Here is a 72,089-nt window from a genome sequence, read left to right as displayed (position 1 = left end):
ATGAAATGGTTTACTATTTGTTTTGTTTTGGCTTTCGATTTTTTTCCATCTGAAAGTCACTGTATAGTCTTGTATGGACTAAACGGGCGTCTGGAGTATTTAATGTTAAACTTGGTACCTTTTTGTTAGCATTCGTGTGTTTTGTTGTGCTACATGTTCTCCCATTTAATTGTAATGTAGTCTTGTCATGTAGTGTTGTCATGTAGTCTTGCCATTGTTATGTCATAGTTAACATTGTCATAAAACTAGGAGGTTTGGCATGGCCAAAAAAAACAAGTTTAACCCACCATTTTTTCTTAAACTGTCCTGTACTAAGCCAGGAAAATGGCCATTGTTGTATTATAGTTCGTTTCTGTGTGTTTGTTGTGTTGTAGTTCTCCTCTCATATTTCATGTGTTTCCCTCAGTTTTAGTTTGTAACCCGTATTTGCTTTTTTTCCCAATCGATTTATAAATTTCGAACCACGGTAAACTACTGTTACTTTATCAATTATATTTGTTTTCCCTTTATACCTGATTTTGATATACTCATACATTGTAGTCAATATATTGGAATTGTTTTAGACTGCCATATAATTCAGGGGTTTTGCAAGCTATGAAACCATGTTTATTCTAACATTTTCTACATAAGGAAATGCATGTTCTGAATCAGGAATATAACAGCTGTTTTCTATTCGTTTGACGTGTTTGCACTTTGATTTTGCCGTTTTATAAAAGGACTTTGCGTTTTGAATTTTCTATGGATGTATTTTTGTCATTTTACTTTTACTTATATCACAGGCGAGCTGTACAGACCCTGGTGCTTACCTTGCTAACTTCGAAACTATTGAAGAAGCCATGATCATGAAATTGTTCCTTCAGAAGCGGAATTCAGGTAATTATCTCTCAAAATATTTGCAGAAATTATTGTTTGCTTACAATTTAAGAATTATCGATGGGAAACTATACTGTCGTTTTGATTATGAAGACAATGTTATTAATTTTGTTTAACATTCATAAGAACAAAACCTGTGCTAATTTTACTGTACCAGATATAATATAAAATAAGGAAATGACTTAAAATTCTATGTTAGACACCTTTTTATCCATTTTCAAATTGCGATGAACATTTTTGACAATTTAATGTCTCCCCAGTAATGCTCGAGGACAAAATATTAACAATAGGTACAAACACTGAGAAGCTTACCAAACTAAAAAATACTTAATAACTTATAACAAGGATGCTTAAAAAAATCAGAACTATGTTAATAAAAATATAATCGTGGATGTTTAAAATCTTACGACAAAATAATTCAGTATCTGTATTGTTAATACAAAACTCTAGCAGACGGTTATAGTCTGATAAACTTCACAAACGTATGTTCTGGCTCATCCACATTCAAACATATCTGCGTGTATAAGCCTACAATATTGGTTTGTAATGTTTAGTGTGACAATATTTTCAAAAAATTTCCTTTCTCAGTACTGTAGTGTGAAATGAAACATTATTGCTAAAAATTAAAGGTATACGTGTCCGTTGTCAATAAAATCAACAATGAGGTTTTACATGTTTTAGTAGTTTTATTTTATAAAATGTCTTTAAATGTTTTTGTTGCTACTTTTGATCTCTTCCAAACGCTCCGATTGATTAACAAAGCACCAATGATTACATTGTATCAAAATGCATGCGTCATTGAATATTTATTATGAAGATGATTTCCTCATAGGTATACATTACTACGTTGGTGGACGTAATATCAATAGATACCTACCAAATGGCGATTGGAGATGGATTAAACATGGAGAAGCCACAAAGATGACTTATTTTGCCTTTGCCTTTAATCGGGGACCCGATGGTAGAACTGATCGTGAAAACGACTGCATGTTCTTCTACGCTAGAGATAGATACAAGTTCTATGATCACGGATGTGACCAAGGAGATTACCTTGGAGGTTATATTTGTGAAATTTGACATGTGTTATTTTATTTTTTTTTAAATATAAATGAATAGCAAAAAAATGAAATTATTTCATTTATTTTTTTTTTCTCCAGAAAATGAGAACTTGTTCAACGTACATGATATAAAAAAGTATCAAAAGGCCTTGGTTGCGATACTATGTTGATTGTTTTATTGAGTGTCTATTTTTTCAGTTATTCGAATTGCTAAAGGGGAAATTCCTTACTAGTTACAAACATACATACATTATCGTTCATTATCACTGGACTAGTATATATTTGTTTAGGGGCCAGCTGAAGGACGCCTCCGGGTGCGGGAATTTCTCGCTACATTGAAGACCTGTTGGTGACCCTCTGCTGTTGTTTTTTATTTGGGCGGGTTGTTGTCTCTTTGACACATTCCCCATTTCCATTCTCAATTTTATTAATTGTAGGAACATCTAAGATGTGTGTAAAAGTCGGTACTAAGTTATAATCTTGGTACCTTTGATAACTATTTACACCACTGGGTCGATGTCACTGCTTGTGGACGTTTCGTCCCCGAGGGTATCACTAGCCCAGTAGTCAACACTTCTGTGTTGACATGAATATCAATAATTTGGTCATTTTTATAAATTTCCTGTTTACAAAACTTTGAATTTTCGAAAAACTAAGGATTTTCTTATCCCAGGTATAGATTACCTTAGCCATATTTGGCACAACTTTTTGGAATTTTGGATCCTTAATGCTCTTCAACTGTGTACTTGTTTGGCTTTATAAATATTTTGATTTGAGCGTCACTGATGAGTCTTATGTAGACGAAACGCGTGTCTGGCGTATTAAATTATAATCCTGGTACCTTTGATAACTATCATACATTTATGTATTGTGGAAGTCTGATTTAGTATGCAAGTGGTTTATACATGATGGCATTTTACTTCCATATTGAACAACGATAGGTGTTAAGTGTTTTAAGCTTACAATTTAAGATATTGTTCTTCAAATCTATCTCCATCATTTATAAAAGTAAGAATTGAACTTGTTTTCTCATTTGAACTCGTATTTTCTTGGATTAATATGAGTTTCATTGTTTGAAATAATACTTCAATGTTATATTTGTTTTTTTTTGCATATTGTAAGTAAACAAGCCACATGATAGTAACGATACGATATATCTCTTAGTTAATGTATGTAATATAATTTCTTTTTATACTTGAGCAAATACAAAATAATATATATTATCGTTTTAAAAAATGTGCTATTGTTTACAGATGCACTACAGTGAAAACAAAGATCAACCAATACAGCATAATGAGGCTGAAAATCCTTTTTGTCGGTAACTCCATATGCTCACTTCTACCGTTTGTCTAATAAAAAGTAAAATCACAAAAATACTGAACTCAAAGGAAAATCAATTCGGAAAGTCCATAATCACATGGCAAAATCAAATAACAAAACGCATAAAAAATGAATGGACAAGAACTGTCATATTCCTGACTTGGTACAGGCATTGTAATAAATCAAGGTTCTACAAAAGTAAATCACGAATTCACCAATATTCCAACTGACTCCATTTTCGGAAAACATCATCAGTAATAATCATAAACCGTTAGCTATTTCTTTATTTCGTTAACTGCAGAACCAAATATAATGAAACTATGCTATGGCTTCTGAAGCTACACAAAATAACTCACGAATATAGATTTGTTTCGTCTTCAATCCATTGCTTCATTACCAAATTGTCTATTCTACTTACTAATACGTTAAGTAAAATCATAAACATAATACTACATTTTTAAATTAAGGCCTTTGGAAAAGTGTAATTAATTATTTTTGGAGTGTAACAAATTCTTTAGAAGAACTTGATAAATTGCATGCTCATATTGATGATTTTGAATCTGCTCAAAGTTTTTAATTTTCTGCCCCATATACCACTTTGCATCATATTCTAAACATAAAAAAATCATGCATCTAAGTATATGGACATTAAAAAAGTCAGAATTTTGTTTATTTTCTTTTGTTACATCTTCTGACATCAGACACGGACTTTTCTTGAAACTGAATTTAAATATGTGTATTGTTATGCGTTTACTTTTCTACATTGGCTAGAGGTATAAACATCATAAACATGTTTAACTCTGCTGCATTTTTGCGCCTGTCAGTCATGACTCTCTGGCCTTTGTTAGTCTTGTATTTTATTTTTAATTTTAGTTTTATGTGTACAATTTGGAGTTTAGTATGTCGTTCATCATCACTGCACTAATATATATATTTGTTTAGGGCCATATAAAGGACGCCTCCGGGTACGGGAACTTCTCACTGCATTGAAGACCTGTTGGTACGTCTTCTGCTATTGTCTGTTCTATGGCCGGGTTGTTGTCTCTTTAACACATTCCCCATTTCCATTCTCAATTTTACATATGTTCAAACTATCTTTTTAAAGTAACAACACACAAACGAATTATGTCAATTGGACATGCTTTGTTACTATAACTGCCCTAAGATATTTATTAGATAACACTTTTGTTCGCTTTGGAGATTCCGTATATCGTCAAGCTTTCGGAATTCAAATGGGGACTAACTGTTCATCACTTATTGCGGACCTCTTTTTGTTATTGTTAGTTACATTTTATGACTAAAATTAGCAAAGACCCATCGAAAGAACGTCATATACATAAGTTAACAATACATTTAGATATTTGGAAGACATATTGGCTCTCAATAATTACGTCTACAGTATGATTACTGAAAAAAAATATCCTGTTGAACTAATTTTAGGTAAGGTGAATACTATCAATGTCCTTTCCTTTCCCAGATCTTGATATCTTTATCACTAACGGGAAACTTAATACCGAAATTTATGATAAAAGAGATGATTTTTCATTTCTTGCGGTTAATTATTCATTTTTAGATGGTAACGTTCCCTTGTCACGATCTTATGGTGTGTTTTTTTTTATTTTATTTTAACTTGTACGATTTGATCGTGTATGTAACACCGTATCAGATTTTAGCAAGAGAAATTTATGTAGTACTGAAAAATTATTACACCAGGGTTTTCGATAACACAAACTAGTCAAAATATTAACTTGCAGAAATCTTATACGTTCGGGCATTTCACATCCATTTAACATGTCGGCATTCACCTCAAAAAGCTAACAAAACCTTTAAACAGTCGAATTCAGAAAGGTTATAGTTACGATACGGTTGTCAGGTCATTCAAGATTTCATAGTTTGGCTTATAGGGTCTTTTCATCAGAAATAAACATATTTATTCTGATACCAGTTATTGGCAAGCTACGGGTTATGTTCTTCTCATATATTGTATGATGGTATAATATTAAATCACTAACAAGAGGGATTTTGCTTGATATTCATATGATGAGGTCATACTATTTCAATCAGTTTAATTGAGGTCTGGAGCTGGCATGTTAGTAACTGCTAGTAGTCCTTTATGAATTGATATATTACTATCATTTTATTTAGATTCTTTCGTTTCCTATTCTAACATCAGACTTGGACTTGTATTGAACTGAGTTTTACTGTGCGTATTTTGGTGTGTTTTTTTTTTTACATAACCTAGAGGTATAAAAGGTGATTTTGATCTCAAAAAACATGTCCAACCTCGCCGCATTTAGTGCCTATTCCAAGTCAGGACCCTCTTGCCTTTGTTTTTTTTTTTTGTATGATATTTAAATATAGTTTCTTTTATATATATTTCAGAGTTTAATACACAGGCAATATTTTCTAACGTGATTTTAACATGAGAAGCACGTGATATTCACATTGTCCACACAACATGAGTAGAACGTGAAACGAGCAGAAACGTTATGAGCACAACGTAAACAAAACGTTGGTCACACATGATATTCACGTTGTGTATATTGCCACATGATATTAACGTAATACAACCTGATAGTCACGTTAAATATATACCTCGTGATATTCACGTTAAATATATACCTCGTGATATTCACGTTAAATATACAACACGTTATATAAACGTGATAATACAAAGGACATTTATGTGAAGCATCCATTTAGAAAAATAAAATATTGTCTTTGTTGTTCTTGGTCATCTCTATTTGAAGATGCTTCTTTGGTTCTTTATCTTAAAAGTAGGGTAAAAGTGAGTTAAAAATCAATATATTGTCTTGTAGGTTATAACTGATTATCACCTACTTCATATGCATGTGTAATGTACCTGTTATCATCCTGAATATGTATGTAATATTTGCAACTGGATGTTAAGCATACATCAAAACGTAACTATTTATTACAATAGATTTTAATCCAAATCTTATTTCAATTTGAAAGGAAGTCGATTTCGAAAATCTACCACAAATTATGCATAATCAATTCTGCTGGAGATTCGGGGATGCAGACCACAGCTTGTTCTGGTTTGTGAACTAATTTATACAGAGATGATGGATGCAAAATGTAACAGCGCTATAAAATATCTAAGTAAATGAAAATCAAAAACTGAAAACAATATATACTTTAATCAACAAAGTACAACTTTTGTCATAATATGCCAAATGTAAATAGAAATGGAGCTTTCAATGACTTCAAATTACCTGTATTACCCGGATGGTTGGAAAGCTTGGCTTTTCTTGGTTGGACTGAATATCAGTCCTCTGAGGATTCAAAATAAGAATCTAAAACGAGTTCTATAAAATATATAAGTTTCTCACAGAAGGTAACCAAACATTTTGCAACGATGCAAATTTTAAACTTAAGAATATAAAAAAAAATATCTTTTACTAATGAATTCAAATACCAAAAGCTATGCAATTTAATAAATATATACTTAATAAACTTCTTGCAAATTATTAAATGAAGAAATATGAAATTTATAGTTTAATCACGGGAAATAACAATGACATTATAATCCTAACGGCCACATTACAATGCTCATTCTTAAAGAGTTATGTCCCTTGTAGGTTTATCATGATGTAAAAATAATCAGCTTATGACTAAAAAACTTAAAATTCAATTATATTCATATTTTAAAATATTTTAAACAGTTCACATTTGAAAGTCACTGAAATAACAACAAATAATAATTGAATTAAGTGCATTTTTTCAAAAGTCTAAGAATAATATTGACATGAAAATACATTGGTATATTAGTAGTCTGATCATCTTAGTTGCACTTATACAGGATTGGTAACGCTCATATTCAATATCTGAAAAACGATCCTAAGATTTAATTGACTGGATAAAGCCACTCGAGGTTTAATTTTTGGTTCAGTCTAGGTGGCAGATTTGTCGAGAGCTCTGGACACAGTACAAGCAATATTGTCTCGATATCCTGGAAAAAAAAATGTTTACTTTAACGAATTTGTACATTTAACAATGTTGTTCTGATATTTAGAGTAAGTATGACTATAATGTAATATGTGTTTTCAGCCATGTATCACCATTCACTTGTGATTCATTGAATGGATCTGTCGTAGATTTGTCACTTGCAAAACGTATTTACTCCAAATCCTAATAGTATGAGTACTAATTGTATATGCAGAGGGGCATATGAAAAGTATTTTGTTTTATTGTATTGGAGCCATACTTTGAACGACAATGGTTTATTTTTTACACATTGTGACTTGGCGCTCAAATCACTTCTTCTTATTTCTGTGTAACTTGTACATGAATTTGCGAGTATCTACTTTTGCGGAAATATACTTGAAAATAAAAACACCGCGTAAAAGGTATCATATAGAGTTCTTGATATTAGAAAATAGGATTAAATTACTTGTTTGAGCTCACAATGACAAAAATTCACAAACAGAAGAATCATTGGTCACTCGTATCTACCCTGATGACATTAGACAGTAATCTTACAAAATGCAAGAATAGTTGGTAATTTGGCGCAGTACATAAAATTGAGAAAGCTGTCAGTTGCTATTAAAATCCAAGCTGATTTTAAAGCGTCACAGACATGTTTAAAAGGTATTATCTGAATTAATTTGTCTGAATGAACTTCTTTTGTATTCTGAATGACTGCACCTTACAGGCATAAACCAAACTACCAATTGAAAGAACTTGTCAAAGTTTTGAAAACTCAATATATAAACGCGCTTAGTTAGAACAAAACCAGAGTAGACCAGGAAAGACTATATTTGAAGGTCACGTCTGATCATGTCCTCGAGGCAATATTCGATACAGGCCGAGTATTTGTAGAGAAATATACAGACTATACCAATATAACCTAGTATACAATCAGACTTATTAAAAAAAATTCCAAACCATGGTCAGTTTTAGTTGATAAGAAAATAAGGATATGTGGTATAATTGCAAATAAGACAACTTTCCACCAAAGTTCAAATAAAGTGGATGACAGCAATTGTAAGTTAATGTACGGACTTCAACAAGAGGAAACCCATATCGTATGGTAGATACTGCTGAAATTATGTTCTGTCTTGTCAATTAATGTCAGAACAAAATACGGCGTTTGCAGATTCTGGGAACTTAGAAATTAATATAACAATTCTAAATGTGTATGTTTTGATGTATGCACATATGTAAAGCATACTACTTACAGTGTTAGATAAAAATACAGTTATAATTATCGTGTTTCTGTTTCGTCGATTTCACCCACGCATTCTGTATTCGTAATCTGCATTTTCTGTTCATTGAAAGCTACAATATATTTAAAACATAAGATTGATAAAATAAAAGATGTTTACTTTTAATCTTTTTTCTTCGTTTCATTGTTAACCTATATGCAATTTATATTCGAAAAACGAATGTTTACTGCATCTATTAAGATTGGTTATTTAATATGCATTGCAAGATCATATCTTACATGGTCATGAATTATGTAATTATTACTTCTAAGTGCTGTAGTTACATGAAGAACTAAATTCCAGAATGAAATAATAGATTTGATAAAGATTTTAAACATAAAAAAAATGGAAAACAAAATATTATCTTTTTTAATAAATAGACAGTAATCTTGCTCACAATTTTCTGTGACTGGTCTAAAAATTGTATTTTCCATACATACCTAAACCAAAACCATATCTTTAAACACAGATATACTTTCAAAACTAGAAGCAATGCGAACATTAATGTAATACATTTACATATACTGTAAATTCAGAAATTATTGCGTTCAATTATTATTGCGATTTTGTCTCTTTAGACAAAAATTTCGACTTTAAATTATTGCAATAATAACTCTAACGAATTATCTGCAGTAAGACAAACACAGCAATAACTTATGTATTTACAGTATCGAAAATGGGTATTTCCTAAATGTATATTAATCTTTACACAAATATCAATTACTTAACAGCTTCTTGTATAATTTTATTTATTTTTATAAACAAACGTTGCGACATGTATGAACTGAAATACTGAAGAGGGATTAACACAGTATCAAACATGGTATCAATGTATCGACTATCCAGGTGGGATATCTGTATCTATCAATTAGATATTATAAAGAATTGCTAATTCCAATATTTAACAGAGTTATCATGCGAAGACAAACTTGAATTTACAATAATATTGTTCAGGATTAGTTGTAATTGAAGCCACGAATTAAATTATATATTTCAAAGCATTATCTTGATTTTGATTATAATTATATGCTAGGAAGCGGTAACTTCAAGAAGCTCAAACATAAATAAAAAAATAGATACACATTAATAGAAGTGTGTTAACACAACACTATTAACACGTTAGGCAAATCAAATAATGAAGTATGTAAAGACAACTGCTTGTTTGCATTATAAAAATCCTTAAAATTAAAAACTTATATCTTAATCTACAATGTATCTAATCATGTTTTTATATAAAAATCGTTCTATTGCAGATGATATTACATATGAAATCAACTGTAAAATATATGTTTAAAGTTACAAGTATTTCGGAGCAAATGGTACGTACCAATTATATAATTAAATAGCAATCCATTGCGTTCAAAACAAATTCAAGAGTTAAAAGAAAAGAAAATGCTAATGAACATACTAACTTGTTTCACTGTAAATAAATACACCATAAATTTGTTCTTTGTCTGTGTATGTGATATTCGCTGTAACTGTTGATGATACTGTGACCTTAAGTATTTGATTTCCATTTGAACAGTATATTATGTTATGATATGCATGTATGCCTCTATTTGTATTGGCAGTATTCGTCATGAAAACTTGTGATAAGGCAGTTCCTTTAACATCTGAAGACATCAAATCACCAGTTATATATTCCATCCAATAAATGTGTCCTTCATTAAAATCTGATATGAAAATTATTTTATCAAAATTAATTTCAAGCATTCGCCAAAAAAAAAAATGAACTTGTATCATTGTCTATGTTTATTAATTAAAGATTACTAATTGTTATCTACATTTTTTAGTTGAAAGAATATATGTTGATCGTCCACAAGACAACGACTTTATTACATCTATTGGTGTGTGTGTGTTACATGCTCTCATAAAGACTTCTACCTTGAATTAAGCGATCATCTCAGTACATGAATCTATTATCACAAATATTGTTTTTTTTTTATTTTGGCGTTTAAACAACGACACGCCAAACACCACTTTTTGACTATTTCGTTGCGACCAGTTTTTTTATTGGTGGAAGAAGCCGGAGTGCCCGTAAAAACAACCGATCTTCGATAGGCAACTTGACAATCCTAGTCAATTAGGAATTAGGTCGAGTGCACCCGCACCAGCGGGGTTCGAACTCCCAACAGCAATGTTGATCGGCTAGTGATCACAGTAGTAACTCCTTAGACAACTTGGGCAAATTCGGCCACTAATAATAAAAAGGACGATTTTAATTTTGAAATTATAAATGTCTCATACCTTATCAGCAATATATCATTTTAACCTAAATATGAGATATACATTTCCCAACTAATTCGGCATTCACACGAGGTTGCAGTTGCTCTTCAGACTTTGTGAGCAATAACTAGTATCTGAGCATAAGGATAATAACTCATGGTTATGTTAAAATACACCTCGTCCTTTATCGAAATTAACTTGAAGATACCAAGACTTGTTTATTAATATTCAGTATCAACATAAAAGATAATACGTTATGGTCTTCAAGTATAGATTCTAGACACTGACGTTGTTTGCCATCATAATTATGTGTTATATAGCTTTGTATACCAGTCTTTTTATATTTTTAACATACATCAACATGTAATTGCACCTATTGCATGTCACATATTTGTAACCTTTGTGTTTATTGTCTATTTGTAAAAGAAATATGAGAAAATAACTTTCAAATTGTAAGCATGTTTACTCATTAATAACAATCACGTTTCGAACTTTATATTAAACAAAACTAGTTCTTTCCGGTGGTGGTATTTTTTGTAAAGCGTCTGCAAACGGCTTGGCACCGGTATCATCAAGATAACTGTTTATCGCGTCTGCCAAGTGTATATGATTTAACCATGTAAGCTGTTGATTTTAACCTTGATTAACAGAGAAACATTACCATTTGACTAATTTAAACACTTAACGTATCAAAGTGGTAGTAGTATTAGTATTAGTAGAAAAATTAGGTGTTAAAAGTAATAATAGTGGAAGTCGCAGTAGTATTTAAATTATGATCATACCTATACTCAAACCAGATACTGTTTGTGTATGCACATCTGTAAAAGTCTGTTTTTCAGTCCCATTTATTCTTGCTCGCCGTATAACGTTGTGTGAGGTGTCAATTATACTGTAATATATCCATCTGTAATGTAAATGGTGAAATTACTTGGACATTTTCATGAAAGAAGAACATCTATATAAAGCAATTCTTACTTTTAAAAAATGCAAAACAAAAGATTTTTTATCCGAAATTTCTATCGTTTAAGGCGGTATAAGACGTGTCACGGTACTTTTGTTATATTTTTTATTCCTATCAGGTTTTGTCTAATGATTAGTCCGTTTCTGTGGGTGTTACATTTTGAATTTGTGTCGTCGTTCTCCTCTTGTAATTAATGCGTTTCCCTCAGTTTTAGTTTGTTACCCAAATTTTGTTTTTTGTCCATAGATTTGATAGCTCATATTAGGTAGTTTGCCAAAATTTAATCAGAATACTTATTTGTTTTCTTTTGATTGGGAGACCTAAAAAATACCAATGCAAAGGTAAGTTGAAAGTTCGAGTTAGCCAAAACTATAAAAAAAATATCTCGAAAAGGGGCGAAAGATACCCGAGGGACAATCGTTAAACTAACAGATCGAAAATAAACCGACAACGCCATGTCAAAAAAATAAAAAGACAAACAGACAAATAATAGTACACAAGATAGAAAACTAAAGTCTAAGCAAAACGAACCCAACCAAAACCTGGGGGTGATCTCAGGTGCACCGGAGGGTTAGCAGATTCTGTTCCACATGTGGTACTCAACGTGTGGCTCCTGTTATAACAAATCCGGTTAATAATAATACGAATGGAAATGGGACTGAATATTAAAATACTACTTTTTGATAAATATTCCTAAAGTAATGAACTTAGAGAAGTTCTTGCTCGGACACACACTCCATAATCTAGTATAATACAAGAGCATAAACCTGAAGCACGGGTAGGCACTCTTCTGTTTCCACACGGCACTAGAAACAAACTGTGTCAGAAATCAAATTTAGAATGGAAAGGGGGAATATGTCAACGCGACAACAACCCAACCATAGAGCAGACAACATCTGAAGGCCACCATTGGACTTCACTGTAGCAAGAAACTTCCGCACCCGGAGGCGTCTTTCAGCTGGCCACTAAACACATATGTATACTAGTTCAGTGATAATGGACGTCATACTTAACTCCAAATTACACACAAGAAACTTAAATAAAAATGACTACACGACTAACAAAAGCCAGATGCTTCTGACTTGGGACAACCGCAATTTCTTCAGGGTTGAACATGTTTTTTTCAGATACCAACCCTCCCCTATACCTCTAGCCAATGTATAAAAAACAAACGCACAACAATACGCATAGTAAAACTCGGTTTAAGAGAAGTCTGAGTCCGTTGTCAGAATAAGATAAGATAAGATATGAAACTAAACAAAATAAACAAAACTGATTGAAAGCTGATAAAGTGTATACGTATTTCTATAAAGTTGGAATAGTTTAACTCGGTAGTTCATATTCGCGGATTGCAGTTACGACATAAAGAAAATACCATCTGTGAAACGGTTATGCCATAACACTCGACCATCTCCGTCTTTAGAATTAACATAGGGATAATTTCAACTTCACGATTTGGAACACTTGGTTTAATAGCTTCCTTGTGAGCATCAACCCTCTATTAAGGAAATCATGATATGATTACAAGCCCGGGGATATCGTATCTATTTGGAGATAAATACGTTAAATTTTTTGAATATTGTTATATTAATCGAAAAGGAGCTCAATGACTTATGAGTAATTTAAGCTTATTTTCTTTTTTAACTATTGCTCATCCAACATAAAGTATCAATTTTAATTTCGTGATTTTTTTAATTTCACCTAAGTTCATTCTTTAGTGAATTCATCTACATTTTATTATATACAGAGAAGATAACATACGTGTAGAATCTGTTTGGCTTTTGATTTTGTCTTCCTGCTTTCCATTGTCTAATGATTTAACACTGGCGAATCGTTTTGAGCAGAACCTTTCTTTTAATATTAATCATTAAATCGTATTTCTCTAAAGTCGTAATAGAGATTTCCAATAAAATGACACACGCACGTAACTCGACGTACGAACGTAATGGGACGGGTTATTGCCAACCATCAAATTTGATTGAATACGTCTTTCTAGTTTAAACAAAGTGTTCCAAGACTTTTAAAATCCCACACTTGAATGATCGTTCATATGTTGTTGTTTTTTTATTATGACGAAACATGATAGAAATAATGCATTTTTATTGATCACGTGGTTTTGTGGATTCTTGCTTTTACTTTACTGACATAAAATCACGTAACAAACGTTTCGTATACCTAGTATAAGTATCAAATTATCTTTGATTATTCAATATACTTTGCAGATGAACGCCCACTTATACGCTTTTCTGTCTTTATAGTGAACCGATCTTTTTATTACATTAGTTTCGGGGAAAATATTTAAAGGGATATGTTTCTGACAATTTCGAAAATATCGAAAGCCGATTTTTTCAGAATCTATCCTTAGAAAGGTTGAAAATTCATATAATTATCGCTTCCATTTACATTACAAACAAAAGTTGTTTTTTTTCATTTATTACACAATGCATTGATAAAGAAATCCCGCTATATGTAAAAGTTTTTTTTTGAGAATTAAGGTGCGTTCGATGGATTGTAATGTATTCTTTAACGGATATGCTATTGGAGTCCAAATACAAAAGACAATATCAGGGAATATATTTATTATCTCTTGACGTGAACTAACTAGGAGAATTTTATCCATTTATTGTTAAAAAACTAAAATGGGTGACTGAATTCATTTTAAAGGGGAAATAATCATTATATTAACGGAAATGTGTAAGGTAAGTCACATTGAACAACATAGCATAATAAGATTTTGTTATCGGATGCAAATCCAAGATACATCATAAAATAGGAAGCTAGATACGGATATTTGTTTAAGTAACATACAAAGTGTAAATTGAAAACAACTGATCCGAACAAGGGGTCATAGCTGCGTTTTTTAAACGAACTTACTTTTGGTGAGCAAGGTTTTGAACAGACACGCAGCATTCCTACATTTTATGGAGTACTCTTCAACCCTATTTAATATAAGCAAGACTTAATAAAGTTCACCATGTTATTACATGTATCATCTATACATGCTGACAAAAGTTAAATTAATAAAGTTAGAAGACATAGTAGATCTTAAATTTAGTATCCCCTAATGTGTAAAAAAAAACATTTTAGAGGAGATCATACATATAATTTTGTCGATCAGGAACCTATCTTAATTCTAATACCGAATCGAATACTGAGAACTAGGCCTTTAAAAAGAAGTGTAATTGGAATCGTTTGATTAAATGCGCGCTAGAAATATATGTTAATTTTCCAACAATTCTGAATTTTCACAGGCACTATGTTTTTGCCATTGCCTTAACAAAGGTGAGGCTTAAACCTCCAGGATTCAAATCTTTTGCCTCATCAGAAATAAAATTCAATTTACGCTACTGTTGACTGATTGACAGTTGGTTGCTTAACGTCCAGTGGCAAATATTGTATACACCATTAACTTTTAGAGAGCGTGACATAATATCTAAAAGAGGCATCGGATTCAACTTCCGTATTTTGACCGGACGGGACTGCGTACATGTTCAACCCGCACATCTAACGGACTTCCAACATTGGCAATGGTTAAACTGCTAAACGGAACAAGACCAATGGGGACCATATTTCTATTCCATTGATATCTTTGAGAGGTTAGTGTCGAGAAGTTGCGACCAAGAGAGACAGTTATTAAACGCCAACTATTTTAGAAAAGCATAACTTAAGAACATTGAAGTTATATTACACCTACCTTTGTACGGGCTCTTCCTAGAACCCATGCATCATAATAATTAAAGACAGGATATATTATTATAATTATATGATTCAGTAAAGTGTAATCATAATTGTTCTATAGATGCGTCCTCGTCAATTCATTTGTTAAAGTTCTACGGAAAGGTGACACAGATGCACCAGTGATCTGACTTTTCACGGCAAATTTGATAACAAAAATGTAAAAAAAAAAAAAAATTGTGCTAGTTTTTAAATAATATTAATTCCAACAAAGTGTGTGTATTTAACGAGTCAAAACTTCATACAGTTTATGGCCCCCTTCGTCAACCTTCAATGCATTAGGCCGAGATACGGTCAGATAGATCGGTTATGTCAAGTAATGTCATTTTATTGGAAATCTCTACTGAGGCCGTGTTCACACCAAACACCGTGTACCGTAAACATGTTTTCATTTGGTTTAATGTAATGTACGCGTATTGTCTAGTTTCACATTAAATTTGTTCACATCTATACACCTTGTTTAGCTACATGTACATAAGATTTGTTCACACTTGTCAACTATATGTCATTTAAATGTTCATTACGTAGAACCAAATTTCGAACAACTTGTCTAGCAGTTAGGGAACGACCACTTGACTTAAAATAAAAGGGGGGGGATGGAATTTTCCACAATTTGATAAAAAAAATATCAAATCTGTATGCGCGTACAGATCATTAGAATGAACAAATATTCTGAATCAAAAGTTTCCCCATACATTAAAGTGTTAATTATTGAATTGGTACCATCGAAATAAACCAAATATATTCTTTCGCGCGAGAAAACAATTCTGACTCAGAAGCCCCCCCTTTTTTCTTTGAAGTTAAGTGGTCATTTTTAAGAAAGTCATTTTGGATGATTTGCAGTAGTTTAAAGATGTCTCGATTACGTATTAAAACATAGGCTGCATCGGCGTGCTTACAGACATAGAAAAAGAATTGCGATGTTAAGGATCTCTACATTTCTATCTTGTCTGTTTGTTTCAAATGGGATTTTTTCTTCAAGGAGTATTTGTCAAAGGGAGGGGGTAATGTTTTTTTATTTCTAATTTTATTTTAACGGGTTTGAGATACTGCACAAACAAACCATTAACCTCACCCTTTTTCAGTAATGCATTTACGAGTGAATCGTTGGTTGAGTAAAGACCAGTGGCAAATATTGCTGTCAGTGTGTACGTTCAGTCGATTCGGGAAGATCATTTCAAATGAATTATGTGTTCGGCAATGATGATGAATGAGTCTTGATAAGGGGTTATTAAGGCTACGTAAAGTGTTTTTATCACAAATAAATATATCAAGTTTAGACAAATATTTCTGTAAAGAACTTTATTAATAAGTGTTATAAGTATCAATTTTATATATAAACGGCCTGAGTCACAGAGCATATATGTTTTGTGTCAAAGTGCGAAACGACACAAAGATGCAAGCAGTATTCTTAGTAAAATACAGGGCGGTTTGTACGTTTTTTTCATCATTGTCTATTAAAAAAATGTATCATTATGCACAAAAGAAAACCAACGTTGAAAGCAATTTTAAGAAACACTATTTCCATTTTAACTATTATTAAATGAAATGCCACACATAGATGTAAAATGCATGTGTTTTATAATGAAGACACAATTAATATAAAAAAGAAGATGTGATATTATTGCCAATGAGACAACTTCCCTTGTTTCTTTGTTGTTATTGTTTTTCAAGAAATAAACGTTCTTTTGTATGGCCAACAGATGTGTTGACAATGAAGCAGCATTTGTTTTTTTAAGTGTTCACCACATTTTTTATGTTATTACGAGCAGACAGAAAAAAATATTACAGTCATTCCTTACAATTTGATTCTAAATTCTTTTTAAACTGGAGTAATTCATGAAAAATCGTTGATGACGTCACGGTCACATGACAATATTATGTCTATGAGCTGATAAACAAACCAACGTCAGCCAATCAGAAGACGCGTTACATCCATAATTAAATTATTAAATTATAATTTTCTATATGTCGACATACCTGTTAATAACATCTAATGTTAAAGCAAACATCGTATAATCCTGTAATATTAACACTTGATTTGATCCATCCATGTTACACTGATAAATCTTGCCCGTATATCGTTCTATCCAATACACATGATTGTATAATGGGTCAATTGCTATACCTATAGGGTTATTTGCCATTGTCACATTTTCTGTCTGGTACGTATTGTTTGATGGATAACGAAATCTTTAAAAAAACAAATTGCAAAACAAATTGTTATCAGTATCGTTACTCGTTTATATCGTTTTGAACATCGGTATACTACTGTTGCCTTTATTTATATATAATGAGAAAGTCTTAAAGGGTACAACATGACCAAAAAAAGAGTAAAATCATGATAAAATATTAAATATTTCGAATAACTTGTATAAGATAGGGGCGACATCTAACAGAGTGACATTCATTCAAACTTATAAGTCGAAATAAACTGACTACGCCAAGGTTAAAAACACAACATAAAAAGACAGCGACTAAGTTTCACGAACCCCTCTAAAACTGAGGTGTGTTCATCAGCAGATCCTGCTCCACACGAGACATCCATCGGGTTGCTCATGCAAGTTTAATTGCGTAGGTCACATTCTTGAAAAGGGGACATGATTGCAGTTATGACATTTTATACATATACGGTATCATCTGTTAATCAGATGTTCCGTAATGGTCAACCAAATCGAGATGACATCCGTTCAATTAACAAAATGAAGATTTCAACTTAACCATTTGGAACTATTGGTTCAGTAGCTTCCTTATGAGCATCACACCTCTCTCTAGAAAATCATCATAGGAAAGGGGCCGCTGTATTGTTGCTACATAGAAATGGGAAATTCAAAACTTGAAAGTTGAAATCATCTCTTTTATTTTAAGGTTTGCTTTTAACAGACCCTCATTGTAAATTTCTACATGTAAGTCAAGATATGAGGCCGACATAATTGTATCTATTGTATCTTTTTGTTCTAACTACATTTCCTTTCTCTTTTCAAGAATGACTTACCGAATTACACTATTTAATGGATTTGTAATAACATAACCAACACGACGGGTGCCACATGAGGCGCAGGATCTGCTTACCCTTCCAGTGCACCGTAGATCACCCCCAGATTTTTGTAGTGTTCGTGTCTTTAGTGTTCTATGTTGTGTCTGGTGTACTATTATTTGTTTGTTTGTCTTTTTATTTTTAAGCCTTGACGTTGTCAGTTTGTTTTCGAACTGCGAGTTTGAATGTCCCTCTTGTATATCATGCTTGATTGGATAGATATCCTACATAAGTAAGATGTAAAATTAGATTGATGTGTGGTAATCAAACTAAAATATTAACCGTGGTCGTTATACAAATTATAAGATTTTAATATGCTGATATTTTTTTTCTCAGTATTGCTGTTTTTGAGGAGGAATGAATTCCTTTAACGTGTGCGTGCGAGTCCGGTACTAAAAGCTTAGTTACAGTAAAGTGTTGGTATGGACTTTTTTTTCAATAATGACTTCTAAGAAAAATGTTCTTTATTGTTTGTATCCAAAACCTTTCTCGGGCAAGTCTGTCGGCCCTTAACCAACCGTCGTTTCGGCCTATGTCAGTGATGATAAGGTTTTTGAGATCAGACAATAGGTGCCCAGGTTATCTAAATTGACGATTTACGGGGAGGTAGATTTTACGGGTGTAGTCACTTCGATACTCATTCGTGTGTCTGTTGAATGACTAGAAACGCTTGGCACGATTTTGATTTTTTTTATCCCGATTTTTTCTGTCGCTTAATCGATTAATGACTATTATTACAACTGTATCATCATTTAAAGGATGAAACTCGTATATATGTACAATACTGTAACTTTGAGTTTCCGGATAGCAATTTAACTGTTTTTAAAAGTAAAATGAATTTCATTTTTTGAGAACTGTAAATAACTCACTATATTAATTATGTTATGTCGTAACCATAACCATCGTTCCTATTAAATACTGAGGTTTTACAGCTTTAGAATGTGAATGATACAGAACAAATTTCTTGAACAACACGAATATGCATGTTAAATTAAAGGTGAAGATTTAAGAAAAGTTATTCAAACATGCATATAAACTTCAATACTTTAAATGCATAATACGGATAACGTATATTGATGTATCATTCATACCATATTTTGAAATAAGTCTCAAATAGTTCGACATACCTTAATATGTCGTTTTTACTGTATCTTGGAAAATAAATATATCCATTTTTATAATCATAATCCATAGAATCAATTTCACTCTCTAGATTGGTCAAAAGATGTGTAACTGCCCTAGTCTGCAAATTTACTTCTGTAATCTTACCAAGCGTTGAAACAATAAGTTTGAATTGAACACCTTCAATGTGAATTAAAAATATATTATATATAATTGCCACAACGCTTTACTCTCAAAATCATAACTTATCAAATATAAGTTGCATCATTACAGAAAAGACATGGTTCTGATTTCTTCAAAACTGTTAACTGGTTTGTTTTTCGTTTTCCTATGTATCATGTTATCCGTCTTCGCTTACTACATTATATATACACGATATAAGAGTACACCTTTAATAACGTTTATTGTGCGAAATGTACAAGTACGAAGCAATATCCCGTCATAATGGGGACGTTTAAGATGATATACGTAGAAAAAGCGCCACACTTTTTTGTCGTATATAACCCTTGCAACAAACCCCTCAGTGGTCCGTGCGTGGCCTATTGCAAAGCATATTATTTTGTTAATCCAATTCACCAACAATTTCTGGTTGGAGTCTACATAATTGAAACATCTTCATGTACATATTGTATTTATTGTTAATTTGTTGTCATCCTTAACATTCGTGAATAAATTTGAGAAATGTAAGATACGTTGATTTATTTCATGTTTTACTGGGTTTATTCGTTGTACTTTTAAAGAAGATTAAGTTTGTCTTATTATGCCATTCTTTTCTTATTCAACCGAATATATTTTTAGAATTGTTTCTGGTATTTTATACTAATTGATTGTAATATTTTATTTGAAAGTGTTTCTAGTACTTACCTTGACCAATAAGGCAGAATAAAATAAACAATTCAGACAAAACCACTAACTTGCACTTCATGTTAAACTGATCTAAAAATAATCTCTTCAACATTTAATAACAGTTTTATATAAAATACATTACATTATGCAAACTTGATCAACGTCTTTCAAACCTCTTCGTCTATTTGTTATAAGTGAACTTGATTTACATTATTTTTATTTGACTCATTGCACATCTCGTCAGATTTATAACTGTACACCTTTTTTGAGAATTCTTTTTTCTGGATTTAAATGTTAAAATGAACTGCAGTTGTAGAAAGTATGAGGTAGGACTATCAATTACTTATATTGCGAACAAAAAAAAACAACATAGTAATTTTAACTTTCCAATATACAATAACTGGCATGCGCACATTATTATTCATCCAAAGTTACACTAAACTAACTGCTGCAGCAATACCATATACGTATATTCTGATCCTGTAAGCAGTTAATGAATTTTGTTTGTAGTGCTATAGAAATATTACCAACAAAATGACTCTTCACATTATACCCAACAATTATATGTGTCAATAGTTTCCAGGAAATGCATGATGGAAAGTTTTCGAAACGATAGTTCAAGCTGAATTTAACAAGGAACAGTCAGAAAACAGATATACCACCAATTCGTTGAACATAATAAACATGGGCATTATATGACAAAAGAGAAACTGTGAAATCATGAATACTAAAATTACTCAAACATCTTAAAAATGAGAAAAGTAAACTAACACAAATACTAAACTTCAGAGATAATTGAAAACGGTCAGTCACTTATAAAAAATCACGATATACTTTGGTTGAAATGCAATAAAAGTTACCAATTAAAGGGAGTTGACTCTTTAATTTGGAAAGATTCTAACAAAAACATGAATTGAAACCTTTCGAGTTATGAGACACATAGGCATGACAGACGTACCATTTTCTTTTATCCAGGATATGAGTGAACCCCAAAAAAGTATGGTTTTGTTCGATAATTTTCGGTCATGTAATGCATGCAATTTTCATTTACTGTCAAACAAAAATCAATCTCACCACATTTTTGTCATTTTTTTATGACTGTAGTGTTGTTTATGTATGTGAATTCATTAAACCTTGCTTTACACATGGTGTCAGTGAACGTTGGTATGTGAAGGACACATAATATAAAACGTCGTTATGTACTTGAAGTCAAAGAATGGTGTTATGAACATGACGTCTTTGAACGCTGGTGTGCACATGTTGTCATAGAAAAAAAAACATAATCACCCGAGGCGAAACTGTGTAAAGTTACCTACCTAGTCAAACTTCAAGAAACTTGCATTCCAGAAATGTTTTGTAAACAAGATTCTTCCACCATATGCTTCAGTATCTCGTTACTGCAAAATGTAAGTGTGTGCTTTGTCCACATCAACGTTATGGTAGAACACATTTCGATGTACTTCAGTGGTTCTGAAAATAAGCTATTTAAATTGGGTGATATTGAATAGGTGATATTGTTATAAACATATTCACAGTATAGTTATATTGAACATGTATAATTTTGTTCCAAAACGTATGATTGTTATTTGTTTTTACATGTTCAAAAAAGGGAAATTTAAAATAAATTGTCCGGACCTTTATATATTTTTATATATCATTCGTAAATGTATTTTAAATCTAATCTGATCGTGTACATTTATAATATATTTGCTACTAGACATTATACAATCAGTCCACCCATTCCTTTTAACAAATACAGATATTAATGCGTATAGATTAAATACACTCATATATAACTTTTTTATTGCCAGGTTGAACATATAAAATAGGAGCCGCTTTTAAACTTTCCCTGTAGCATATGCAGCTGTACAATCAATCATATTTGGTTTCAAGCAACACACACTCGAAGTTAAGACAAGGTTTCTTAAACTGATCATGCAATATAATTCTTGTATTACAATCATGTTGTTTTTGTACCAACTTTTATAATCTAGCAGAGAAAAATAATCATCGAAGTGCATTGTAATTTAGAAAATGATTCTTGGTTGTGGAAGAAACACACAAACAGAAAGGCGTGTCGAATAGGCAGATTGATAATAACTATGTCTATACGATGAATTAGATGGTATCCATCTAATGGTTTATTTATTCATTCAACTGTTCAGTTGATTAGTTTAAGACTATACATATGATCTAAGTTATATCAAATATCATGTATTGGATGATCATCCTCATAATTCCCGTATGAAAAGGCCAGGATTATTGTTAATATCAATGGTAGCCAGTAAGAAGTCGTTGGTTAACGCTATGTTTCAATTCGTAAATCTTTTATGATATCAAAAAGTAAACTCTTAAAAATACTGAACTCCGAGGGAAATTCAAAACGGAAAGTCCCTGATCAAATGTCAAAATCATAAGCTTAAACGCATTACACAAATGCAAAACTTGGTACAGGCATTTCCCTATGTCGAAAATGGTGGATTGAACCCAGTTTTGAAGCTCTTACTTGTAAGACAGTCCCATCAAATTCCTATTTATTGACAACGATACGTGAACACAAAAAATAGACATAAGAGGTAAACATGACAAAAATAGGGGCACAACAGCATACTTGGATGAAGAGTTGTCTCATTGGCACTCATACCATATCTTCCTATATCTGCAATGTATATATCAAATGTTTTATCCCCACAAGCGGGCTGTCTAAACTCAACATCATAGAATTTTTTTTAATCTGTTGGGGAAAAAAGTATGTGAGGGCGGGTCCGTCTAATAAGGAAGTAGGTTCATGCAAAATAGCATGTTATTTCTAACATCTGTTGCCTTAATTATGTTAATTTATAGTGTTTGTTTTATTTTTTTTTCTTCTAATGTCTTGTTTTTACTGTATACTAAAATGAATGCAATACGTATATTATGTTAAATCGTTTCCGTATTTCTCACTTATTTCGGAAATTGTGTACTGATTTGTTGGATGTATTCTAAACACTGTTGATCACATCTCCTTTAAATATTTGACATGCAGTGAGTGCACTTGTTGAAGAAAATAAAAGAAGGAACAAAGCGTTTTTATCTTTACAAAAAACGCAAGTCATTTAAGATCTAGTATGTTAGTCTCATAAACGAAGTGATTTCGGAGTTAACACCTTTTTACTGTAATATAATATAGTTTTTGATCAATTTCATTCTTTAAAGAATGGTTAATACCTTTGTTTAAAAAGGACATCGATAAAATCAGTTGTGTTTTACTTAATAATTGCGTGTTAAGGACAATTTAGAAAATAGTTTCCGCAAAATGTTCAATAGCTGATATTTCAAAGTCAAGGACACGAATACTGGTCATTTTTTGTTATTCTAAGTATATACTATCAATATATAACAATATATGAAAAATCATGTTATTCTAAAGCGCAATAGTGAACTTCCTTAACACGCAATTATTAAGTAACACACAACTGATTTTATCGATGTCCTTTTTAAACAAAGATTATATTACCCTTTCTGTAAAGAATGAAATTGATCAAAAATTAAAAAATTGCAACACGTACTATCAATGTTATCAACATAAACATATTGTTTTTGTTATCAATTACAATTACATGAATTATTTCCATAATCTTTACTTCAAGGTTAAAGGTTACCGAGTCCAAAAAACAATAACGATGTTACTTCAGGCTTACAAATACCCATTCTATAAGAAAACAATAAGACATTAAGTGTATAAAATTTTCGTTTCTACGAGCTGTACATTTCATACATAAAGGCAACAGTAGTATACCGCTCTTCGAAATTCATCAATCGATTGAGAGAAAAAAATCCGGGTTACAAACTAAAATTGAGGGAAATACATTGGCTCAAAACTGTCCGACCATCTGTTAAAAATTAAAGACGAAATAATTTTTGATTAAATTATATATTTACCTTCACAATGTATTTTGATCTCGACCTAGCGATATTTACAGGTCAAAATATCCTGAGTTGAATGCTGGTAGTCTCCAATCTCAACCACTTTCGGTTTTCATGTCTGGTATCGCATCATATGTTTGATTATTCATCGTGACGTTGATGATTTTTAAATAATCCAAATTATCTTTTGTTTTTGTGTGTAACTGTTATTCACTTTCCATTTAGATGATTTGAAATAGTTGTTGTTATTATGAAGATAATGCAGTTTGAAATTTTGCAAATGGAGACATCCTTTTTTTCTGTATAAAAAACAGCTTTCCACCTGCAATCTTTTGAAATTGAAGAGTTTTCTTTCTTTTTAAATAACCAAAACCATTCAATGAAAATGGGATCATTTTAATCTTTTTAATTCACATTGATTTTTTCATAAGTTGTTTTATTTCTACAGTTGAAATTGCATCCTTTTCGAATATTTGTCAAATACGGTCATTTGATATATCAAAATGAACGTATAGATGTGCTCTTCTTAAAAATGAAATTTTATCCCGCTTTTCATTCCAGTTGGAGGGTCTGGGATCATTTAGTACAAACACATAAAACTTCTCTGACGTTACATACCAAATGAATGTCCATAAAGCGTACATTTGAAATATCGAATTGACTTTAGGTTGATAGGCTCATTCAGCCTGAGATGTGAACGGTTTCAAATGGTATCTGATTATTTATTATTCTTCATAAATAATGAAAACATCACATATCTAATAAATGCGTTCGAACCACAAGCTCTTCTTGATTTACCTTCATTTAATGAGAATATTTGAAACCAAAGGATGTATAAAACTGAAACAGTTGCAGAGCTTTATTATCACAAATGGTCAAATAATGTAGAATCGTACTATGGCCTTTTTCTAAACAGAAGAGCAATCCGTATGTCTTTAATTGTATTCTGTAGGACCATTTTAACCGTTAACTCTCGTATATGTAGCACCCTATTATCATCTACTCTATGAAACCTACATGTCACACATCATTATTCTCTATCTAAATTGATACCACTCCTATTTCTATGTTCTTCATATTTTAACACCCTATAATTCAACACTGTATATTCTGTCTATGAAGCAATTAAAATATTATTCCCTATTTCTTATTCCAGCATCTCAATATTTTGTATTTTCCATGTTACAACACTTCGTTATTTTTTATTCCTGATATTGTTTAATACCAGCATTTTTATATTTTTTGTATATGGTCACACCCCATTATTCTCTATTCGTTGTATTGTCAAACACCTTTATTTTCTATTCTCCATAATGTCGAACCCCATTATTTTCTATTCTTTGTATTATCGTATCCCATTATTTCCTATTCTTTGTATTGTCGCAACCCATTTTCTATTCATTGAATTATTTAACCCCATTATTTTCTATTCTTTTTATTGTCGCAACCCATTAGTTTATATTCATTCTATTTCTTAACCCCATGTTTCTCTATTCATTGTATTGTCACACCCCATTATTCTATATTCTTTGTATTGTCACACCCCATTATTCTATATTCTTTGTATTGTCGTACCCCATTATTCTATATTCTTTGTATTGACGTACCCCGTTATTCTATATTCTTTGTATTGTCGTACCCCGTTATTATATATTCTTTGTATTGTCGTACCCCATTATTCTATATTCTTTGTATTGTCACACCCCGTTATTCTATATTCTTTGTATTGTCGTACCCCGTTATTCTCTATTCTTTGTATTGTCGTACCCCATTATTCTATATTCTTTGTATTGTCACACCCCATTATTCTATATTCTTTGTATTGTCGTAGCCCATTATTCTATATTCTTTGTATTGTCACACCCCATTATTCTATATTTTTTGTATTGTCACACCCCGTTATTATATATTCTTTGTATTGTCGTACCCCATTATTCTATATTCTTTGTATTGTCACACCCCGTTATTCTATATTCTTTGTATTGTCGTACCCCGTTATTCTCTATTCTTTGTATTGTCGTACTCCATTATTCTATATTCTTTGTATTGTCGTACCCCATTATTCTCTATTCTTTGTATTGTCACACCCCATTATTCTATATTCTTTGTATTGTCGTACCCCATTATTCTATATTCTTTGTATTGTCGTACCCCGTTATTCTATATTCTTTGTATTGTCACACCCCATTATTCTCTATTTTTTGTATTGTCGTACCCCGTTATTCTCTATTCTTTGTATTGTCGCACCCCGTTATTCTCTATTTTTTGTATTGTCGCACCCCGTTATTCTATATTCTTTGTATTGTCGTACCCCGTTATTATATATTCTTTGTATTGTCGTACCCCATTATTCTATATTCTTTGTATTGTCACACCCCGTTATTCTATATTCTTTGTATTGTCGTACCCCGTTATTCTCTATTCTTTGTATTGTCGTACCCCATTATTCTATATTCTTTGTATTGTCACACCCCATTATTCTATATTCTTTGTATTGTCGTACTCCATTATTCTATATTCTTTGTATTGTCGTACCCCATTATTCTATATTCTTTGTATTGTCGCACCCCGTTATTCTATATTCTTTGTATTGTCGTACCCCGTTATTCTCTATTCTTTGTATTGTCGCACCCCGTTATTCTCTATTTTTTGTATTGTCGTACCCCGTTATTCTCTATTCTTTGTATTGTCGCACCCCGTGATTCTCTATTTTTTGTATTGTCGTACCCCATTATTCTCTATTCTTTGTATTGTCGTACCCCATTATTCTCTATTCTTTGTATTGTCGTACCCCATTATTCTATATTCTTTGTATTGTCGTACTCCATTATTCTATATTCTTTGTATTGTCGTACCCCATTATTCTATATTCTTTGTATTGTCACACCCCGTTATTCTATATTCTTTGTATTGTCGTACCCCATTATTCTCTATTCTTTGTATTGTCGTACCCCATTATTATATATTCTTTGTATTGTCACACCCCGTTATTCTATATTCTTTGTATTGTCGTACTCCATTATTCTATATTCTTTGTATTGTCGTACCCCGTTATTCTATATTCTTTGTATTGTCGTACCCCATTATTCTATATTCTTTGTATTGTCGTACCCCATTATTCTATATTCTTTGTATTGTCGTACCCCATTATTATATATTCTTTGTATTGTCACACCCCATTATTCTATATTCTTTGTATTGTCACACCCCGTTATTCTATATTCTTTATATTGTCACACCCCGTTATTCCCTATTCTTTGTATTGTCGTACCCCATTATTCTATATTCTTTGTATTGTCGTACCCCATTATTCTATATTCTTTGTATTGTCGTACCCCGTTATTCTATATTCTTTGTATTGTCACACCCCATTATTCTCTATTTTTTGTATTGTCGTACCCCGTTATTCTCTATTCTTTGTATTGTCGCACCCCGTTATTCTCTATTTTTTGTATTGTCGTACCCCATTATTCTATATTCTTTGTATTGTCGTACCCCATTATTCTATATTCTTTGTATTGTCGCACCCCGTTATTCTATATTTTTTGTATTGTCGTACCCCATTATTCTATATTCTTTGTATTGTCGTACCCCATTATTCTATATTCTTTGTATTGTCGTACTCCATTATTCTATATTCTTTGTATTGTCGCACCCCATTATTCTATATTCTTTGTATTGTCGTACCCCATTATTATATATTCTTTGTATTGTCGTACCCCGTTATTCTATATTCTTTGTATTGTCGTACCCCGTTATTCTATATTCTTTGTATTGTCGTACCCCGTTATTCTATATTCTTTGTATTGTCACACCCCATTATTCTATATTCTTTGTATTGTCACACCCCGTTATTCCCTATTCTTTGTATTGTTGCACCCCGTTATTCTCTATTCTTTGTATTGTCGTACCCCATTATTCTATATTCTTTGTATTGTCGTACCCCATTATTCTCTATTCTTTGTATTGTCGTACCCCGTTATTCTATATTCTTTGTATTGTCGTACCCCATTATTCTATATTCTTTGTATTGTCGCACCCCGTTATTCTCTATTCTTTGTATTGTCGCACCCCGTTATTCTCTATTCTTTGTATTGTCGTACTCCATTATTCTATATTCTTTGTATTGTCGTACCCCATTATTCTATATTCTTTGTATTGTCGTACCCCGTTATTCTCTATTCTTTGTATTGTCGCACCCCGTTATTCTCTATTCTTTGTATTGTCGTACCCCATTATTCTATATTCTTTGTATTGTCACACCCCATTATTCTATATTCTTTGTATTGTCACACCCCGTTATTCTCTATTCTTTGTATTGTCACACCCCATTATTCTATATTCTTTGTATTGTTGTACCCCATTATTATATATTCTTTGTATTGTCACACCCCATTATTCTATATTCTTTGTATTGTCGCACCCCGTTATTCTATATTCTTTGTATTGTCGTACCCCGTTATTCTATATTCTTTGTATTGTCGTACCCCGTTATTCTATATTCTTTGTATTGTCGTACCCCGTTATTCTATATTCTTTGTATTGTCGTACCCCGTTATTCTATATTCTTTGTATTGTTGCACCCCGTTATTGTCTATTCTTTGTATTGTCGTACCCCATTATTCTATATTCTTTGTATTGTCGTACCCCATTATTCTCTATTCTTTGTATTGTCGTACCCCGTTATTCTATATTCTTTGTATTGTCGTACCCCATTATTCTATATTCTTTGTATTGTCGCACCCCGTTATTCTCTATTCTTTGTATTGTCGCACCCCGTTATTCTCTATTCTTTGTATTGTCGTACTCCATTATTCTATATTCTTTGTATTGTCGTACCCCATTATTCTATATTCTTTGTATTGTCGTACCCCGTTATTCTATATTCTTTGTATTGTCGTACCCCGTTATTCTATATTCTTTGTATTGTCGTACCCCGTTATTCTATATTCTTTGTATTGTCGTACCCCATTATTCTATATTCTTTGTATTGTCACACCCCGTTATTCTATATTCTTTGTATTGTCGTACCCCGTTATTCTCTATTCTTTGTATTGTCGTACCCCATTATTCTATATTCTTTGTATTGTCACACCCCATTATTCTATATTCTTTGTATTGTCGTACCCCATTATTCTATATTCTTTGTATTGTCACACCCCATTATTCTATATTTTTTGTATTGTCACACCCCGTTATTATATATTCTTTGTATTGTCGTACCCCATTATTCTATATTCTTTGTATTGTCACACCCCGTTATTCTATATTCTTTGTATTGTCGTACCCCGTTATTCTCTATTCTTTGTATTGTCGTACTCCATTATTCTATATTCTTTGTATTGTCGTACCCCATTATTCTCTATTCTTTGTATTGTCACACCCCATTATTCTATATTCTTTGTATTGTCGTACCCCATTATTCTATATTCTTTGTATTGTCGTACCCCGTTATTCTATATTCTTTGTATTGTCACACCCCATTATTCTCTATTTTTTGTATTGTCGTACCCCGTTATTCTCTATTCTTTGTATTGTCGCACCCCGTTATTCTCTATTTTTTGTATTGTCGCACCCCGTTATTCTATATTCTTTGTATTGTCGTACCCCGTTATTATATATTCTTTGTATTGTCGTACCCCATTATTCTATATTCTTTGTATTGTCACACCCCGTTATTCTATATTCTTTGTATTGTCGTACCCCGTTATTCTCTATTCTTTGTATTGTCGTACCCCATTATTCTATATTCTTTGTATTGTCACACCCCATTATTCTATATTCTTTGTATTGTCGTACTCCATTATTCTATATTCTTTGTATTGTCGTACCCCATTATTCTATATTCTTTGTATTGTCGCACCCCGTTATTCTATATTCTTTGTATTGTCGTACCCCGTTATTCTCTATTCTTTGTATTGTCGCACCCCGTTATTCTCTATTTTTTGTATTGTCGTACCCCGTTATTCTCTATTCTTTGTATTGTCGCACCCCGTGATTCTCTATTTTTTGTATTGTCGTACCCCATTATTCTCTATTCTTTGTATTGTCGTACCCCATTATTCTCTATTCTTTGTATTGTCGTACCCCATTATTCTATATTCTTTGTATTGTCGTACTCCATTATTCTATATTCTTTGTATTGTCGTACCCCATTATTCTATATTCTTTGTATTGTCACACCCCGTTATTCTATATTCTTTGTATTGTCGTACCCCATTATTCTCTATTCTTTGTATTGTCGTACCCCATTATTATATATTCTTTGTATTGTCACACCCCGTTATTCTATATTCTTTGTATTGTCGTACTCCATTATTCTATATTCTTTGTATTGTCGTACCCCGTTATTCTATATTCTTTGTATTGTCGTACCCCATTATTCTATATTCTTTGTATTGTCGTACCCCATTATTCTATATTCTTTGTATTGTCGTACCCCATTATTATATATTCTTTGTATTGTCACACCCCATTATTCTATATTCTTTGTATTGTCACACCCCGTTATTCTATATTCTTTATATTGTCACACCCCGTTATTCCCTATTCTTTGTATTGTCGTACCCCATTATTCTATATTCTTTGTATTGTCGTACCCCATTATTCTATATTCTTTGTATTGTCGTACCCCGTTATTCTATATTCTTTGTATTGTCACACCCCATTATTCTCTATTTTTTGTATTGTCGTACCCCGTTATTCTCTATTCTTTGTATTGTCGCACCCCGTTATTCTCTATTTTTTGTATTGTCGTACCCCATTATTCTATATTCTTTGTATTGTCGTACCCCATTATTCTATATTCTTTGTATTGTCGCACCCCGTTATTCTATATTTTTTGTATTGTCGTACCCCATTATTCTATATTCTTTGTATTGTCGTACCCCATTATTCTATATTCTTTGTATTGTCGTACTCCATTATTCTATATTCTTTGTATTGTCGCACCCCATTATTCTATATTCTTTGTATTGTCGTACCCCATTATTATATATTCTTTGTATTGTCGTACCCCGTTATTCTATATTCTTTGTATTGTCGTACCCCGTTATTCTATATTCTTTGTATTGTCGTACCCCGTTATTCTATATTCTTTGTATTGTCACACCCCATTATTCTATATTCTTTGTATTGTCACACCCCGTTATTCCCTATTCTTTGTATTGTTGCACCCCGTTATTCTCTATTCTTTGTATTGTCGTACCCCATTATTCTATATTCTTTGTATTGTCGTACCCCATTATTCTCTATTCTTTGTATTGTCGTACCCCGTTATTCTATATTCTTTGTATTGTCGTACCCCATTATTCTATATTCTTTGTATTGTCGCACCCCGTTATTCTCTATTCTTTGTATTGTCGCACCCCGTTATTCTCTATTCTTTGTATTGTCGTACTCCATTATTCTATATTCTTTGTATTGTCGTACCCCATTATTCTATATTCTTTGTATTGTCGTACCCCGTTATTCTCTATTCTTTGTATTGTCGCACCCCGTTATTCTCTATTCTTTGTATTGTCGTACCCCATTATTCTATATTCTTTGTATTGTCACACCCCATTATTCTATATTCTTTGTATTGTCACACCCCGTTATTCTCTATTCTTTGTATTGTCACACCCCATTATTCTATATTCTTTGTATTGTTGTACCCCATTATTATATATTCTTTGTATTGTCACACCCCATTATTCTATATTCTTTGTATTGTCGCACCCCGTTATTCTATATTCTTTGTATTGTCGTACCCCGTTATTCTATATTCTTTGTATTGTCGTACCCCGTTATTCTATATTCTTTGTATTGTCGTACCCCGTTATTCTATATTCTTTGTATTGTCGTACCCCGTTATTCTATATTCTTTGTATTGTTGCACCCCGTTATTGTCTATTCTTTGTATTGTCGTACCCCATTATTCTATATTCTTTGTATTGTCGTACCCCATTATTCTCTATTCTTTGTATTGTCGTACCCCGTTATTCTATATTCTTTGTATTGTCGTACCCCATTATTCTATATTCTTTGTATTGTCGCACCCCGTTATTCTCTATTCTTTGTATTGTCGCACCCCGTTATTCTCTATTCTTTGTATTGTCGTACTCCATTATTCTATATTCTTTGTATTGTCGTACCCCATTATTCTATATTCTTTGTATTGTCGTACCCCGTTATTCTATATTCTTTGTATTGTCGTACCCCGTTATTCTATATTCTTTGTATTGTCGTACCCCGTTATTCTATATTCTTTGTATTGTCGTACCCCATTATTCTATATTCTTTGTATTGTCACACCCCGTTATTCTCTATTCTTTGTATTGTCACACCCCATTATTCTATATTCTTTGTATTGTCACACCCCGTTATTCTCTATTCTCTGTATTGTCGTACCCCATTATTCTATATTCTCTGTATTGTCGTACCCCATTATTATATATTCTTTGTATTGTCGTACTCCATTATTCTATATTCTTTGTATTGTCGTACCCCATTATTCTATATTCTTTGTATTGTCGCACCCCGTTATTCTATATTCTTTGTATTGTCGTACCCCATTATTCTATATTCTTTGTATTGTCGTACCCCGTTATTCTATATTCTTTGTATTGTCGTACCCCATTATTCTATATTCTTTGTATTGTCGCACCCCATTATTCTATATTCTTTGTATTGTCGTACCCCGTTATTCTCTATTCTTTGTATTGTCGCACCCCGTTATTCTCTATTTTTTGTATTGTCGTACCCCATTATTCTATATTCTTTGTATTGTCGTACCCCGTTATTCTATATTCTCTGTATTGTCGCACCCCATTATTCTATATTCTTTGTATTGTCACACCCCGTTATTCTATATTCTTTGTATTGTCACACCCCATGTTTCTCTATTCTTTGTATTGTCGTACCCCATTATTCTATATTCTTTGTATTGTCGTACCCCATTATTCTATATTCTTTGTATTGTCGTACTCCATTATTCTCTATTCTCTGTATTGTCGCACTCCGTTATTCTATATTCTTTGTATTGTCGTACCCCGTTATTATATATTCTTTGTATTGTCGTACCCCATTATTCTATATTCTTTGTATTGTCACACCCCGTTATTCTATATTCTTTGTATTGTCGTACCCCATTATTAGTTACAAAGTGTGTTAGTGACCTAATATGATATATACAAGGTCAGTAAATTCCATATGGGGTGAGAGCGAAGCTCGAACCCCATATGGAATTTACTTACCCTGTATATATCATATTAGGTCACTAGCACACTATGTAACGAATTTATCTTACCGACTATCTTTATGTGTTGAATTTAGACTAAAGTTGTCTTATTTGCTTTCATAACACATCTCCTTATTTCTGTATTAAAGTGTTCGGGTGTTCAATTTTAAGAACCTACTTCAATTGATATGCACTAAAAAAACTAATGTAAACGATAGACATTTATAATAAACAACCTTGATATAACAATATTAAAAAGAACTTTCAATATTTGAAATAATCAAACAGTGCCTAAGTCGCAAATTCACTACTAACCTAATATTGAAATAAGCCCCGCCTCCCTACTAACCTAATATTGAATATACACGGTCTCCACGAGGTTGCTTTTAACCAATCATATTCATAGAAATGTATAGGAGGTAAGATAATATTCTATATTCTTTGTATTGTCGTACTCCATTATTCTATATTCTTTGTATTGTCGTACCCCATTATTCTATATTCTTTGTATTGTCACACCCCGTTATTCTATATTCTTTGTATTGTCGTACCCCGTTATTCTATATTCTTTGTATTGTCGTACCCCATTATTCTATATTCTTTGTATTGTCGCTCCCCATTATTCTATATTCTTTATATTGTCGTACCCCATTATTCTGTATTCTTTGTATTGTCGCACCCCGTTATTCTCTATTTTTTGTATTGTCGTACCCCATTATTCTATATTCTTTGTATTGTCGTACCCCATTATTCTATATTCTTTGTATTGTCGCACCCCATTATTCTATATTCTTTGTATTGTCGCACCCCATTATTCTATATTATTTGTATTGTCGTACCCCATTATTCTATATTCTTTGTATTGTCGTACCCCATTATTCTATATTCTTTGTATTGTCGCACCCCATTATTCTATATTCTTTGTATTGTCGTACCCCAATATTATATATTCTTTGTATTGTCGCACCCCGTTATTCTATATTCTTTGTATTGTCGTACCCCATTATTCTATATTCTTTGTATTGTCGTACCCCATTATTCTATATTCTTTGTATTGTCGTACCCCATTATTCTATATTCTTTGTATTGTCGTACCCCATTATTCTATATTCTTTGTATTGCCGTACCCCATTATTCTATATTCTTTGTATTGTCGTACCCCGTTATTCTATATTCTTTGTATTGCCGTACCCCATTATTCTATATTCTTTGTATTGTTGTACCCCGTTATTCTATATTCTTTGTATTGCCGTACCCCATTATTCTATATTCTTTGTATTGTCGTACCCCATTATGATATATTCTTTGTATTGTCACACCCCATTATTCTATATTCTTTGTATTGTCGTACCCCATTATTCTATATTCTTTGTATTGTCGCACCCCATTATTCTATATTCTTTGTATTGTCGTACCCCATTATTCTATATTCTTTGTACTGTCACACCCCATTATTCTATATTTTTTGTATTGTCGCACCCCATTATTCTATATTCTTTGTATTGTCGCACCCCATTATTCTATATTCTTTGTATTGTCGTACCCCATTATTCTATATTCTTTGTATTGTCGTACCCCATTATTCTATATTCTTTGTATTGTCGTACCCCATTATTCTATATTCTTTGTATTGTCGTACCCCATTATTCTATATTCTTTGTATTGTCGTACCCCATTATTCTATATTCTTTGTATTGTCACACCCCATTATTCTATATTCTTTGTATTGTCGTACCCCGTTATTCTATATTCTTTGTATTGTCGTACCCCGTTATTCTATATTCTTTGTATTGTCACACCCCATTATTCTATATTCTTTCTATTGTCGTACCCCATTATTCTATATTCTTTGTATTGTCACACCCCATTATTCTATATTCTTTGTATTGTCACACCCCGTTATTCTCTATTCTTTGTATTGTCGCACCCCGTTATTCTATATTCTTTGTATTGTCGTACCCCATTATTCTATATTCTTTGTATTGTCGTACCCCGTTATTCTATATTCTTTGTATTGTCGTACCCCATTATTCTATATTCTTTGTATTGTCGTACCCCATTATTCTATATTCTTTGTATTGTCGTACCCCATTATTCTATATTCTTTGTATTGTCGTACCCCATTATTCTATATTCTTTGTATTGTCACACCCCATTATTCTTTATTCTTTGTATTGTCACACCCCGTTATTCTCTATTCTCTGTATTGTCATACCCCGTTATTCTATATTCTTTGTATTGTCGTACCCCATTATTCTATATTCTTTGTATTGTCGTACCCCATTATTCTATATTCTTTGTATTGCCGTACCCCATTATTCTATATTCTTTGTATTGTCGTACCCCGTTATTCTATATTCTTTGTATTGCCGTACCCCATTATTCTATATTCTTTGTATTGTTGTACCCCGTTATTCTATATTCTTTGTATTGCCGTACCCCATTATTCTATATTCTTTGTATTGTCGTACCCCATTATGATATATTCTTTGTATTGTCGTACCCCATTATTCTATATTCTTTGTATTGTCACACCCCATTATTCTATATTCTTTGTATTGTCGTACCCCGTTATTCTATATTCTTTGTATTGTCGTACCCCGTTATTCTATATTCTATGTATTGTCACACCCCATTATTCTATATTCTTTCTATTGTCGTACCCCATTATTCTATATTCTTTGTATTGTCACACCCCATTATTCTATATTCTTTGTATTGTCACACCCCGTTATTCTCTATTCTTTGTATTGTCGCACCCCGTTATTCTATATTCTTTGTATTGTCGTACCCCATTATTCTATATTCTTTGTATTGTCGTACCCCGTTATTCTATATTCTTTGTATTGTCGTACCCCATTATTCTATATTCTTTGTATTGTCGTACCCCATTATTCTATATTCTTTGTATTGTCGTACCCCATTATTCTATATTCTTTGTATTGTCACACCCCATTATTCTTTATTCTTTGTATTGTCACACCCCGTTATTCTCTATTCTCTGTATTGTCATACCCCGTTATTCTATATTCTTTGTATTGTCGTACCCCATTATTCTATATTCTTTGTATTGTCGTACCCCATTATTCTATATTCTTTGTATTGCCGTACCCCATTATTCTATATTCTTTGTATTGTCGTACCCCGTTATTCTATATTCTTTGTATTGCCGTACCCCATTATTCTATATTCTTTGTATTGTTGTACCCCGTTATTCTATATTCTTTGTATTGCCGTACCCCATTATTCTATATTCTTTGTATTGTCGTACCCCATTATGATATATTCTTTGTATTGTCACACCCCATTATTCTATTTTCTTTGTATTGTCGTACCCCATTATTCTATATTCTTTGTATTGTCGCACCCCATTATTCTATATTCTTTGTATTGTCGTACCCCATTATTCTATATTCTTTGTATTGTCACACCCCATTATTCTATATTTTTTGTATTGTCGCACCCCATTATTCTATATTCTTTGTATTGTCGCACCCCATTATTCTATATTCTTTGTATTGTCGTACCCCATTATTCTATATTCTTTGTATTGTCGTACCCCATTATTCTATATTCTTTGTATTGTCGTACCCCATTATTCTATATTCTTTGTATTGTCGTACCCCATTATTCTATATTCTTTGTATTGTCGTACCCCATTATTCTATATTCTTTGTATTGTCACACCCCATTATTCTATATTCTTTGTATTGTCGTACCCCGTTATTCTATATTCTTTGTATTGTCGTACCCCGTTATTCTATATTCTTTGTATTGTCACACCCCATTATTCTATATTCTTTCTATTGTCGTACCCCATTATTCTATATTCTTTGTATTGTCACACCCCATTATTCTATATTCTTTGTATTGTCACACCCCGTTATTCTCTATTCTTTGTATTGTCGCACCCCATTATTCTATATTCTTTGTATTGTCGTACCCCGTTATTATATATTCTTTGTATTGTCGTACCCCGTTATTCTATATTCTTTGTATTGTCGTACCCCATTATTCTATATTCTTTGTATTGTCACACCCCGTTATTCTATATTCTTTGTATTGTCACACCCCGTTATTCTCTATTCTCTGTATTGTCATACCCCGTTATTCTATATTCTTTGTATTGTCGTACCCCGTTATTATATATTCTTTGTATTGTCGTACCCCATTATTCTATATTCTTTGTATTGTCGTACCCCATTATTCTATATTCTTTGTATTGTCACACCCCATTATTCTTTATTCTTTGTATTGTCACACCCCGTTATTCTCTATTCTCTGTATTGTCATACCCCGTTATTCTATATTCTTTGTATTGTCGTACCCCATTATTCTATATTCTTTGTATTGTCGTACCCCATTATTCTATATTCTTTGTATTGTCGTACCCCATTATTCTATATTCTTTGTATTGTCACACCCCATTATTCTATATTCTTTGTATTGTCACACCCCGTTATTCTCTATTCTCTGTATTGTCGTACCCCGTTATTTTATATTCTTTGTATTGTCACACCCCGTTATTCTCTATTCTGTGTATTGTCGCACCCCGTTATTCTATATTCTTTGTATTGTCGTACCCCGTTATTCTATATTCTTTGTATTGTCGTACCCCATTATTCTATATTCTTTGTATTGTCGTACCCCATTATTCTATATTCTTTGTATTGTCGCACCCCGTTATTCTATATTCTTTGTATTGTCGTACCCCATTATTCTCTATTCTTTGTATTGTCGTACCCCGTTATTCTCTATTCTTTGTATTGTCGTACCCCGTTATTCTATATTCTTTGTATTGTCGCACCCCGTTATTCTCTATTTTTTGTATTGTCGTACCCCGTTATTCTATATTCTTTGTATTGTCGTACCCCATTATTCTATATTCTTTGTATTGTCGTACCCCATTATTCTATATTCTTTGTATTGTCGTACCCCATTATTCTATATTCTTTGTATTGTCGTACCCCGTTATTCTCTATTCTTTGTATTGTCGTACCCCGTTATTCTCTATTCTTTGTATTGTCGTACCCCGTTATTCTCTATTCTTTGTATTGTCGTACCCCATTATTCTATATTCTTTGTATTGTCGTACCCCATTATTCTCTATTCTTTGTATTGTCGTACCCCGTTATTCTCTATTCTTTGTATTGTCACACCCCGTTATTCTCTATTCTCTGTATTGTCGCACTCCGTTATTCTATATTCTTTGTATTGTCGTACCCCATTATTCTATATTCTTTGTATTGTCGTACCCCATTATTCTATATTCTTTGTATTGTCGTACCCCATTATTCTATATTCTTTGTATTGTCACACCCCATTATTCTATATTCTTTGTATTGTCGTACCCCGTTTTTCTATATTCTTTGTATTGTCACACCCCGTTATTCTATATTCTTTGTATTGTCACACCCCATTATTCTATATTCTTTGTATTGTCGTACCCCGTTATTCTCTATTCTCTGTATTGTCGCACTCCGTTATTCTATATTCTTTGTATTGTCGTACCCCATTATTCTATATTCTTTGTATTGTCGCACCCCGTTATTCTATATTCTTTGTATTGTCGTACCCCATTATTATATATTCTTTGTATTGTCACACCCCGTTATTCTATATTCTTTGTATTGTCACACCCCATTATTCTATATTCTTTGTATTGTCACACCCCATTATTCTATATTCTTTGTATTGTCGTACCCCGTTATTCTATATTCTTTCTATTGTCGCACCCCGTTATTCTCTATTTTTTGTATTGTCGTACCCCATTATTCTCTATTCTTTGTATTGTCACACCCCATTATTCTATATTCTTTGTATTGTCGTACCCCGTTATTCTATATTCTTTGTATTGTCACACCCCGTTATTCTCTATTCTCTGTATTGTCGCACTCCGTTATTCTATATTCTTTGTATTGTCGTACCCCATTATTCTATATTCTTTGTATTGTCGTACCCCATTATTCTATATTCTTTGTATTGTCGTACCCCGTTATTCTCTATTCTCTGTATTGTCACACCCCGTTATTCTATATTCTCTGTATTGTCGCACTCCGTTATTCTATATTCTTTGTATTGTCGTACCCCATTATTCTATATTCTTTGTATTGTCGTACCCCATTATTCTATATTCTTTGTATTGTCGTACCCCGTTATTCTCTATTCTCTGTATTGTCACACCCCGTTATTCTATATTCTTTGTATTGTCGTACCCCGTTATTCTCTATTCTCTGTATTGTCACACCCCGTTATTCTATATTTTTTGTATTGTCGTACCCCATTATTCTATATTCTTTGTATTGTCGTACCCCGTGATTCTATATTCTTTGTATTGTCGCACCCCGTTATTCTATATTCTTTGTATTGTCGTACCCCATTATTCTATATTCTTTATATTGTCGTACCCCGTTATTCTATATTCTTTGTATTGTCGCACCCCGTTATTCTCTATTTTTTGTATTGTCGTACCCCGTTATTCTATATTCTTTGTATTGTCGTACCCCATTATTCTCTATTCTTTGTATTGTCGTACCCCGTTATTCTCTATTCTTTGTATTGTCGTACCCCATTTCTTTCTACTTGTTGTTAGATCTCTAACATTCTCTATTCTTTACAAATGTAGTGTAGCATCCAAGTATTCTATATTTTTATAGAGTAGCACCTTATTAGTCATGTTAGTGTCTATTCTCTATAGTGTAGCAACCCATTACTCATGTTATGCTCTTTTCTTTGTTTTATATGTTCACATTACTAGTATCCTCTTTTATTTGTTCTGTCGCATCTCGTCAATATATTTTCCTTATATTGTGGGATCCCATTATTTTTTGTGTATTTCATATCACTCCAATAGTCTCTTGTCTTACTACTCAAGAGCCCTGTTATATTAATCTTTATATAGTACCATCACAGTATACTATGTTCTTATAATTTAGTGTGTATCCATTCTTTTGATGTGTTTGAGCTTTTGTTTCTTGCCATTTAATTAACAACTTTCTGTTTTGAATTTACCTGGGAGTTCAGTTTTTGATAGTGTTACAGCTCATAATGCTATTCTTTATTTTGTGTTCTTCAGATACTCATTTCAACCATAATGCAAACCTACTTAAACAATTAGACTATCTCTTTAAACATTATTATTTACAGTAAATGTATGAATCTGTACTATCTTACACAAAAAATAGAAATGTATAATCGGTTAAAGTTAGTTTGATAACTTCTCCATCGGAACTGAAAGGGAGTTTCCGTATTTACCATGAATGATGTCATGCAGGGTACATTATATCAATAATACATTCATGATTATTTTTATTTGACTAACTATGCAAAAAGAATATGTGGTTTTATTGCAATCATACAATATCCACAAGAGACCAAATGACACAGAAATGTATTATGCAGTTAATGCTTGCATATTTAGGAAATAGCTTTCAATATTACACAAACATGTAATAATAAAAGAAAAACGTATGAAATGCCTGTTTTCGAACTTAATGAATAAATTAAAAAAAACATTCCTTTTATAAATCCTATATCAAGAAATTTTTCAACAAAATATAGTTTATCAGTTGTATTATATTCTAGATGGTACAATTAAATCGCATCATGTCAACACTCACATTTGTTTAATGCATGAACGGTCTGACGTATTGTTCACTGAAAACAGCCCACTAAAATCGCCTTAGCATTTTAAGACGGTAAATGTTTTTGTTCAAGTTTCTTTTAGAACTTTTTAAACACAAGTTGGCTTATATTCTGCTTTGGTAATTAAAACCATTGACCCACATACGTCAGCAGTATGGCTTATTCATATATATGTCATCTCAATTTACATTTTCGAACGTCCCCTGTTGAATATACTTATTATTAACATCATAGTCTGAAGTACTTTCACAGGCTTGTCCGAATGTGTTATTAGTGTGCATTATAAATGTGCTATGGTACTCATTCTTATTATGTGTTATTATTCCTTTAAATGTTTCATTTAAATTAATGAAAGTCCTTGTAATCATTCTTTTGGTAAAAGTTTGAAATACAAAATAACTCCAGAATTGGGCTTCACCGCATGTAGTGTGTCGTTTACAAACCCATACGTTCTTCTTTCGTGCTATTTATTTTTAAGTTCAAGAAGTGTAGTTGTGATCAATTATTTCCACTGCCGACATATCTATCAAACATAAATATAAATATTTTTAATATTATGTTTTCTATTAACTTCAACTGTACACCTGTTTATAGCATCAACAAGCAATGTAAATAACTCGTAATTATACTTGGCTTATAAAATTCTCGTTATATTTTCTACTCTGTGTTCGCTTTTAGGTAAAGTTGTTTGATGTCGCGTATACGTTTGTTTTCCATACAATCGATGCCGTACGTTAAGGAAGAGTATGTATATTATAAGGGGACATTTACACATGACTGTTTAAATAAATGTGTTCAATGATGTCTTTTTGTATACATGTCTGTGAATTTCAAGATGCCAGGATTAACAATCAAACACAAAGAAAACCTGATATATCATCGTAAAAAAAATTATGAAAGAGGGGCGAAAGATACGAAATGGACATTCCAACTCATAGATGATAAATAAACGAATAACGCCATGGCTTACAAAGAAAAGACATACGAAAGTAAGTTCACAAAAGTACACAAAATACAACATAGAAAAATGAAATTAAGGACTACGATTATGTACGCATGGGTAAGACATCATAATAATGACACTAAGATATTTATATAACAGTTTCTATTTTGAATAATTTGAACATGTACTTTAAATAAGCAATACTTACAATGTAGGATATATTCAACAGATGGTTAATTTCAAAACCGTAAGTCCGGAACGTTAAACAAAATCTTCGTATGAAAAATAAAATGTCTTTGTTTAAAATACTGGTAACAGGATTCACGTAAATACTTGTTTGTATATTCATACAATTTAAAAAAAAATGTACTGATTCGGTTTCGTCGTTGGATACTCTGTATTTAAGTTTTGTGTATACTATACTTTATTATTTTGTAGACAAGTGATTGTGTGATGTGATATACTTTGTAAAGTCTAGTCTGCGGATAAAAAGTTGTTATGCAGTTGATCCACACTTGCAATTATCACATGTGCGCGAAAAACAATAAGAAAAAAAAATGTGTTCAGTTTAACTGTAGATTTAAGAAGATATGGTATGAGTGCTAGTAACACAAATTACCATCCAAGTTACAATTTGTAAAAAAAATATGTGTATTTTAAAAAAAAAACATATCTTCTTATTCAAAATTAATTTGAAATAACAATCATTTGGTTGCGCATATGTACTTTTAAACATGTGTGTGCGAGTTTCTATAACACGTTTTGATATGAGCATCACTGATGAGTCTTATGTAGACGAAACGCGCATCTGGCGTACTAAATTATAATCCTGGTACCTTTGATAACTATTTGAATTACTCATCTGTGAATACAAGAAGAGTTAATTAAGTTCATGTTTGTAAAAACCTCATACATATATATATATATATATATATATATATATATATATATATAACTCGTCTAAACATCAACCCAACAATGGTAGATCTGTAAATTTGCTTTCGCAAATTTTTGGTTCTTCCCTCGCCGGGATTCGAACCCATGCTACTGTGATATCGTGACACCAAATCGCCTGCACTGCAGCCGTCCCGCTTGACCACACGACCATCTGGGTATATATATATATATATACATTAATTTTACTCATGTCCTTAAGGAAAAAGGAATCATGATTATATCAAATTAATAAAACATATGTTTGTTTAAAATCATTATATTAACATGTGCAAACTTAAAAATATGTATAATCAAATATCAATAATGCATTAGATGACGTTCATTGATTTGCAAACCATTTCTTAATGGAATGTATATTTTGTTTGCAAGAAAATATTATTCGAAAAAAAGAAAGTGGATACAGGTTTTGTTTCAAATATGACATTATCAAATTAGTGAAACCAAACATTAAAAACGTATGACACAACTTGACATATAAGATTGATGTTAACTTGTAATTAAGTATCTAGAAAACATCTTAACTATATTGTAACATGTCACTTATGTTCATTGTCAATGCCCTCCAAATTAGATTTTCGAAAGAACAGAGATTTGCAGTCTATTTTATTTTATTTTTGTTTCCTTTTTTTACTGGAAATTGATTCACTTGAACGTGTAGGTATACAAAGTAGCGTATGTTTGTTCGGTTGTACTATTGAGTTGGCTAGGTTTTTTGTTCATTGATAACTCATATATGGTCTTGAAGTCATAAAACTTTCGACTTAATTTTCATTTGTACTCATACTCCAAAATTAACCAATTAAAATGCTGGATTTTAGGCTTGGAGCATGATTTTTGTGCCTCGAGCACTGAGCAAAGTTTTATGACTTCAACCCCTGATGTCTGAGTTTGGAGCGTGAATAAATGACTGCTCTCTCATATTCATAGACATCCGTTACCATTACTATTGGTTGTATAACAATTTCGTTGATTCAGGTGATATATAGGAACCCCTAATTTTAATGTTTAACGCACTACAATTTTCTATACAAATGAATGCAGACTTACCATTTACGACGAATAAGATATCCACGAAAATGCAAGGTTTCCTCATTCCATGAAAATTGGTAAAAACAAAAGTAAAATTAAAATTGAGAATGGAAATGGGGAATGTGTCAAAGAGACAACAACCCGAACAAATAAAAAAACAACAGCAGAAGGTCACCAACAGGTCTTCAATGTAGCGAGAAATTCCCGCACCCGGAGGCGTCCTTCAGCTGGCCCCTAAACAAATATATACTAGTGCATACATGAAGCTAGATACTAGTGTAAGTTAACATTTACAGTTTTTTTTTATTTAATGCGAATTAATAGTTATGAGATAATGTTGACCATATAGTTGCATAGCACAAGCAGAACATAACTATTATCCAATATTGAGTCATAGACACAAACAAAAAAAGGTTATCATTGTTAGCTAACGACAGATAAAAGTTGCAGATAAAATTGTATAAATAATATAAATATAATATATGCATTATATATTTAGGTCAATAATTCAAACATTTGATGCAAACATTATTTTAACATATTCATCCTAATATAGGGGCAATATACATTGTGGGTATGCATGTGACAAATTACTATTTACACATATTGAATTTCATATCATCAAATTAAAATATATAGCCAACCATTTATGAATTCATTCGTTAAAACATTTCCACATATTTTAAACCTATTTGGCTTATGAGACTGGTAATCTTATCATTCAAATATTTAATTAATTGTCTAGATAAATATCGACATATGCATGCAAACATGTATATGTATCATTCTTTAATGAATTTGTGAACATTCAAATACGAAATAACAGATGATTTTAATCTATTTTGTAGGTTTTTTATATCGACTTAATTTTGAAACAGTTCAAGATTTTGCATAGAGTTTTTTTTAAACCCGAAGTATGTTTTTCATTTGCAATAAGTGAAATTGAATAATGTGCAGAAAAAAAAAGTGGTATCGTTAATTTGATTTTATTAAGATCGATTGACAAATATAAACATTATACAAATATGTCAAATAATTAATTTTAACCCTTTTTTCCAATACGTTTATTCTTACCATCATAAAAAAGTACACTATTAATTCCAGCTGTATCTGTGTGTACGACCTCTGTCATTGTAATTGGTGATACTGTGACCTTTAGTATTTGATTACCACTTGAGCAATATATTTTGCTACCATAAACATTAATTCCTATGTTTGTTCTTGTTTTATTCGTGCTGACAACTTTGATAGCATTAGCTCCATTGAGATCAGAGGATTCTAAATCCCCTTTTTGATATTCCATCCAATACAAACGATTCTTATCAGCATCTGAAATAGCAATGGTGTTCTTGGATTCACTATGAAACATCAGTTTTTATAGTTGAATATTTCAATATGGTGTCACATGGCATTCATGTCGTTATTATATTGAAATATAATAAACACACTTATTATCTGAAATAGCAATGGTGTTCTTGGATTTTTGTTTCAATTTCAGTTAGGTGAAAAGGGGAATTAAAGGAAAAACGTTTGGAATCTTTTGTGTAAATGAAATGTGCACGTTTTTCGAGCAGATATGACAATATATGTTGGTGACATTATTTTCCTACTGATAAAACCGGTCTTAACGGTTGTCATACTTCTGATGCCTTTACTTTATGGGAACTGTTGCTCATTAATTTACGATAAGATATTTGTATATTAATTCACAATATCTGTATAAGTACTTAGACAAAAGAAACAGCGATTTAATTCAGTTTTGATAGTTGAATATTTAAATATGGTGTCACATGGCATTCAAGTCGTTATTATATTGAAATATAATAAACCCATTTATTTGTTCACATTTTACAAACGATTAATTGCCATGTTTACTGGTGTAAGTTAACATTTACAGTTTTTACTAGGTTCAACAATGATTTTGAATATAGTTTCGCAGTAAACAACATTGCCCACTATAATTTCTCAAATCGAACGTTGCAACAAAGGTTGAAATTGATCTTTTTTCTTGGAATCAACACCAGTCTTATTTCATATCAAACTGCAAGGAAGTTGCGTCTAAAACTTATACTATAAATTGATTGGTTAGTTATCTCTGATTTTAGCTGAACTAGTGTTTAAATGTTAATTTAGAATTTCTATTGAATGATACTACAAAATTGAAATTTAAAACTTGATAATAAATATCTACATAATTATTACCAGTTCTACCAAAAATAGAAATACCCAAAATGTAATTTAAAGCTTTTTTGCTGAGATTCAAAGAGTTGTACATCAATAGGAACTGTGTAATATGTAAGTATGCTATAGATGCCCTTTGCCTATTTTTTATATTATCATTGTCATGTTGACCTTCTCAAATTTATGGAAAATACTCTTTTGTTAGAGAATAGAAACTTGAATTATAGCTCAACTGTAATTGTTTAACATTGGTAGCTCTCAATTCATAAATACTTGCTTAAGGAAATATTATAAAAATATAGCCTTTGTATGAGGTTGATACAAGGATATATTGACCTGAGAGAAGTATATTGACTGAGGACGAAGTCCGAGGTCGATATACTTCTTTGGGTCGATATATCCTGTATTGACCTTATACAAAGGCTATATTTGTTATATTATTAATTTGTCTCCTTGACAATAACAACATATAAGTTGTTAATTTAAAAAAAAAAATAATTTTTGACATCTTATGTATTTGAAGGTTTTTTTCGTCAAACAATCGATCACAGATATCATTTGTTTCAAAACGTTTAAAGATATCATGAAATTCATTCCATGACGTCACAAAGTAAATCGGTTTTTAGATATTCTAAAAATAACCGTGCAATATGCGTTTTGCTATCCGCCGTTTTCTCTCTTCCTTCAAAAATATAGTTTAACATGTGACTATCCCTAAACGAATCAAATTTGTTAAAATATACGAATTAATAACATTAAGGAAAAAGTAAAATCGCAAAAAACTGAACTCCGAGGAAAATTCAAAATGGAAAGTCCCTCATCAAACGGAAATGTACTTTCAAACGAGATTATGGTACTAGGGTTATGCGTAATTTCGTCTCCTTCCATAAACGTGAACTAATTTTAGTAAGCAAACGAATGGTGACATAACGCTCCTATACTCTTTTTCCATTACATGTTCAAAATACAGTGTTGTATATTCTTTTCGTGGTTTTACTTTACATATAAATGTAATACATAATTTATCAATACTACATCAATGCTTCAGATTTATAAACATTATGAATAAAAACAAATTTGTTGTTTTTATATTATGGCCAACTAGATTGAAAAACGTCCGGCTGCCACCTCAAAAAAGAGGCTCTTAAGAGCCTGAATCGCTCATCTGATTTTATTTAGCTCAATTCATTCAGCAATAATGATTTATATTTTTGAGTTATAAGGTATATCGGTGTTTGTCTAAAAATGCTACTAAAATTGTTTTTGTTTTGGTCATTTATGCCTCAAAATAAATATCCAAATTATGTTATTTGTGTTTAAGAAACAAAATATAACAAGCATTCTGTGATAATACATAATCCCCTACTGGTTAGAAAATATTGTATTGGAACAAAATTCTAAGTTGATCTATAAATTGCATGATGTAAACTAAATCAAGTCAATATCTTCAAGCATGACAAATAAAAGTGTTGAACCTGATTATTACAGTGAATATTCTAATTCAAAGGACCATAACTCTAGAAAATAATCAGATATGAACAACATTTGAACTTCATCGGTAACTTGTCGGGAGAAAATTATATAACAATTTTCAAATCAATATCCTCAAGTATGATGACAAAAAGTGCAGGAAACTTGTTATTTGGGTGAATTTTCTAAGTCCAAGGACCATAACTCTACACAAAATCATCAGACAAGGACAACATTCAAACTTCAACTATAACGTGTCAAGATAAAACTATATATCAATTATCAAATCAATATCTTCAAGGGAGAAAAAAAGTGCGGACAACTGATTATTTTAGGGATTTTTTAAGTCAAAGGAGCATAACTCTGCACAAATTTAAATAAAATAATTAAGAAAAAGGAAAATGTCTTTAAAGTAAACAACCTTCTTACAGTAGCCCAACAATACATTCTGCATTTGGCCTGAAAACTTCATAACAGATATATATGTACCTAATAATCACGTTTAGTCCCTTTCATGTTTCCTCTAACTGCTTTAGTTTATGAGATATAAGCTAACAACTGCATTTGACTCTTATGTTCTTATTTTAGCAACAGTGGTCATGTGTGTTGATAGTTGTTGATAAAATTTCAGATAGAATTTATAAACCAGTTACCCTAAGGAAGATTCAATTAAGTAGAGAAGTATAAGGCCCAGTCATTTCAGGTGACGATTTTTAAATGTAAGCAAATATATTGAACAAATTGTGTTAATTTGTATTCAAAGGGCAATAACTTCTAAGGGATCAATCGACTATTTTGGTAATTTTCACTTTTTTGTAGATTTTGCAATGTACTCTGTTAAATGTTTTCTGGTTGCATTTTATCTGTATCTTCGAAAATATTCAAGATAAAAACCCAACACTGCATACTTTCCTTAAAATTAACTTATAAGTGGCACCAACCCAACAATGGTTAGTTTGATTTGTCTAAAAATTTCGGGTCTTGAACTGTTTAACATTGTATCCGTAGTCAGATTTGCTCTAAATTATTAAGTTTTTAAAATATAAGCCGAAAACTGTGTTTGACCCCTTTGTTTTATTTTTTGCCATGGTTGCCATGTTTGTTGATGAATCAAAACTTTGGATATATTAATAAACAAGAGACCCTAAGGAACATTCATTTAAAGTTTGAAGGTATTTGACCCAGCAGTTTCAGAGGAGAAGATTTCTTTAATAAAACAAAATGGACAGGCGATAACAGACGACGGACAATAACGGGCGCCAAGTGATGGCCAAGTGAGCTAAAACAGTTTGACATAAAAAAATTTTATAACTACACAAAATTTCCAGAGTTCTCTTTTTTGATCGAGGCTATCGATCATCGGAACCACACATGTTATACACATGTCGTCTTATTCTTTTAACACAAACCGTTGTGTGTACATACCTATACCCAAACCAGTGACATCTACCGACTCTTTGACAGTCTGCTTTTCACCACTTGTTAATCTATATCTTCTTATTTTGTTTGTCTTTGTACTATAATACAACCAGCTGCAATCACATAATAAAAGGAAATGAAATAAAACCTGAAAGAGTTATGAATGGATGGTGTTAGTCGACATCAGATCAGGTGTTGGCATATTCTTTAAAAGGAACATTATGTCGCTTTGCTTCCATCACATGAACACATTTAATTCTTTTACAAAAATGTTTATAACGTCGATGTATTTTCCATTTTGTTCGATATCATTAAGTTTATATCATGTGGGTATATTCAACAGCGAATCCCTCATGTTTATTCTGTGGCATTTACACAACAAATTAACTGATTCTAATTTATGATGTAAGATCCAATTAAAAGCTTTTTTATTCAGTCTAATTTCAAACATTATCAGAATTGGTTGACGTTTATGGATGATAGATGATAACGGATACTATCACGTTACCTTTCCACGATTGTGTCTTACTGAATTAGACGTGTAACCGGGATTAACTCAAATGAACAACACGACCGGTGCCACATGTGGAGCAGGTTCTGTTTGTCTTTCCGGGATCACCTTCATTGTTTGTTGGTTAAATAATATCAGTAATACATAGATATCACTCATTCAAAATCAAATCGTCACCTTAGAGACGAGTATAACGAAAAAAATTGTGATGTAAAATTACCGTTTGACGGACCTCCAAAAAAAAAACAATCTTCCTATGTATAGTATTGTTTTGTTAAGACTTCTTGTGTAAAAAAGATATATATCAATATCTGAAAAAAGACATTTTTTGCTGTAAATTTATACCTGTTTACATAATCTAATGTAATAGCATATAGTTGATCATCTTGAAGAATTAATATCTTATCTGTCCCATCAAAATTACATCTATATATCTTTTGTTGGTATATTTCAGTCCAATACACATGATTCAATAACGGGTCAATAACAAGAGCTATTGGTTCCCTGGCAGCTGCTACGAATTGTGTGCTATAAGCTGTATCTGATGGATAACGAAATCTATGAGAAGTAAATAATAGTCTTTTGTATAATTTTACACTTCCTAACAATTATTACAAAAATTAAAAAAAAAGAAAACATCCAAACAAGCGCCAGTATGTGGAGTATATATCACCAAATTGGTACAATATTCGCAACGTGTATTTTTTATCATAATTTCCTAAATAAGGGTTGTTGATCAGAAGGAAGCAATTAAACCAAGAGTTCCAAATTGTGAGGTTGAAATCTACCCTTTACAATTTTACTGACGCCATAACGAGTTACTGGGCCGTTGTGATATATCTGTTTCACATATGATATTGGATAAGTTACTAATCTCGTAACTACAAGCCTGTTCCCTTTTCACAAATGACCTAACATAATCATGGGTTTATAATAACATGAGTAACACGACAGGTTCAACATCATGCACATGTGGAGGAGGAACGCTTACATTTTCGGAGCATCGAGATCACCCCAGTTTTGAGGGATTCGTGTTGCTGATCGTTTTGTTTCGTGTACAATTGATTGTAGGAACGCTTACATTTCCGGAGCATCGAGATCACCCTAGTTTTGTTTGTCTGTTTGTCTTTGTCTTTAATAGCCATGGCGTTGTCAATTCATTTTTTATCTATGACTTTAGATGTCCCTCTGGTATATTTCGCTTTTTCTTGTCAGAGTTAAGAATATTGACTAAGATATTGCATTAGAAATATGAAAAATAAGCATGAAAAATAAAATAAAATGTGTTGGTCCCATGTGAACAACTGATAATGCAAAGAACAAATTATCAACTTATGAACTTATATTTGAAAGTTGTTAGCGTTCATCCTATCAGTATGATTCCTCAAAACTATCTTATTATTTCACCGTTACTTTTTTCAATACATGACCATTAATTTCATTCATTGACGATCCCTATACGATATTATGTTGTTTGTTGCAATCAGTTGAACACGACTTACCTGATAAGAACAGAGCATATCACAACACTATAAAGTAACAAAGTAGAATCTATGTCTATGTTGCAACATTCTAGCTGCGCATGCATACAGATTATATTTTTCCCAGTAGATACGATTGTCCCGGACTTATATTTCTTATCACGATTTTCTTGAGTGTAAACCAGAAGTCACAAGCGCTGAAGTTAAAATTAGCCCTTCGTAAGATTTACAGACGCCATCACAATATGGGCAAATGTTATTATAGACATGAAATATTCGTTTCAATTTATTTTTTATCTATGAGTTTGGATGTCCCTCTGGTATATTTCGCTTTTCTTGTCAGAGGTGAGAATATTGACCAAGATATTGCATTAAAATATGAAAAATAAGCATGAAAAATAAAACAAAATGTGTTGATCCCATGTAATCAACTAATAATGCAAAGAACAAATTATCAACTTATTAACTTATATTTGAAAGTTGTTAGCGTTCATCCTATCAATATGATTCCTCAAACCTATCTTATTATTTCACTGTCGCATTTTTCAATACATGTTTTATGTAGACGAAACGCGCGTCTGGCGTACTAAATTATAATCTTGGTACCTTTGATTACTATTTACACCACTGGGTCGATGCCACTGCTGCTGACTTTTCGTCCCCGAGGGTATCACAAGCCCAGTAGTTAACATTTCGGTGTTGACATGAATATCAATGATGGTCATTATTATAAATTTCCTGTTTACAAAACTTTAAATTTTTCGAAAAACTAAGGATTTTCTTATCCCAGGCATAGATTACGTTAGCCGTATTTGGAACAACTTTTTGGAATTTTTAATCCTCAATGCTCTTCAACTTTGTACTTGTTTGGATTTATAAATATTTTGATATGAGCGTCACTGATGAGTCCTATGTAGACGGAACTATTTTGACAACATACACATACATATATTAATTTCAAGATTATAAGAAAGTACTTTAATTGATTACCTTCGAATGTCGTTTTTATTATGCCTCAGGAAAAACACATATCCAGTTTTATAATCATAGTCTAGGGAATATATATTACTTTGCAGATTCGATACCAAAGTGGATACTACTCCATTTAGCAAGTTTCTTTCTTTGATTGAACCATGAATTGAAAAGATTATCTTGTTTTGAAGCCCTGGAATTAAATAGAAAAAAATATATTTTATTATAATTACATTTAGTTTTTTTTTCCATCTTTTCGTTTACTGTATAAGCCAAGTAAAGAACGTTTTGGCTGTGGTTGCTGTATATTGTATTGGAATTTTTACGAAGAAAGGCTAAACTGTCTACTTTAAACACATTGAATCAATAGAAATTACCGTTTCAGATGCTTTGTGTGGTGTCGTACGTTGGTTGTTTTTTTCGGACATTATTTTCTGTTGCTATCTTAAGTACCGGTCTTTGTAAGAATCATGCAGGTTCCTGTTGATGGGCGATTCATGACCCCTCTTCAAATGTCTTTATATTTTGTTTATGATGAAGGTATGGTATGAAAATAAGTTTTCTGTATTAATTGTTTCTTTTCAACTTTGGTTGCCATGGAAACCATCCTTACAAAATTTTGCCTAAATACGTCCATAAGTAGCCTTTGAAAATTGAAATATAATGGATTTTAAAGAACCATAGAAATAAAGTTAATCAATACAAACAATATATATATTTACAGTATTGACAAACACAACACCAAACTATACAAAAACGTTAAAATTTTGAATTTACTAAATGGTTTGTTTCCATAGCAACCATTTAAAAATGTGTTAAAATTCGAAAATGAAAAATTTCAAAAACTTTAAAATTTTAAATCTGTTTATCTCCCAAGACCAACAATACCATGACATGTCATTGACAAATTTTGAAAGACCACATTCTATATATTCAGAAAATAAAAAGAAAGTCGTGTGTTTTTTTTTCTTTAAAAAAATAATTTTAGTCAAAAATTGTCAATTTTCACCAAAATTCAGATTACCAAACAGATGAATACTGAAACATTTTGGACTTAAAAAGCTAAAACATTCCATTTATGCGTGCATTCCTGACACAAATTTGGTAATTATAAATGAGAAAATATGATTGATAGAGATATTTTTGTAGAGAAGGACATTTTTTCTTTCTGGGCATGGTGCCCCCCCCCCTTTTTTTTCAAAATTCAAAAAATCATTAATAAATTTAAAAGATGGAATTCAATTGTGAACATTTTGAGCATTAAAACATGAAATTTCTTCAAAGGGTGAGGGCAATAATAGAACCCCCTACACCATTTTTATATATTAGATTTTTTTTTTAGAAATGGGGAATGTGTCAAAGAGAGAACAACCCAAACAGAAATTTAAAAATCTTTAGATTCTATTTTATGGTCTTTAAAATTGACTCTAAAGAACCTGAATCGATCACCTGTAATTTTTGGTTAAATCTTGCATCAATGATTATTTGTCCCTTCAATATATATCAATGAGTGGCTTAACAATTCCATTTAAATGTTCTTTGTATCTGTCGTTTTTTCTTCAAAAGCAAAAAATGAATTTTACCCCTATGTTCCATTTTAGCCATAGTGGCTAAGTTTCTTGAAGTACAAGGAAATAAAAAACTAAATTTATACAAGATTATAACTCCCAAGTTGGGCTGAAATTGATTAAGCATATTCAATATCAAAAGAAGATTTTTTTTAAAGGAAGCAAACTAGATGAACAAATTGTGAAAAATTCTTTAAAGGGCTATAACTCCATACGGATTCAATTGACAATTCTGGTCATATAAACTTATTTGTAGATCCTACTTTGCTGAAAGTTGTGCTGTTTACAGTTTATCTTTGTCATTACTAATATTCAAGATAATAACCAAAACTACAAAATTTCCGTACAATTAACAATTAAGTGGCAGCAACCCAACAATGGGTTGTTAGATTCATCTGAAAATTTGCTCTTAAAAGGCTTTAGTGTTTGAGATATGAGCTACACACTGCATTTTACCCCTATGTTCTTATTTTACCCATGGCGGCCATGTTTTTTTACAAAATAGAAAATAGAACACAAACTTAATTCTAGATATCCTAAGAATCATTCAGTTTATAAGTTTTACCGGAATTGGTTAAGTAGTTTCAGTGGAAATGTTTCAAATATTTTACACCGGACAGACGACAACGGAAGCAAAGTGATGGCAAAATTCACAGTTCCTTTGAAACGGTGACCTAAAAAAACTACGTCCGTTCTATCAGAAATAAACTGAAAATAAAAAATAAAAAATTTGTACCATCGAGAGCGCTAACAAGGCAACTTTCCATAAATTTTAATATTTTTAAGGGTCATAACTCTTTTAAAAAAGTCAATTGTCCATGATTATAGAACTCATCCGAGATATTGTTGATATTAATCTAGTGTATAAGTTTTATTAAAAATCTGGCAAGAATTGTACCTGTGGGAGCGTTAAAGGGGCTATTTTCCATAAATTTATTATTTTCAAGGGTTATAAATGTTTTTATTAAAGTCGATTGACCACCAATATCTAACTTGTTCGAGATATTGCTTATAATAACCTAAAGTATTAGTTTCTTAAACATCTGACATAATTTGTACATGTGCGAGCGCTGCAAGGACAGCCAGATGGACACAAGTTTAAACGAAAAAAATTAAGTTCTAATTTCGATTTTTATTAATTGAAAATTTTTTGGTCGCATATTGGTATCACGTTGGCGTCGTCGTCGTCCGAAGACATTTGGTTTTCGCACTCTAACTTTAGTAAAAGTAAATTGAAATCTATGAAATTTAAACACATGGTTTATGACCATAAAAGAAAGGTTGACATTGATTCTTGGTGTTTTGGTCCCAACAGTTTAGGAATTAGGGGCAAAAAAGGGCCCAAATAAGCATTTTTCTTGGTTTTCGCACAATAACTTTAGTATAAGTAAAAAGAAATCGATAAAATTTTAACATAAGGTCTCTATGACCACAACAGGAAGGTTGGGATTGATTTTGGGAGTTTTAGTCCCAACAGTTTAGGAATTAGGGGCCAAAAACAGGTCCCAAATAAGCATTTTTCTTGGTTTTTGTCGAGCCTGCTTTTGTTGCAGAAAGCTCGACATAGGGATAGTGATCCGGCGGCGGCGGCGTTAGCTAACTTCTTAAAAGCTTTATATTTTAGAAGGTGGAAGACCTGGATGCTTCATACTTTGTATATAGATGCCTCATGTTACGAAGTTTCCGTCAGTCACATGTCCAATGTCCTTGACCTCATTTTCATGGTTCAGTGACCACTTGAAAAAAAAGTTCAAATTTTTTGTAATGTTGAATTCTCTCTTATTATAAGTAATAGGATAACTATATTTGATATGTGCGTACCTTGCAAGGTTCTCATGTCTGTCAGACAGTTTTCACTTGACCTCGACCTCATTTCATGGATCAGTGAACAAGGTTAAGTTTTGGTGGTCAAGTCCATATCTCAGATACTATAAGCAATAGGGCTAGTATATTCAGTGTATGGAAGGACTGTAAGGTGTACATGTCCAACTGGCAGGTGTCATCTGACCTTGACCTCATTTTCATGGTTCAGTGGTTATAGTTAAATTTTTGTGTTTTGGTCTGTTTTTCTCATACTATATGCAATAGGTCTACTATATTTGTTGTATGGAACGATTGTAAGGTGTACATGTCTAGCGGGCAGATGTCATGTGACCTTGACCTCATTTTCATGGTTCAGTGGTCAAAGTTAAATTTTTGTGTTTTGGTCTGTTTTTCTCATACTATATGCAATAGGTCTACTATATTTGTTGTATGGAACGATTGTAAGGTGTACATGTCTAGTGGGCAGATGTCATGTGACCTTGACCTCATTTTCATGGTTCAGTGGTCATAGTTAAATTTTTGTGTTTTGGTCTGTTTTTCTCATACTATATGCAATAGGTCTACTATATTTGTTGTATGGAACGATTGTAAGGTGTACATGTCTAGCGGGCAGATGTCATGTGACCTTGACCACATTTTCATGGTTCAGTGGTCAAAGTTAAATTTTTGTGTTTTGGTCTGTTTTTCTCATACTATATGCAATAGGTCTACTATATTTGTTGTATGGAACTATTGTAAGGTGTACATGTCTAACGGGCAGATGTCATGTGACCTTGACCTCATTTTCATGGTTCAGTGGTCAAAGTTTTTATCTAATACTATATGCCATAGGTCAACTATATTTGGTGTATGGAAATATTTTATGATCTTTATGTCAGTCGCACAGGTTTTATTTGATCGTGACCTCATTTTCACGGTTCATTGCACAGTGTTAAGTTTTTGTGTTTTGGTCTATTTTTCTTAAACTATATAAGTAATAAGTCAACTATATATGTTGTATAGAAGCATTGTTAGCTGTACATGTCTGCCTGGCATGGTTCATCTGACCTTGACTTCATTTTCAAGGTTCATTGGTCTATGTTTAGTTATCTTGGTTAATGTTAAGTTTATGTGACAGTTGTTATAAAGCTTAGCTTTATACTAAGGACTATCAACATAATATCAGTGATTAGTATAGAAGGCGAGACATTTCAGCGTGTGCACTCTTGTTGCATAATAACTTAAGCATAAGTTATTAGAAATCTATGAAATTTTAACACAAGGTTTATAACCACAAAAGAAAGGTTTGGATTGATTTTGGGAGTTTTGGTCCCAACGAATTAGGGGCCAAAAGGGTCCAAAATTAAACTTTGTTTGATTTCATCAAAAAATTAATTATTGGGGTTCTTTGATATGCCAAATCTAACCGTGTATTCAGATTCTTAAATTTTGGTCCTGTTTTCAAATTGGTCTACATTAAGATCAAAAGGGTCCAAAATTAAACTTAGCTTGATTTTAACAAAAAAAGAATTCTTGGGGTTCTTTGATATGCTGAATCTAAACATGGTCATAGATTTTTGATTATGGGCCCAGTTTTCAAGTTGGTCCAAATCGGGGTCCAAAATTATTATGTTAAGTATTGTGCAATACCTCTGCGGTCGTATAAAGCTGCGCCCTGCGGAGCATCTGGTTTATTTATAAAAATACTATTTTTGATATAACAAAAATAAAAAAATAAAATATTTTTTTTGTCTTAAATCAGTGGTTTTGATAAGATAATAACACTCTGTAAAGATTAGACAAATGGGACAGTTTTAATCTTGGTACAGTGTTTCCAATTTCATTATCTATGGAAAATACATTGCCTTGCATCGTTTCTTTTGTGGACTAGTATACTATTGCACAGAGTCAGATTATGTACACATAATGGCTGTTACTATTTACCTCCCATGTAAATCGACATGTATCGAAACCTTTATGCAAACACTTATTTGTCACTATGTCGATTTAACTGTGCTAAAATTGAAATTGAAGAAGAACTACAGAACCTTTCTTTTTATTCTAATATATAATAATCTAACTTATCTAAAAGATTTGAAATAAATGCGGAATGTGTCCATTGGACACAGATGATGCTCCCGCTTCCATATCATAAAAGTCATAAACGGACATGACTGAAGACACTTACCAATTGTGTACTAACTTTTATGGTGATAAGAATTGTGTAAAAGTTTCGTAACATTTGGTTGAGGCAAACTAAAGAAAGAAATACAAAACAAAAAATTCAGCAACTTTTTCCCTCTATAAAGAGGCATTGCATAGAACAGTGAAAGTTACACCACCAAAATTCAAAGTTGATCTGCATTTGGTGGTTTTAAGCATTGTGTATAATTTTAATAACATCTGGTAAAGACAAACTAAAGTTAGAGAACAGAAACGGAAATTCAGCAATATTTCTATTTGTAAAGGGGCATAACTCTTGGACGGTTTAAGTGACACCACCAAACTTAGTCTTGTTTTATGGTAATAAGCAATGTGATTAGGTTTCATAACATTTGGTTGAGGCAAACTAAAGATAGAGAACAGAAACCAACGTTGGGACATACTGACGGACGGACAAGGGTTAACCTTAATGCCCCCTCCGCCACTGCGGGGGCATAAAAATATGTAAATATAACAATTGATTAAATTAGGCAAAATTCAAGAATGACCATTGCACATGGTTGTCATAAAGGTTTGAGAATCAAAACAGTATACAATAGTTCGGACCAGCAAATTTTCCTCAGGGCCACAAGGATAATATTTTTGAGAACCATAAAAAAACGCGATTATTCTGCAGTATACAAATAATAATTCAGTTAGGTTTTAAAAAAAAAATAATAGACAAGCTGTCCTTTTCCACCATATACAATAGAAACATTGACAAATTCTTGCACAATTAATGTAGATCGTTGGTATATATTTCCTCAGATAGAACATGTAGAATTTGTATGCCCCCACTGTAGCAAAGGGGGCATTAAGTTGTACCCTTGTCTGTAAGTACGTCCGTTCCAGAGTTATACCCTTATACAAATGGAAAAAAAATGCTGACTTTTTTGTTTCCGTTCTCTAACTTAAGTTTGCCACAACCAAATGTTTTGAAACTTATACACAATGCTTATTTCCATAAAATTCAGAACAGTTAGAATGTTATTGGTGTAACAGGTACTGTCAATAAGTTATGCCCTTTAAAAATGGAAAAAATGCTGAATTTTCCGTTTCCGTTCTCTTTTTTTCGTCTGTCCGACATAGTTCATCTTACCCTGACCTCATTTTCTTAGAACATTGATAATGTTAAGTTAATATGATACTTGTATTAAAATCTTTACATAACACTTACAGAGTTTCAAAAGTAATTCAATTATAAATAAAACCAACCAGACATTTCAGGGAGAGTGTTCTTGTTTAGCAGATCTTAGTCTAGGGTTAAAGTTTTTAAAGCATCAATCTGTTTCAAAAACCAACAATGAGTTGCATTAAATTGTTACTGTAACTTCTTTATGGCCATTTTGAAAGAGAAAGTATCCTGAGCTATTTTTTTTTAAATGTTCATTAAGATTTGTTTTATAGATAATCATGTTATGCTCATTGTTGAAGGATATACGGTGATCTGTGGTTGTTTATTTCTATGTCTTTGCTCTCTCTGGTTGAGAGTTAATTGTCTCATTGACAATTCCAACACATCCTCTTATCTTTATACATAGACTTACTAGTAATTAAGTTTTGGATTCAACTTTATTCTTTTTCACTGACAGCATCAGTCTTAGACACAACAACGGGTTATGCGTATTACCATTTTTTTTTAAACTTCTGAGAAATCTTACATATAAGATTGAAGGGAGGGGGTACATATGCTGCCCTCAACTTTAGAAGTTGTGTTATGCTTAAATTCTTAAAATACTTAGTTCACAAGTAAACACAATGAGATACCACATTTCTTTCAACAAATTTTATAATTTTGAAAAAAAAAAAAAAAAAAAATCGAAAAAAAAGGGGGGTGCACCATACCCAGAGTGATGATTTTTCATTTTGTACCAGTATATCTTCATTTATCATATATTCTCCTTTAAAATTAACAAATGTGTGTCAGAATTGCACATATAAATGGAATGTTTTAGCTTTTTAAGTTCAAAATTTTTGATTATTCATCTGAATTTTGGTGAAAATTGACAATTTTTGACTAAATTTTTTTTTTAAAGAAAAAAAAAACACACGACTTTCTTTTTATTTTCTGAATATATAGAATGTGGTCTTTCAAAATTTGTCAATGACATGTCATGGTATTGTTGGTCTTGGGAGATAAACAGATTTAAAATTTGAAAGTTTTTGAAATTTTTCATTTTCGAATTTTAACACATTTTTAAATGGTTGCTATGGAAACAAACTATTTAGTAAATTCACAATTTTAACGTTTTTATATAGTTTGGGGTTTTGTTTGTCAATACTGTAAATATATATATCCTTTGTATTGATTAACTTTATTTCTATGGGACTTTAAATTCCCTTATTTTATATTTTCAAAAAGGGTCTTTTTTCACATATTCAGGAAAAATGTTGATTTGATGGTTACCATGGCAACGGGCATAATACAGGGAAAATAAAGACAGAATTTTGACCATCTACCAAAGTTCTTATGATATAGGGCAAAAAAAATTACTTCTGTGACATGCCATGAATCACCTTCTGCATGATTTTTACAAAGACCGGTACTTAATGTCTGTATACATTATTACATGTCTTATTTAAATATCAAAATAGTATGTTATGATAACATACAGAGTTTAAGCATGTGTGAGTCTCACAGATTCATTTCACAGAGGCTTTGACATATTCGTAATGTTTTAATAAAAAAAAAATTCACTGTATCTCTGTTCTGTTTTGCTTTCTGGTTTGCTTCTTTTGTTATGACGTTCTGTTGATAAGAGATTAGAAAAAAAATAACCAAGAAATCAGCTAACCATGCTGACCATGGCATGTTTATTCAAAAAGAAAATAATCAACAATTTTTTTATCACAATTCACGTCAAATTACAGTAAATGGGCAATGCCAGACTTTGTCTTATATTTTTATATACACCTTATGCTTGTTGAATGGTATCTCAAAATAAATGCCATTATCTTTTCCCCTTAAATATACAGATTGCATTCGTTCGAAATAGGCGCCTTTTTGTATAGAAAGCTCATACAATAAGCGAAAAATGTCCTAAAAATTTGACTTCAAATCATCAAATTTCCAAAGTTTACTCAATATGTTTTTTCTTAAAATACTATATGGTCTTAATACAAAAAAATGATCATCCTTTTGTAAGGAAATATAAACGTATATAACATGTATAAGGTATCAATGATTACCTTTTAACTTGATACCAATTGTATTTATCATTTGTCGTAAAGAGAATTGCGTGCTCGTTTTGTTCCATTAATTTAAAACTATTACGTGAATGTCTATTTGAAAACAAATATGTGCCTTATTTGGTTTTCCCGTTTGAAAGGTTTTTCACTAGTATTTTTATTATGTAGCTTGCTATTCGGTGTAAACCAAAGCTCCGTGTTGGAGGCCGTACCTTGACTTACATTTATAAATGTATTTGGATGGAGAGTTGTCTCATTGGCTGTCATATATCTACTTACCTCTACCGAAGAAGCAGACAAAAATAAGCAGCTCAATAAAAACACAAATACTGTATTTCATCACGATGTTATCTGCAAAGTATAAATAATTTATTGTTAATAATTCAAAGTAAAAACCAATCCTTAATGCAAATTATTATAACATGTATAATATATTGAAAATAAAACATTTTTAAATGGTGAATAATCATATCGTTTATTTGCATCGGGCATTCTCTGTCTATGTTGTTGGATTTTTATTCAGACTGTGTTGAGCTACTTTTTTGTTTGATAAATGGCTTAGTATTATTTGCATTTCCTTGGAATAAATATAAGTGATAGTAGTAAATTTTGTAAACCTCTGTTTAATGAAACTATTAAGCGAAAACAAATCCGAGTTCAATATAAAACCGAGTGGAAATTATCAGTTGTAATGGAGAACAACAGAACAACCTTACTGCAAAAAAACAAAAATTCAACACACATAGAAACGGACTAGTTTGTAGCAATAGCCCTATACCTGACTTGATGCATACATTTGAGAAGATTTGGTATGAGTGCCTTTTAGACTCTCAATCCAAGTCACAATTTGTACAAAGTCAACCATTATTGGTCAAAGTGCGATCTTCAAAACGAAGCTTACTCTTACATCGAATAGCAAGCTATAAAGGGCCCAAAAATTGACTACTGGAAAACCATTTAGACACTTGTGAATCAGATCAACAAACGACAACCGCTAAACATCAGTTTCCTGACTTAGGACAGATGCGAAAAAAACCTTCATGGTTTCCTGAAACAATAATGTTACATCACAATCTAACAAGGAACACTATAAAACAGTATATTTTACGAAAATAAGATGTGTAAGTAACGAGATTACCACTAGTATCACTTACCCTGAGATGTACTATACAATGAATTGCAAAAGTATAATATATTTCCAATCAAGAATCCTATTGACAAGCAAGGTAAATAATGAAATGCAAATATAAATTGTTGTTACTAAATTCTTCCGTATCAAATTCCAGTTTGATGAAAGAATGACCTTTCAGTTAATATTATGCTTCTTTTGTGTAAAAACAAGGTTTGACGTTCCGCATCCTTTGTAATAGTTTTTTAAATATCTCGCTACGAGTGTATTATGTTTACATTTAACACAAGTAATGAATACACAAAAAGTGTTCAACGATAGAGACATGGATACTAAGAGTTGTAACAAATAAATTATTCTAAACTATATACCTTTAATACAGATAATTTTCATATTATTGCTTTTAACCATGTCATTTGTACTGTTCAACCTTTGTATTTTAATTCAAGTAAAAGAATGTGATATGCTTACACTATAACTTTGTTGAGTTTGTAAAAAAACAACATCAAACATATTTAGAAATACTTACCAACTATATCAGCTAGTAAGTTAACAAATGATATTCCATATTGATACGACTGATATCACTCTGTAGAATAACAAGTATTTTCTCATAAAAACTATACTTGATACGGTCGACGCACTTCAGAAACATGATACAACGAAAATATAAACCATAAGGTATGTTGTCTTATATGAAAGGATTAGCCAATTTACGTGTATTCATTAAATATTTCACGTCTACCTAAGTAAATATTTTTGAAGATTGGTTGCCAATGAGACAATTATCAGTTAGAGATAAAAACAAAACGGAGACGAAAGCAATTACAGGTGTACGATATGCAAAAATGAGAAATACATATATGCACAGTCAGCCCTAAAAGACCCCGACATTAAAATGTGAAACAATTCGAATGAGACAAATAACAGTATAATTAATGCATTGCAACCAACGAAAAAAATGTTGCCAGCTATGAAGAGAAGACAAATTTGGACATTCACTTAAAGGCTAGAATGGGTACAACATTTGTGTCAGCGCTCGACCTTTTCCCAGCTGTTTTAAAAAAAATAACATCAAAAAAATTTAAACACTAGTAATAAATTGCTTACCTTAAACCGGTAGAATGGTAGAAGCACACATGATTTAATAAACATAACAACTATATACTAAGCTAAACTATAAGAGTACAAACAGTGTACTAATCATACGTTACTTTTTTTAAATCATACCTTGTTACAGTGTAGATAATACTACAAACGTACAGATAGTATATAGTTGACTGGAATTGACCAAAGTTTGTTCTTTTTTCAGTGCTAAGAATTCAACATTTACAACGCTAACGATGTAATAAACTCTGTTTATTGAGAAATATATGAACACATGATACGGAAAACCAAAATGTGCAAAACATAGATGTCTTATTCAACAATTAGGTAATTACCAACTCATACACTAGACTTCTAACCTAACTCTGAAGTATGATGGAGTTGTCTATCTTTGTCCTAATCCCAGCACCCAATGCCAAATACCTTCCACCTGTCAATCGAAGAATTAGTTTATCTTTATGGACTCATTAAATATTAGAAAAGGATTGCAGAAAAATCTTCCAATGTTACAAAAACAAATTAATAACCTTTCGTGCACAATGGAAGGCTTTAAAACGAAAAAACAATTTAGTCGGAAAAATCATATACATATATAACTTATATGGTTTGTCAATAAGTTATTACAAGTTGGTGTAGGTCTGTTGACTTTTTCTTTTGCGATCTCACGGTAATGACCATGTAGCATATTTGATTTGTACACTTATTATGTCTTTCCACTTTACTGTGGAAAGACCTATTGTATTTCTTCTGACTATGAGGTCTTTCCACTTTTCTGTGGAAAGACCTATTGTATTTGTTCGGATTATTATTATTATTATTATGTCTTTCCACTTTTCTGTGGTAAGACCTATTGTATTTGTTCTGATTATTATTATTATTAGGATGTATTTCCACTTTATCTAATTCCTATTGTATTTCTTCTGATTATTTTTTTTTCTTCCGCCTAATTTTGTTCTTGCGATAAATATTTGTTTCCCAATATGTCGCTTAGATATTTTTCATATTGTATCGTATAGTTTATGCGATTTTAAATTTCACCCTGCTTAGACAAACAATTTACTTTGTAAGAGTTATCTCCCCGAACACTGTTTTATAAAATTGGTCATTATATCCTTCGCAGGATTTGTCCTATGTTGACCGAAGCGATATGAACACTCCATATGAGAGTTATTTCCATTTATGCATTTGATATAAGTGATATGCATTTCTAAAAATATAGTATATATATCAATACACATAATTAACAGCGCCTGGTGATGTTTCATAGCCTGACCGGTTTCGGTCCAAAAAGGACCTTCATCAGAGGCAGAATGGTGGATTAATGTTTGCACCCTATTTATATAGATATGGTAACCGGCGGTTGAGTTAACCGGCGGTTGAGATTTAACCGGCGGTTGAGTTAACCTGCGGTTGAGTTAACCAGCGGTTCAGATTTAACCGGCGGTTCAGAGTTAACCGGCGGATCAAAGTTATCCAGTGGATAAATATGTATCTGGTTGATGTCTAAACAGGTTAAATTATCCTTTCAGTGAAAAATCCTCGTGGGGTTTCCATGGTTACAGTTATCTATATTTAGCTAATGTACACGTTACAGTAAACTTTATGACATGTTACGGTAAACATTTATTTTGACATTATACGGTAATGTGACCTAATGATATAACCATACTTGGGCTTTAGCATTGGGTAAAGGGTGTTTTAATAATTTAAGAAGTACATGGTAATCATTTAGTCTTGATCTTTGGCTTATGATACACCTAAATATCAAGTCTTGGAATAGTATTTCATGGTAGTAATGTGATCTTGATATTTGGCTTATGATACACCTAAATATCAAGTCTTGAAATTGTACTTCCTAGTAGTCATGCAGTCTTGATCTCAGGCTTATGATACACCTGAATATCAAGTCTTGAAATAGTAATTCGTGGTTGACATGCAGTCTTGATCTTTGGCTTATGATACACCTAAATATCAAGTCTAATAATAGTATTTCATGGTAGTCATGCAGTCTTGACGTTTTAGCTTGTGATACACCAAAACATCAAGTCAAAACTATTACCCCCCCCCCCCTAACCAAACAAAATTTGGTTTAAGGGGGGGGGGGTCTGATTGAGAATGCTTCATTTAAGCCTTTAGTACTCCTTTTAAGATCAAAGGTAGACGAATATTAATCCTCAGTGTTAGAAAGTTTTCAACACCTTAAGTTTGTAATGTAGGTATTACATATATACATCAATGTCAGGTAATCGCTAGGCTTACGTTTAGAGCTCTTATGTCAGTGAAAAATCAATAGGCAATATAGGAAAGGTGTACTGACATAAGAAGTCTCTAAACACATTAACTCCAAATGGAGCTTTCGTTAGTAGAAGCCATATTAACTATGTGTATCAGTGAGAGAAATGTGAAAGCATAAAAATATAGTATATATACCAATACACATAATTAACAGCGCCTGGTGATGTTTCATAGCCTGACCGGTTTCGGTCCAAAATATGCATTTCTACCTTGTTAACCTTAAATTATAGAGACCTAGGATATTTTGATTTGAGGTCCTTGATACAAAAATAAGAAAATCAGGTCAAGGTGAAAGGTCAAGGTCAAGTTCAAAATTTTGACTTTTGCTTATTTTTGCATTTTCTCCAACACTTTTAAAGATATATATATCTATAAAAGAACAAGTGCAAAATGTTTGCTATACTGTTGTTAAGATATCTTATATTTGGTCTGAAACAATCCAATTGCATCTTATTAGAGTTACTGTCCCTGAAATGTTTAATTATAAGGTTAATTGTTTATTACTTTAACTTGGTCCATTATAAAGCCATATGACCTTTAACAAAAGGTCGGATGACATCTGACGTTGAAAAATAACAACCGGAAGTCACATTGAAAAAAACACCTATTAGTTGTGGAGTTATAAATACCGCAAATTCTGAAGAAGTGGCATTTTATCTATTCAGACAAATCACACGACATGCGTGCATAACCGTAAATCTTAGAAACCTAAAGATATTCAATCATTGTAACAGAAACCATAGATGAAGTTACCTATCGTATTAAACAAAATGTGTTTTTTTCTTTTTCAGAATTTTGCGGTATTTATAACTCCACAACTAATAGGTGTTACTATGTATAGCTTGCTGTCAGAAAGGGTAATCCACCCGATCTGTACGATCTGTCCGATCAATCAAAGATGTGTATATACTTTAGGGCTGACGAATTGGTTACTTGAGTTTGACTCGAACTTGACTGATCGGTAGCTGATCGATAACCACTGATTGATCGTTAAAATAGTAAGACTTATATTGCAAGTACTATAGTTGAATAACTCTTCGTCTTGTGGACTCTGGTTGATAGTTGTTTTAATCGTACCACATCTCCTTCTCCTTTTTAAATGGTGCGACAAGATACACAAAAACAATTTGTTCCTAGTTTTTGTTGTTTTCTTCCTAAAGGTTGAATATCTCTTTAACACTTTCCCCCTCCCTTTTCACAAGGTATCTTTCTGAGTAATATAAACTGACAGCTGTATTTTTTTAGTTTAATATAGTCAGGTATAAGATTTTGCTGTATTCTAGTAGAGTTTAAAGTTTTTTTATTATCATTTTTACACGATATACAGCAACACGTTCATTTCAAAGACGACACCATATGCATTCGACATATTTGTTTTCATTTTATAGGTAGCAAAGGTTCGACTGTATAAAATGGTTGTAAGTATAATTATATAGCTGAAATATATAATTTTTTATTTATCATTTACTTATTTGATGTAATGATATTGTAGTTTAAAAGTAGTTTCAAGACAACACCTATTCTGGGTGTTTTATATTTGTGTGTTATAGTACTTAATTGTGCTTATATAATGAGATGTTTTTTTCTATACCCTAATTTGAATCATAGTTTATTCAAATTGCAAAAATGATCAAAATTAAAATCAATTTAAAAATGTGTGATGAATAATGTCATGCATATATATGTTCTCAGAAAAACTCAGTAAGAAACTACAATACGTACAATAAACGTTTTAAAAGTATCATGATATTCATCGCAAATACCTATGTTAGAAGTTTATAACATTGTTATGATAGATAAAGCGACCAAATGACGAGTAATTGAAAAGATGTCTTTTTACACAATACAAAACATTGGATACCGACCATGAGCTATAAAAGACTATCAATTGGCTAGATGTTAAAAAGTTCAATTAATGAACCATCAATAAAGGTAGCCATTTATGGCAACAAACACTTGATCAGAGGTTCACGATGAAATAATTGAAAATTTTTAACACAACCGTTTTGATGATATACCGGATTTAAAACAAATGCAAATACATGTACAACTTTAAATTTATATGTGAACGAGTTGTGTAATCTTAAATTTTAGAATTATGTTCCTCCGACTGGAATGTGGGAGGTATCATACTTACGAAATAACCAGACATTTGAATTTACTACAGAATTGGATTTTGCTGGAGGGATAATTGAGGGTCGTGGATTTCATGACGACCATTTGTTTAACGTAAATGGCTACTGGTATAAAAATAACGGAAGAATACAATTTCTTAAGCAGTACCAGGAATTACACATGGAGCATTATCAAGGGTATCTATTGAACAACTTAACTGCTTCTGGGTATTTTGGCAATGCTATAAATTTCCGTATTACGCACTTTCAGAGTTGTTTAAACTAAAGAATTGTTTTTTGATTACACAACATCTCATATATCGTTCTACGAGTTATAAACACTTATATCTAATTAATTTACACTATATTTACTGACTAGAGGTGTGTAGTATATAAAGATATAAAATAGCACGTACTTAAATATAGGAATATATATAAATCAAATTTTCTATTAAAATGAGGATGCATAATGGGAAAAAATGAAGTCCAGCTGGATTTGATACATTGAAACAGCAAGCCATACAAAAAAGGAAACAACTGTGGTTCTCAAAAGTGTGAAGAATTTTACTCATTTGCCTGTTTTAAAAAAATGCTAAGTTTCTTACAAAACTATATATCTACCTATCTTGTGTTGTAAAACAATTTCACTACACAGCAAAATAAAGGCAACAGTAGTATACCGCTGTTTAAAACTCATAAATCTATGGACAAAAAACAAAATCGGGGTAACAAACTAAAACTGAGGGAAACGCATTAAATATAAGAGGAGAACAACGACACAACATTAAAATGTAACACACACAGAAACGGACTAAGCATTAGACAAAATCCGATGAGAACAACAAACATAACATCAAAACCAAACACATGAATCTGGGACAGAAAAGCACCGTGACACGTCCCACAGCGATGCGAATTCACACTCAAATGCAAGAGAAAACAAACGACACAACGGAAACACAACGTAAAAAAGTTACACACATAGAAACGAACTATGATATAACAATGGCCATTTTCCTGACTTGGTACAGGACTTTTTTAAAGAAAAAATGGTGGGTTGAACCAGGTTTTGTGGCATGCCAAACCTCGCACTTTAATGGCAATGTTAAATATAACATCAAAATGACAACATAATATTACAGGACTACAATACAAATAAATAAGAGAACGTATTAGGCAAAGAAACACATGAATATAGATAACAAAAGGCATCAGGTTTAAAATCCAATACGCCAAAAACGCGCCTCGTCCACATAAGACTTACCAGTTACGCCCAGATATAAAAGTTCGAAAGTAAAAAAAAAGTACAAAGTTGTACAGCACTGAGGATCAAAATATTCGCTATTCAATCTGTTAGTAGTTGGTTTATATTCAAATTAAAATAACAATAATAATATTCGAAAAAATTAAAAACTGATACTCATAGTTAATAGGAAGGCAAATAAATGTAGAACATTGTTGTATGACCCCTTCAAGCAGTCGAAACACAGAAGTAATAATAAATAACACACGCCGAGGTGTATCAACTAGAGGACAAATCACCATTTGCAGGTTACTGCTGGAACACTGAAATACAAAGATTAAATGTTCACTATAATGGTACAATCAAAATTGTCTTTTTAGACCTATAATTTTCGTAACCGCATTTTCAATCCGGTTTTGGTTAAAATAATATTACGTTTGGTTAAATAAGCTCTTCATCAGAAGTAAAACTTTTAATTTTCAAATGTTATGGCCCTGAGATTCCTGCATAGAAACTTACTTAACTGTTATGATGTATCTTTCACATGGTTATGTTACAATACTGTCTAAGGTTACGGTGAAGATTTTCGCTTATTTAAACGTTAAACTTACTGCCTTTGTTTTCACCTGCTATAAGTCAAGAGCCTGTTCTTAAAATGTTGTCTTTTGTAAGTTTTTTTCTTTTTTTTTATCTGGATGGAATCGTTAGTTTGTCTGTTATAATTGTTTACACTAGTCGTTTTCGGGCGCTTTATAACTTGCTGTTCGATGTTATCCTGTGTCATATGCCTTATTTTGGCCAATAATTGTTTACATTTATACATTGTGACTTATATGGAGTGTTGTCGCACTAGTACTCTAACCACATCGTTTTATTTATATTGACCAATTATCCTTTAAAAAAACATTAATTCAATACAAAAACCGTTGTTTAGAGAACAATTGAAGGTCTTTCCAGATCAATTTTCAAAGTTATTGAAAAAAAGCTAGTTGTTGTTTACTCAAAATCAATATTGGCATCTAATCATAGGTTTCTTCATACTGATGGGACAAATGAGTGGTTTCTGTATACTTTTGACAGAATATTGGAGATCATAAACTACTTCTGGTGAGGTTAATGTCACTTCCGGTCTTATATGATAGCTTCTTTTACACTGATTTCATAAACATATACTTCCTATATAGTTTTTTCCTGTAAACCAGGAGATAATTGGCCACTTATGGTTTATAGAAAGTCACTTCTAGTCTTGAGTGATAAGATTATGTATTTAAATTACAAAATATATTGATTCCGAGTACTTTTTCATGAAAAATGTGCAAAAATGGCAACTTCCGGTTTTCACAAGGTCACTTCCGGTTGTCATTTTTTAAGTTCATATATCACCCAACCTTTAATATCAGGTCATATGGCTTTATAATGAAGCAAGTTGAAGTAATAATCAATTAACCTTAATACGCCGTTTCAGGGGCACTTACTTCTATAAGATGTCATTAGATTGTTTCAGACTAAATGTAACATATCTTCATTACAATAAAGCAAACCTTTTGCACTAATACTTTTATACATATATTTTAAAGTATTGGAGAAAATTCAAAAACAAGGAAAAGTTGATAGCTTGACCTTTACCTAATCAATGATATTTTTAAACTCATAAATGCACGACAAACATATAACGATGCTACACAGAATAAGAAAACAAAACACATTCTGACAAACAAGATTTCCTACAACACAACATAACATATCAACGTCTGAACAGCACGAACTTCACTAATACAGGAACGAAGGATAACAGAGAGACAGTCAAACACATAAATCGAAAACAAACTGACAACGCCATGGTTAAAAATGAAAAAGACAAACAGACAAACAATAGTACACATGACACATCATAGAAAACTTAAGAATAAGCAACACGAACCCCACCAAAAAATAGGGGTGATCGCAGGTGCTCCGGAAGGGTAAACAGATCTGCTACACCTGTGGCACCCGTCGTGTTGCTTTTGTGATAACAAATACGGTTAATAGTCTAAAATACCGTTTTTGATTTCAAGATTGGCAACTATCATGATGTTCGTTAAAGCAGGGCAACCCTACATTTTGTGGATCATTTAAATGTTAGCTACTTCTGACAATAGAAGCTATATTGCTACATCCCTCTTCCGAAACTAAGTGTGCAATATGTAATACTGTACAGTGCTAAACTGTACTGGAGTAAGTTAACATGAAACACAGAACAATTAATACTTTGGTTTGTAGCATTTACCTGCATTGTACTAATCATATCGTATATCTCTCAATTATAAACAATCCTAATAATTGATGCTCGAACAATTTATATCTTGTTGTTCTTAGTAACAAAATGTATGTTTAATGAATTAAAAACAACATGTACATGAATCCTATCAATAACACAAAACATGGCTTATAATCGTCACATTTGTAATATTAATCAATCTTAAGAATATGCATTAAATATTTGATGTTTGAACATTGACATGTCTGCAGCGCGAGTAACAGCATTGAGTATGAATTCAATCTGTTCCTGTTAGTTTTGGCACTCATTTGTTTCTGTAAAACCAAAACAATTTTTTTTAAAGTTTATAACGATTATTTCAATATGGTTTACAAAATTAATGGATGGCCTTGCCATGGCTATTATTAATTCAGAGAGTTAGAAACTTATTTTTGTTTGAATATCTGAATATAATAATAAAAAGGCACACTCACAACATGCAATATAAACATTAAATACACTAATGTTGGAATCTATACTTCTATAACATAAACATGATCAATATCGGTTTCGACAAGAACAGAAAATTGATCAAAATATGATGAAAGGGGTGTGATTCCATCAAAACAGGCAAACAACTATATTTATACGCAAGCGAAAACGACAAAACAGTTATCCCATGAGAACAATGTCGATATCGATTGTGTCTTTTGCCACAATCACACGGTGTGACAACTTTTGGAAATGATCGACGTTATAAAGGTATTTGTCAACCTCCATCAACATTTTACTATTCTAAAATGCATGACTAAGGTGTCTGCAAATTTTCAAAATGTTTCTGCTATTCAGACCAAATTATTTTCAAATTATTGTGAGACCTTATGAGATACATAATTGAGGTGTTTACATTTTTTATAATTGTTTACAAAATAATGTTATGATTTTGCAGTTTAGAAATCATTGGAACAACCACATAAATACGTTAGGGTTGTAACTCTCATAATGATCATAATATACTATTGGTAGTTTAAACTTCTGCCCTATTCTAGAGTTTCCCTTGGACA

The 72,089-nt window shown here is 31.8% G+C and overlaps 3 protein-coding genes across 3 annotated transcripts in view; 1 reads left to right on the top strand and 2 right to left on the bottom strand.

Annotated features, from left to right (window-relative positions):
* Positions 1-2,002, top strand: part of LOC139504511 (uncharacterized) — a 5,812-nt gene extending 3,810 nt beyond the window's left edge. The window contains exons 3-4 of the mRNA XM_071294616.1: positions 780-873; positions 1,706-2,002. Of these exons, the coding sequence (XP_071150717.1) occupies positions 780-873; positions 1,706-1,950 (339 nt within the window). The 3' untranslated portion in view covers positions 1,951-2,002. The remainder of the gene's footprint in view (positions 1-779; positions 874-1,705) is intronic.
* A 4,962-nt stretch (positions 2,003-6,964) lies between these two features.
* LOC139503153 (protein cueball-like) lies at positions 6,965-21,850 on the bottom strand. The gene is made up of 8 exons (XM_071292886.1): positions 21,723-21,850; positions 20,425-20,496; positions 19,566-19,740; positions 17,382-17,594; positions 11,488-11,609; positions 9,892-10,152; positions 8,453-8,552; positions 6,965-7,224 (listed from the first exon to the last, which is right to left on the bottom strand). The coding sequence occupies exons 2-7, from the start codon at positions 20,483-20,485 to the stop codon at positions 8,479-8,481; spliced, it is 906 nt and encodes a 301-aa protein (XP_071148987.1). The 5' UTR covers positions 20,486-20,496; positions 21,723-21,850; the 3' UTR covers positions 6,965-7,224; positions 8,453-8,478.
* Positions 21,851-45,075: 23,225 nt separating this feature from the next.
* Positions 45,076-62,397, bottom strand: LOC139502999 (low-density lipoprotein receptor-related protein 8-like). The gene is made up of 6 exons (XM_071292666.1): positions 62,056-62,397; positions 61,181-61,252; positions 52,158-52,332; positions 50,032-50,244; positions 49,182-49,288; positions 45,076-45,434 (listed from the first exon to the last, which is right to left on the bottom strand). The coding sequence occupies exons 2-6, from the start codon at positions 61,239-61,241 to the stop codon at positions 45,148-45,150; spliced, it is 843 nt and encodes a 280-aa protein (XP_071148767.1). The 5' UTR covers positions 61,242-61,252; positions 62,056-62,397; the 3' UTR covers positions 45,076-45,147.
* Between the last annotated feature and the right edge of the window lie 9,692 nt (positions 62,398-72,089).

The sequence above is a fragment of the Mytilus edulis genome, chromosome 14 (genome assembly GCF_963676685.1).
Source record: "Mytilus edulis chromosome 14, xbMytEdul2.2, whole genome shotgun sequence".
NCBI classification, from domain to species: Eukaryota; Metazoa; Mollusca; class Bivalvia; order Mytilida; family Mytilidae; genus Mytilus; species Mytilus edulis.
Note: the sequence above shows the minus strand (reverse complement) of the source record. Positions and strands in the feature narration are given on the sequence as shown.

Excerpts from the sequence above, each read along its gene's own strand:
- LOC139502999 (XM_071292666.1), bottom strand. The coding sequence starts at position 61,241 with ATGAAATACAGTATTTGTGTTTTTATTGAGCTGCTTATTTTTGTCTGC. Across the intron at positions 50,245-52,157 it reads AATAAAAACGACATTCGAAG|ATTTCGTTATCCATCAGATA; the intron begins GTAATCAATTAA and ends TACTTCTCATAG. Across the intron at positions 45,435-49,181 it reads TGTCACTGGTTTGGGTATAG|ATGCTGATAAGAATCGTTTG; the intron begins GTATGTACACAC and ends TTGCTATTTCAG.
- LOC139503153 (XM_071292886.1), bottom strand. The coding sequence starts at position 20,485 with ATGAAGTGCAAGTTAGTGGTTTTGTCTGAATTGTTTATTTTATTCTGC. Across the intron at positions 17,595-19,565 it reads AGTAAAAACGACATATTAAG|ATTTCGTTATCCATCAAACA; the intron begins GTATGTCGAACT and ends GTTTTTTTAAAG. Across the intron at positions 10,153-11,487 it reads AGTATCTGGTTTGAGTATAG|ATTTTAATGAAGGACACATT; the intron begins GTATGATCATAA and ends TTTTCATATCAG.